The following is a 72,089-nucleotide window of genomic DNA, read 5'->3' on the forward strand; positions in this document are numbered from 1 at the left end:
ATCATGCTAACTTAAGATCAAATCGCTTTTCAAAATAAGTTCTCAAATGATAACTTTTCTGCTGAGAAACATGCCCCCTTTAAGATTTTTTGAATAAAAAGTTGGTTTTCAACAGCTTTCTGAGGCTCTTCATATTAGAGATGAAGCTAGGTTGAAAGCCAGATCTACTGAATGATGGTCCAACAGACTGGTTGCATTTCAGGAAATTGCGGAATAGGTGCATTAGTATGATCAGTAAAGCTAAATCTGTTCATTATTTTTCCTCTTGCAAACTCCCATGGAGATGCAATCAACCTTTGGAAAATCATGAAATATGCTCAGATTTCAGTTAGCTTTTGATGATTTTCAGATATCTTGCAATAGAAATATTTAAAATGTAGAATCTTATAAATATAAATACAATAGGTCCTCCTTTTACACCCATGTGGAACACCAACAAGATAAGACATTTTCCTACCATCTTAAAACCCCTTGATGCTATGTGCACTGCATTTTATTACATGGGAGATAGATTTCTCACTCACAAGTGTTTACATGAAAAAGTGGGATGGACATAGTACTATGAAGTCCTGTTTATTGTTATTGTTGCTGTGTTGTGTTGTCTTGTTTCACGTGGAAGGGGGAAAAAATAAGTGGGATGGAGTTCAAAGAGAAGGGACATGCATACTTATTTATGAATTATGATTGCCTATTATCCGTGCTCTTTGATTGCTTTTAAATACAACACGGCCACTGGATTACTTAGCTTTAGATACACATGTAAAAGATTTGCTTGACAAAACTGATTTGAATTATTATACCCTATACAGATGAAATTAACTACAGAAAACTTTGAAATTAGAACATTTCATTCCATTAGAAGATGTTTAATTTTGAACTGCCATTTTAGATGTTGCATGTATCTTTCCTTTGATATACATGTTTGTTGATGTTCAACTGAATCTTTGAACTGTACTTGTTGGTCTAATGGTTTATAAATGGTAAACGGCTGCATTTATTCAATGCGCTTTACAATTTGTTCCTAACATTTTACCCATTCACACCAATGGCGGAGGCAACCATGCAAGGTGCCAACCTGCTCATCGGGAGCAATTAGGGGTTAAGTGTCTTGCTCAAGAACACTTCGACACGCTGCCCGGGAGGAGTGGCAATCGAACCGGGAACCTCTGGATTACCAGACAACTGCTCTACCTCATGAGCCACTGACGCCGCGGTTTATACGTCTATTGCCTATAAGGACATTCTTGAAAGAGATATTGGTCTCAATGAGACAAAAAAAAGAGACACAACAGGAATCAATGTTTCCATATCAAAGTTTATTGCTGACATGCATGTAGAGATCTGATGAAGTACAAAAATATGTCTTTTATACAAACGTGTTTTTCATCTGTACAATTACCCAGTTTTTTTGTATTTAGATGCCCATGTCCAACCAAGCAGCTTACAACACATTATCCCATTGGTTTTCCATCTATCTACCACCACATTGTATATCCTAGTATCACACCATCATCTAGTTTCCAGTTGAAAATGCTCAGCGAATCCAATACATTGATTACATGTTGAAGACAAAACATCTCCCCATTTTAGAATCGGGGTGGAAATTGTTAACAAAAAAAATTTCATTAACACAAAATATTAAATTGGTATAAGTTATCTAATTGATAGAGATCTTTCTTGCAGCAGGTTTTTCCAGTAGAAGCCAAAGAGGGAGACAATGACTCCAGATGTGGCAACACCTTGCAAGTTCAAAATCATGCAATAATCACATCTTTTACAAGGAGCTTTAACCTCACACTAGTTCCATGCTTTCAGTCCACAGAACGCTGCGGTCAACCAATACAACTCTTTCAAAAACAACAAATGTAGTCAAAATCCCACTAGCTAAAAATGTGAAAAACTTTGTGATGCGGGGGACAGAGATTACATCAACATCAAGGGGCTAATAATCCTATCGATTACCATCAAATAGTTGGGACTATATTACGCTGGGCCTCGTGGAAAAGATGGCATGAAGACATCTGCCAGATGATCACCTCTACGTCAGTGCGTCAACAAATGGTTGCGGTGGTCACAAAACACCGTCTCCGATGGAAAATGACCTACACTACTACAATACTGCGTTATACCCATGGGGTTCACATTGAGGTGGGAGAAGGGCTAACGGTATGTTTCCTACGTCCTCCGAATGCGGTGGCTGACGGCCAATGTGGCCTCTGATGCATGTCAATTGTCGGTGTCTTGAAACAGGGGTTGGCATCGTCCTTCCGTCAGGTGGCACTACATACAGTATGACTGGCGAAGTCATGATGGTAACATATTTACATACTGACCAGAGAGAGAATGCAGCCTTGTACGGGTCTAATAATACAAATGCTAAAATCACTCCCATATCCAGATAATGTGCGGTTATTATTAAAATAGAACTATGCAGAGGGAGTCTGTCTCGTTATTAGTGTAGCTTAAATTCACCAGAGTCCGTGGCGAAAATGACAAGAAAGTGATCAGAGAAACAAGACAACAGATCTCCCATGAAGGTAGCTGAAAAGGCGGAAAACTGCGACAGCTAAAAGATGAAAATTATATATTTTTAAAGGAAGCTATTGGAACTCAAAACACTTCTTGTTTAAAGCTGTGATAGCAAAAAAGATGTGACCGGTCTCACGATCATGAATTAATCCTAGCTGTAAACTAAAGCTCCTTGTAGTGGGAAATTCCAATGAAAGGAGCGTTTCAGTCTAGGGAAAGGCGTAACTCATGTCAGTAATAATAATGGCCCCCAATGTTGGGGGGGGGGGTCTACACAAGTGAATAAATAACAAATCAACATACATGAAATTACAAGGAAGAGGGGATGTACATTGAAAGGACATTTGGACAGGCTAGAGCCTCTATTCATGCGATCAGCTTGGATATAAATAGGAAGAAGTCTAGATAGCCTAATGCAGATACCAATGAGCAAAGGCAAGCTGCCGTGTGCAGATGCCAAATATTTTCACAGGTTAGTAGCTTTGCAATAGTTCTGGGAGAATCCCTTTGGTAAAGACGTGTAGCCAAAAGGAACGACCAACTAAACTGAAAACATAATGAATCTATATTTTGATTTCTCTATGAAGTATTACAGTAGGCTATCATTTACCACCAAACAGCTAGTCTCTCCAGTATCCTATATGGCGAGAGATAATACAAGCATGTACAAGCTAAAGAAAGGGGCTTGAGAACCCTTATTTGATATTTTCCGATCTGTACTAGGCATCGCTGATGGGAGAGGACCGCTTAGCCACTCCGTTAAGCCCCCTTCTTCGCAAAGCCTGCTCTGGTTTTCACAGTGTCTGCCACTGAGGCAGGCCAGATACAAAGAGATTGGAGGATAGCTTGAGAGGTCTGGGACTGTCAGGGCTAAACACCACTCTGTAGCCCAGCAGATCCCCCCATCTTTGCCCGATACACACTCTGGCCCAAATCACACACACTCACACCACACACCAGCGTTTCCGTTAGCCGGTAATTACCGGTATTTGACCGGCAAAATCTGTTGAAGTCCGACATATTTAATCTCTCCGGTCTTAATGTCCGGTGAAAATAATTCCCTGAGTCTAAGCACAATTTGATTATTTGAATTGTATTAAAATAGGCTAAAATTAAATAGCCTATGCGATGAACGAAACAATCATTACATTTGTTTCATCGTTGCTTCTAATAATGACAACGACGTTGTCAGCGAGAGCTTAGTGCTGGGTGTGCAAACTTTTGTGAAGCTGCAGAGCCGGAGCAGCAGCAGCACAATGCAGTACTCCAGCAGTACTCCAATTCAGCCATTTTCAATTCAATGTTGGGTGGGGGGCGCTGCTGTGCGGTCCCCAGAAAAGAGCCAATAACAGCTGAATCTGCTGCTCTGCATCGACATACTCTCGCAAATAAGTCATTGGGAGGTGGAGAGAGAGAGAGTCGTCACGCAAACCCACGATAATGTTGCAGTCTCTCTCTGCCAAATTTCTCAGTTCTTCGCTTGATATAATTAATACAAATGTCCAATATAACGGAATTCGTTAGCTCATAAAAATGTGATTATAACAGACTGTTGTTTATTAATGTCGGGCGACTGCCCACAGACACCTATTTGATTTAAAGTCGGCAGCAGCACGAGTCTCTGGACTTATTTTATTTGGAATATAATGACTTTATACGCAAAAGTAGCCTAGTTTTAAGTAAAAATATTATAAATCTACATGCCTTGATGATGTCATTCTTTTGTTTTGTTGTCATTCTTTTGCCTATCAATTGTTTTTAAGCTCAATAAACTCTGACCGGAATTTCTCTCATTTGACCGGTAGATTGAAATCTACCGGACACTGAGGCCGGCAACAATTTTTTCTAACGAAAACCCTGCCACACACACACATATACTGCAGACAAAATCCAAGCACTGCATGATAATTCACATTCATACTGAAAACACTTGTCCCCCACCATGATCTGTACTAATAAGGAGAGAAGAGGGGACGTTGAAATACCTGGAAGCCTGTCTCGATTCTGAACGAGGCTGAGGGTACGAGTGAGTTCCTTGGCTAACAAATCACCTGGAAGAAGACTCTCCAAGATGTTTGGCAATAGAAAACAGACGGTGCCTATTATTAACTACAGTGGCATTTTAAGGATGTCTTGACGACACACAACATGCCTTGGTTTAAGGAGGATGCTTGGCCTCATTCAGTTCTTGGCATGGAGCACTTCCAGGTACCTGCCACTAGCTGCCTAGACTCTAAGAAGATTTCCACAGGGATGAGGCGCGAGAAGGAGCCAGAGACGAGGCATTCCGCCGATATCAAAGGGATGCTTGTTTGTATGCAAACTTTGATTCATTATCTTCAATGTCAACAGAGGAGGGAGAAAATGCTACTTATTATAGTTATCAACGGGAGGGGCACCACCCCTCCCCAACAAAATGAAAGAAAAAAGCTTATTCAGATTGTGAGGATGACTCAAACATTTTTATAAAATAAAAATAAAGGTTTCAAACCTTTTCTCGCACCGACAGAAACGTCAATGGTGGCCTCAGCACCTTCCCCCCCCCGCCTACCCCCCCCCCCCCCCCCCCCACCCGCTTACAATCCATTGTTTTCTCAGTGAACATGGGCTACACAAACAGAAGAGAGACAGAGAGAGGTAGATCTGAAGTCGTCGTTACCGACGGGACCAGTCCAGATATCGTTTTGGTTACAGAGGGAGAGAGAGGGATGAGATGGAGCGAGGGAATGGAGGGGGTATTCGTTGAGGCAATACCACCGACCAGTTGGGTAGGAGGGGGGGGGGGGGTGCTACATGATTCTGGTCCTGTATTGCTCATGGGAGGAGGAGGATTACATGAGGAGAGATCTCAGTGGAGTAGGAAACACAGGGGTGATATAAATAGTCTCTCTAACACTCTCTAAGCCCCGCGTATGACCGGTGAGACCGGAGCAGACAGCGGTGGGTGGAGGGAACCTTTGCTGAAGCTCCTCCACCAAGCCTTCACCACTGCACTCTGAACAGGCATGGGGCGTGAGGTTCTGTGTTAGCAGTCTGTTCTGGTGATGCCCCGCCCCATGCCTGTTCCACCTAGCCTGCCCATACCCACCTACATGGGGGTCCTCTACCCAGGGTCTGGCTGGGCCGAGGCCCCTTGGAGGTGAGGTCAGTTTTGGGGTGGCATATATTCCCCCCCCCCCCCCATCCACCTCTGGTGCGTCTCTCACCCCCTGGGTGAGGCCAGAGACCAGAGGGGGCTTCTTCCGGAAGAAGCGCTGGGCCAGGATGGCAGTGTCCAGGGGGCTGATGGGCTGGGCATCATGGCCCAGGGTTAGGGGCTACTTCCGGGGGAAGTGCTGGGCTAGGGTGGCAGCGTCCAGGGGGTGACGGGCTGGGCGTTGTGGGCTACTTCCGGAGGAAGCGCTGGGCCAGGATGGCAGCGTCCAAGGGGCTGACGGGCTGGGCGTCATGGCCCAGGCGGCGTACGGGGGGGATGCTGCAGAACTGGCGCTTGCTAAGGAAGCTCTTGGCCTCGTGGATAGTGTTTTTCTCCTCAGCCAGCAGAAGCTGCTGCCGCATGTAGTTCTCAAACTCGTACTGTGAGGACTCCTCCGTCACCTTGGCCTAGGGGGGGGGGAGATAAGGAAATACTGTTGAATATATCTGTGACATTTGGGTCAATCCAACTTCGTTTCCTTCTCTGGATACAAGTGAATTACAGTAATACAACTTCCCGCATTGTGTGGCAAGGTGTTTGCAAACACACTGTATTAATCCATTACAAAGTCACGCTTGGCAGCATTTCCCAGCAAGCCTTGGCTGATCGACTCAGGATTATCCCAGTGAGCTAACATGTTAGAGGAGAGGCCTGGGGGCAGGGGGTGGTGATGGTGGTGTCATGCTGACTCTTACCTCTTGTAGGTGCTCTGGGTGGTTCACTTGGTCGTCAATATCAGGCACAACCTGGAGAGGACCATTCAGGGAAGACACCGACTGCCTGTGATGCAGACAAAGAACATGCAAGGAGGTTGATCATTAAATGATCAGAATCAGTAATGTTTTTTTCTATCTTTTTTTTCCTGCAGAAAGGTCCAAGTGGCTTTTTAGTATCAGTTTGTTGTCAAGTTAAACTTTGCATCGGTACAGATTACACTACGGTCATGTAGCAGGTTCGGAATTGTCATAAACTTGCCGTTCCTTGAATCTGTCTGACGATTTCAGCTTCGGCCCTTACAGACAAAAGTTCCTTTTATTTACTGTAAATTATCCTTCTTCCCCCACTGATTATGTGTAATATGCTAATGTATAGGTAAGTTCAGGAGTCAGGTGCACGTGCTTAAGGGGCTATAGAAAACAATAACTGTATATGTGATTCCCAAGACGTCCAGCAGAGGGAGCACTCACCAGGAGGCGATGATGGCACTGAGGGACTCCAGCACTTCTCCAGCCGTCAACCTCTGCTGAGGGTCCAGCACCAGCAGCTTACGGATGAGGCACACTGTGCTTTCTGACACACGCCCATCCCTGCACAGAGAGAGCAGGAAGGAAGGGGTTAGACGTCTGCGGCTCGTCAGCAGTAGTCAAAACCATATGGACCAAAGTCGAGGATTGCAGAGGGGACTGTTTTTCATTAACTCAGAATACTACAGTAGTAGAATAAGTACATCACTGAGGTGTTCACTAACTCAGAATACTAGTAGAATAAGTACATCATCACTGAGGTGTTCACTAACTCAGAATACTAGTAGAATAAGTACATCATCACTGAGGTGTTCACTAACTCAGAATACTAGTAGAATAAGTACCGGTACATTGTCACACTGAAGAGTTCACAGACTATCTTTCAGATATCTTTGTAGTACATATAATTGAGACTCCTATGCATGAATTGAAGTCTACTAACCTCACTGATGTTATGTAATATACTAACAAACTAGTCTAAGAATAGGCAGGGGTAGGAAAAAACATTATATTATTGTGTATTATACAACGGCATGCAAATTTCTCGATTCTGATTGGCTGGAACAGTCAATTGACACGTATGTATTTGTCATAATCCCACGCTCTTGGTCCCAGGACCCGCCCACAACCGAATTACTATCACTCCGCCATGCGACTTTGTACAAAAAAACAAGATGGGGACAATAATCTTTACAAATGGATATGTTGATAGCGTCATAGCGACTAAATAAAAAACGTCTGTCACGGCGAATGTCTTAGTTCTTTAAACAATGTTGGATGATGTAATTGATGGATCATGAGTCATTGTGGAACAAAATAAAAATCGCGCGAATTGATTGATTGATTAATTGCAAATATATATATATTTTTTTTACCTACTTTCAATAGAAGCAGCTGGTAGGTGCACTGTTTTAAGTGAGCATGGCCTATTGAATTGATTGATTGATTGCTAATTTTATTACTGTCCGCCTGGTTTCCAACTGGTTAAGTTTAGGCCCTCTTTCGAAGTTGGTTAAGGTTAGAGTTTGTCTTTAGAGCAGGGCGATAGACCACCAGCCCTGATTCCAAACTCTAACCTTAACCAAATTCGAAAGAGGGCCTAAACTTAACCAGTTGGAAACAAGGCGGACAGTAATAAAATTAGCAATCAATCAATCAATTCAATAACCCACGCTCACTTAAAACAGCGCACCTCCCTGCAGCTGCTTCTATAAAAAGTAGGTTTACAAAAAAAATAGATATTATAGGGCAAAGAAAACTTTTTTTCCTATAGGGCAAAGAAAACGTTTTTTAATTTGTTTTACCTGCTTTCTATAGAAGCATCTAAGAATGAAGTTCTATAGAAAGTAGGTAAAAAACTAAAGAAAAGTTGGATGTGTTAGTTTGTTGGATGCCTAGGTGGAAGACAGTTGGATGTCTTAGTTTGTTGGATGCCTACAGTTGGATGTGTTAGTTTGTTGGATGTCCTACTGAGAACAGTTGGATGCACTTCCGAGCTGCTTCCACATGGAGGCAACTTCTCTTTGTTGTTGTGGGAACTACTTTTTCTGGCGGATGGTTTTTTCAATAAATCTTCAATTAATGTGTGTTTATTGTATAGCAATAAGGTTGGATGAATGTGGCAGTTGTATAAAAGCATTACACCACTTGTAGTCATGGTTTGTGAAAATTAAACCATGTCTAGGGGGGTCTAACGACGTGATGTAATGCTTAAGTAGGTCAGAAACATAGGCTACAACCTGACTGAGGAGTTTAAATATCTATAAAAATTAATGTAAATTGTAAAGCTGTTGAAATGTAGTTTTGTTGGTACATGGTACAAAGTTGACTAGTTAATCAACCAGCAACTAGTTGTTTAAAGCCTCAGTCCAGAGTTTTTTTCTACCACATTGTGGGGGTTTGTATATTCTTGTTTGACAACTTTTAGATACAAAACAAGCTTTTTGGAGCTTTGTTAACCCAACATGAATGAGACTATGGCTTAGTTATACTCCAATGTTAACCATTACCAATATAAACTGAACTCTTTTTGAAAAGAAAAAGTCTTTACATATTTACTTCTCGTCTAGTGTCGATTCTTGCATCAAGCACATTGATGCCTTTAAAAGCACATGTGACACATCTCCCTACATGTGAAACAAGGACTCACTCTGGGATGGAGTACTCCGCAGCCTTGATCTTGCGGAAGAGCTCCTGAGGTATGCTGTCGTAAAAGGGAAACTGGCCATATAACATGGTGAACAGAACCACACCAAGAGCCCACATGTCACTGGGCTTTCCACGGTACGGCCGGCCTGGAGAGAGAGAGAGAGAAGATCCATGTTTAACTGTCAGATCAACCAACGTCAAGGTGAATCTCCAAGGTCGACATGCAGGAGACATTTGCAGACATTGAGTGAGATATCCAGTTTCTTCTTCCCATTATTTGCACTGAGTGTCTGTGAGAGTGTGTGTGGGGGGGGGGGGGGGTAATTCGATTGCAACATACACAGGAAACCGCAGCTGGGGTATCTGCACAATACTCAAATGTAATGCCTTTTAAAAGAGCTTTTCAATACCTACACAAAAACGAATACCATTTCCATGGCAAAAGAAGATAGGAGAACGACAATACAATGTTTTTTCATTTCCGTTGCATGATTTCATTGAACATGAAGTTAACTAGGGATGTACCAATATTAGGGGTGTAAAGGTACACGTATCCGTACCGAACCGTTTCAGTACTGGACCTTAGGTTCAGTACGGCTGTGTACCGAAAAAATACAACGGTATGTTAACCACTAACGACCGCCCACTAACGACCGGGCTGTTTTTTTTCACAATCTAATATAATTTTTTTTTTTTTTTTACAGGTAGATTATTGATTTCAATATAGTATATTCGTTGACAGCCCTACAAGTACAATTAGTTACTGCACAATACTACATCACCCCTGAGTGGAACATGGAAAGCCAAACTTTCCCCACTGTACTGAAAACCTGTACCAAACCGTGACTTCAAAACCGAGGTACGTACCGAACCGTGGTGTACCGTTACACCCCTAACCAATATGAAACACGTTGATGTAAAGCCCAGACACTTGCATTTGAAAAGTGTGTTTTGTTGAGCAAACTAATATGAACAAACTAGGGCTGTCAGTTTATCGCGTTAATTAGATTAATTAATTACACAGCAAATTATCGCGTTATGAAAATTAACTCAAAATTAATTACAACTTTTTTTTTTTTTTTATCTCATTCATTCCATAAGAACGTAGAATACACATTACAGACTTTTTTTTTATATGGTCCATTTGCATGTTCTTGGTATCTGATTCTAGGGACATCTATGGATCTCAGGGAATGTATTCCCAGTGTCAGAAATACAGCGTCTGTTACTAGGCTTGAGTAAATTGTAATAGAATATCAATAAAAAAAATTTTGTATCTTTGACTGTGAATAACACTATGCTCAAATTGACCAGACCTGAAAAATCTAAGCAAATTAATAGATGGAAGATGATTAAACAGAAGGTTTTGTAGATACAGTACTGAATTCTGCCATCCGGACACATGCAATTTGAAATATGATTATATAATATAGAATATCAAGCATAAAATGGTTATGCGATTAAAATGCGATTAATTAGATTAATTAATTACAAATCCTGTAATTAATTAGATACATTTTTTTTTATCGCCTGACAGCACTAGAACAAACATCTAATTGCCGTTTATCTTCGCCCGCGGGAGCTTTTTGGCATCATGGCCAGGGGTGGTTTATATGAGCCCGTCAGGCTGGTGCCTTTATGGTGGAGAGGTGAGTAAGCTGGAGCTGGTGAGGGTGGAGCTGTGATGATGGCTGTACATGACCATAGGCAGTGTTGTTACGGCCAGCCAGGCAGGCGGCAGCAGCAGCAAGCAATTATACACACACACAGGGACGGGGGATGGGAGTAGTTTCCCTTCAGTGAGTCATCGGTGTGTGAGTCACCGAGGCTCTGTTTCATTGTGTGCCTGTCACGTTATGCTGATCTACACGCCCGGCTTCCTTCTGCACTCTTTATGGAGGGTTGTTCCAGGAGAATCGCTTTCGTGTCTCCGTTTGTTCCCATCATCGTCGTCGTCCTCCTCCTCCTCAATTGGGCCGAGGCTCCGGGAAAAGTGACGCTCGGAGCGGCTGGAACGTAGGGAGCGCGTGTCCCGACCTCCCGCTGCCCCGGCGTGGCTTTCAGCCGCGTGTCTCGATTTGACGTATACATCTCAAAACATCGCCCTCTTATCTTGATCCAATCTAGCTTTGTTTTTTTTTATTATCTTTTCCCCCCTCCTTTTTTCAGATTTTTTTTTCTCCCATCCCACTGTTAGTCGTTATGCCAATTTCCAACCCCCTTCCTGGTTGTTGCGCACTTTCCCCTACTGTTGGTCCGAGAGGCCGGAGACTGTCACATGCTTTCCTCCGACGCATGTGCAGCCAGCCGGCAGCCAGCCTGGCCGCGCAGATTCTCACTGGGAGAGTGTAACGTGTGGGAGGCTGCACTACCTCTCTCCAGATCCTACCCTCGCTGAGCAGGCGCCCCGACCAAACTGTAGGGGTCGCTGTCCACAACGCCCAGGACCCACCGGCCAGCTTTCCCCACCCCCTAATACTGCCAATTGTATTAGTGTGAACAGCCAGCTTAGTGTGGACAACGCCGGGAGCTGGATTCGAACACGCGAACCCAGCGTTGGTGACGAACGCAATCTTCGCTACGCCACCTGACCGCCTCAATCTAGCTTTGTTGACAGCTTGGAGGACCAGGGAAAGAGGCCAGAGTTTGAGATAGGGCCATTTGTGACACAAACCCCACGCTGTGACACTCAACATTAAAATCCAATTTCCTCAAAAGGCCATTTCCTCAAAAGGCCATTTCACACAAAGGGAAACCAATATATGCCTGGTATGAAACTTCCCCAAAATCATGACAAAATGCATCATCATGCTGAGAAAACTTGACAAAGGCAGGGGGGAGGGGGGGTGAAAGGCTATTTCTAGCCTTCGACAATCTTCCAAGATTGCGACACAGTCCTGATTCTGTTGCCTAATAACCGGAAAATCAAACACAGGAGCGGCTGCCAAACATTACGCAATGCTCTTGAATGTCTCCCAGCAGCCCAGCTGGACCCAGATTAACCAGGGTCACTCTTCCAATAGGAGCTGCCTGCCTGCCTGCTTCAGCTCGGCATTGTGGGGGAACACAGACCAGGAGCTCATCATCACAGGCTTTACAGTAAACACAGTGAGCACCCGACGTGCCATTTCCACGAATAGTGCTCCTCTGTTTGGAAGGTAAACAAATAGTGCCGGCTGATTCCCGTTTACCTCAAAGCAGAACATTGTCTGCGAGGTAAACTCCTGCCGGTGCCCTTGATCAATGTACAGTACTGTACAAGCTGGAGTTGATTCCCAGGGCATAGCACTAGGTGTGGCTGCCCATTGCTCTTAATACAGTTGGAATGGTTAAAAATTTGAGTTGAATAAAATTATAACTTAAACGGGACCCATTGTGAAAATAGTTTTTTGCAGAATGAGGGGGTTGTTTCAACACTTAGAACAAGTTAAATGATGTGCATTGCATTGTGCCTTTTCTGCAGTTCTGCTGTGACCCCTCCCTCTTGAAACGAGCCATTATGTCAGAATTGCAGCCACAATTGCCGTAGTTACTAAAACCTTGTGTGCATGTGAAGATATCTTGATCAAAAGGTGCATGTACAAGCTGGCGGCTCGCTCAAGAATGATCTTTTCTACCTAAAGTAGAACCTAAAATATGTATTTCCAATGGTAAGATTGTTATGTTATTGCTGGATCTTGAGTCATATTTGATCGGCACTGTTTAGTCTGAAAGATAGATCTGAATTGTGTTTGACAGTGCAGCTAGATGACGCATGGACGGCTCGCTCGTTATAGGCACAGAAACGCCCCATTGAGAACAGGACTGAAACAGAGAGGCTGCTAATGCAGGAAACTGATGAAACATGTTTAGGGGACCTTAAAGACTTATATTAACTAATTGAAAAGGACAAAAGCATGGCCCCTTTAACTTACTTTCATACTGATACACAGGGCTCATCGGTACACAGGGTGAAGTACAATTACTCAAGTACTGTTTTTGGGGATTTGTACTTTACTCGAGTATTATTAGGTTTGTATACTTGTACTTTTACTCAATTACATTTCAGAGGGGGAAAAAACACACTTTTTACTCCTTACTCCTTACATTTAAAATGCAGACCTACAAAGTACAAATCTCGCAGGTCCAACTATTTGAATTAGTATATTTGTTTCTCTGGCCGTACTAACGTTAACGTTATTAATCCTGCAGCCGCTCTTTATTTAAAAACAGCCAATAAAATCCCCATCAATGGAAAATGTGATGGGAATGTTATCTATACATCAGACTGTTCCTTTTTTTTTTATCCACTTTTTCTCCCATTTTTCTATATTTTTCTCCCATCCCAATTTCGTATCATCCAATTCAACCCTCCCCTGTCATGAATGCTGTTTCTTGCCTCCCACAAGCCGGCTGCAATGTGGACTAAGTCATACATAGCACAAGTCCCCTCCGGTACTTGAGGTAACAGCAGTCGCATCTTTTCACCTGCGCAGCTCCATCTCTCAGTGGCGAGGAGTAACGCGTGGGAGGCTCACGCTGCCCCCGACACTTCCTGATTCTACTGCGCAGGCGCACCAACCGACCTGTAGGAGTCGCTGTCCACAACGCCCGATCCCCACCCATCAGTTTCCCACCCCCTAATACTGCCAATGTGTATTAGTATGAACGACCAGCTAAACTGAAAGCAATGTGGAGCGCTGGGCTCGAACAGGCAAGCCCAGCGTCTCCGTCATTCGTGGCGAGCGCCTTGCCCACTACGCCACGTAGCCGCCTCACATCTGACTGTTCCTTTAAGGACTCGGAGAGGATGACTTTTTACCTAAATCTTTTCCTCTTCTAGCAAGGTTATCTTCCCAGCCAGCCAAAGCAAGCTGGTGTTATTACTTCCCCTACTGAGAACCATTTTTATTTACTATTCATCATCATATCTGATGTATAATGTTACGTCTTGCAAGTGTGTATTAATGTACGTCTGACCAGAGCTCTTTGTGACTTTGCTGATCAGACTCGTGTGTGAACACATGTTGTCTTGGGTTGTAAATCTTTCATTTGTGGCCACAGATGAAATAAACTATGTTTTCTATTTTTAATAACGACTCAGAATGATTTTAACAAGCGGCTCATCTTTTGTCCTTTAACATTTTCCATAACAAAAATGAACCCACCATTACCCATTCTGATTGGTCCTTGTGCAAGACTAGAAAGCGGGGATCTTTGATTTAACACCTGCTATCAGAAGAATACAGTCCAAAAAGTTTTTACTTTTACGTTTTACTTTAAGTACATTTAAAAGTAAAAAACATTTTAACTTTTTACTCAAGTGTGTTTTTAGCCAGATACTCTGACTTTTACTCGAGTACGATTTTGAGACGGTACCCATACTTTCACTTAAGTATAATTTCTGGGTACTTTTTACACCCGTCGGTACAATGCAGGCTGAACATGACCGATGGTGGTAGTTTCTCTTCAGTGATTATAACTCGAGGAGGGTCAGCTCAATGTACAGAGAGGTCTCCATACCGCGTTGTGTTAAGACACACGGTACATTTGTGTCATGTGTAACTGTTGTTCCTGAAAGTGACAACAAATAAGTCTCTCACCGCTCAGTACGTCGGGGCTGATGTAGGCGGGACTTCCTCTCTGGTCCTTCAGCAGATCGTCCTCACTCACCAGGTGTTTTCCCAGGCAGAAGTTGGTAATGGTGATCCGGTGAGTCCTAAACACACACACACACACACACACACACCAAACAGGTTAGTCCAATGAACGGCTCCATCTACTTTGTCTACAAGGAAAGTACAGTCATAGTATCATCATCACTGCAGAGATATGCTTAGAATGTGACACGCAGTCAATGCAAAGAGGGCAAATGGAGAGGTCGCTGATCTGTTAAATTGCGGCTCCTCCCAGCAACGTGTCAAAGTGTCCTTGAGCAAGACACTTACACCCCAACTGCTCTCGGTGAGTCGGTGTTTGAGAGGCATAAATTGTGATGTGCTTTGGATAAAAGCGCTATATAAATGCAGTCCATTTACCATTTATATCGTGTTATAACTTTTTGTCCTGTGAAAATTTGGGGAATAACAGCGGTTGAAAAATAGTCTGCATTCAATTTGGTCCCCCCTGACACTCTGTAACCCCATCTCCTACTGGTAACTTAGCCTCAAATATATTAGCCTCAAATATATTAGCCTTGCACCCAGAGTTGCCAGGGAAATGACTGTGAGGTGGAACACTCAAGGTCGGCCTGCTTGATGCAAATACCTTGTTGTCCACAGGGCCGTGACGAGACGGGCTGCATGTCCTAGAAGCAGCCAGATGTACGCCCTGGAGAGACTTATCGCGCTCCTCATCCTAAACCACGTCATGCCTGTGATATCCTGACGGGGAGCGCTCCAGACACACTGGCGCTACGAGGTCTGGAGGAGCTCCACCACGGTTACCAGGGGCATCCGATTCATTTGGTTTCTGTGGAAACGCTGTGGGCCTATCAAATGTTTGCCTGACTCATCAAAGGTAAACAGTGCGTGTGTGTGGTGATGGTGGGGGGGGGGGGGGGGGCGTACAGGATTTTAACCAAGGGGACCATCCATCCCCCTCCCCGTTCTATGAGAAAGAGAAAATTAAAAAAGAAAAAAAGCCACAGTTTGACAAACATGCGAGTCAACATGTGGCTTGGGATAATTATCTGGATGACTCAGCCTGCGTGGTGCTGGGCTGACGAACGGGTATGCAAAGCTAAATATGAAAATAAAATACATGCGCAATTGCGCATTCATGCACAACTCTTAAGGTGCAGTCAGCGATTCTAATCCATTACACTTTGTTTGTCGAATTCAGCTATATCCTCACGGTCGGCTAGCTGTCCATTCTGTGTGTGCACTGAAAAGAAATCCAGCCCGGCTCTATATATGGGAAACTAAAAGCTGCATTTGCACCGAAACCACCAGGAACTCTTAATTTGGCAGGAACTGCATTGCACTGAAGTTGACTGAACTTTAAAGTTCCTTTGGCCCACTGTTGGCGAAAATATCCGAAGATTAGGCAAATTATGCGGTCAACACCAGAAAAGCCATTTGTGGGCTGCATCAAACCAGACGGCTGTGATCAAAACCACTGTGTAAGAGTTCAGTTTATATGTTATTATCTACCTAATATCCGATGGTGAAACGCTGTGCGTGGGGTACCTGTAATTCGGACACCAGGTACCCTGAAAGACTGGATGGAGGAGTATATTTCATACCTTTCCCGAAGCCCAAACGAAAACGAGAAATGCAAGCGATACACATACACAAATACTGAATGTGAAGACCATTACCAAGGACACTTATGTTTGCTCAAAGGTAAGGTCAATTCATAAAGACATAATATTTGACGGCATGTATTAGAAACGTAGACCAAACTATTAGTTTGCTAACGTTTTACTTTGACTGCGAACTAGCTCTCGTATATCCAGCCCAGTTAGCTAACGTTAGCAGCTAGCTAACGTTAGCTGCCAACATGTAACGATACCGCAGATATTTCTGCATCATAAGGTTAGCTTTCTGCATCATAACGTGAGCCTTCTGTATCATAAGGTTAGCTTTCTGCATCATAGCATGAGCCTTCTGTATAGCTTTCTGCATCGTAACGTCAGCAACGTTACCGCAAGCCAGGTGCATAACAGTGGAAATGATGACCAACAAGGACAGTTATAGATGTAATGTAGTGACCACCATTGATAGTATAAAGAACTGGCTAACAGACAACAGAATACTAATAACATGAATACTACTACTACTACATGCACTAAGAATGCTCGATGCACTTCAGATGCCATAGTGCCACTTGAAAACAGTAACAACAGGGACAACGATGTAAACAGTAAATAAGTCCTGGACTTTTCGTTTTTATCCCTGACAAGGCAAACACAAATGTTGATCTGTCAAAGTTGTTATGTTTGTTGTCAATAAAATCCACTTTGAGCTGCATTTTATGTATGAAAGATGCTCCATAAATGAACTATTATTATTATCTGTCTATGCTTAGCTAATACTCAGCTTTGTGTTTTTTTTCACAGAATGAGGTGTGCTGGAGATGTTACTGCCCTCTCTCCTCATTCACCCCTCTCCTCATCAGTGCGCGTGAGCGGCGCGGCGCGTGAGCGGCGTGGAGCGGGCGGTTTTGACGTGAGCGAGGAGTGGGTTTTAAAATGAGTCGGCGCGACGTCCGGAGAGAGAGTTCTCCTCCGCTCCAATCCACTCCGGGCCGCTCACAGTGGTTTAACACTGATGTAATGTACATGTAGTACAATGCCAAAGCAACAGATGGCGATGTACAAACATGAAGGCCATTTTCAACCAATGAGAAGGGTGAACAGTCACTCACATCCTGTTAGAAAAAGTATATGACGCCATTGTTGGTCCTCGCCAGACCGCTCAATGCACTGGTAACTCAAGAGTACAGATGACATGACCATTTCCAAACAAGGCACGCCCGAATTGCCTACTAATAACGTTCTTACAACCTAATTGTAACAAAGATTTGCTGAAAAAAACAAATCACTTTGCATTTCCTGGTTGAAAGCAGATGACATGTCTCATTAAATACTTAAGCTACAAAGTTAGGACTGTTCTGACAGCACAATATTGATATAACAAAAGTTATTCGCTGGGGGGGGGGGGGGGTTAATGCATAGCTCAATTAACAATTGAGCTTAATTCTGCTGCAGATTTTTGGAACTGTCAGTTAAAATTAAATGCTGCAAGTACTCGATCACTCAGAATGTCCAGCGCCACAAGCACCAGCGGCCAAAGTTCCTGGCCTTGGGAGAAGTCCCACCCCCAGAGCAGGGGCTTTTGGAGAGTTCCTGAACAAATCCTTAGTTCCGGGGGAAGGTTCCTGCAGTCCAAATGCAGCTAAACAAAGTAACAACACTATTCCAGCCAATCAGCAACAGGACAGGGGGAGGGGAGATGGGGGGGAAAGGGGGCCGTGGGAGCGAGAGGGCCAGTAAATCTTTCTCCAGAATTACCACCTTTAAGGCCATGTCCAGAAGAAACCGATTTCGGTCGTACCAGTCAAAGTATTTGATCGTATGCATGCACCTTTGTACATGTCAAAATACTTCCCAAAGGTCAGTGAATACCACGACACCAGAGGGAGCTCCACAAATCATGTTAAACCAAGATTCGGCTCAAACAAGGGACTAAACACGTTTCGCAATTATGCCACATCAATGTGGAACTCCCTACCTACAGCTGTAAAGGAATGTGAATCACTTACCCACTTTTAAAACCACTCTCAATGAGCACCTACAATTCGAAACTGGCCCCTGTAAATGTCCTAACACAACCCCCTCCAATCATGTACAGTAAATGTCCTAACCCAGTAATACACGAGACCCTCTTCTTGGACCAAGTAACCCCACTCGCCTACTTTTGTAAATTTGTGGCATGCACTAATTTCCTTTGAGGATTTTGTTTTTACAGAAACCCTTTTTTTTTTTTTATGAAAACGAAAAACATCTAAATCATTTTCGTCTGGACATGGCTGGACTGGACACTCCCAGGCTACAAGTGCATGATATAATAGAAGGGAGAGAGAGAAAACAGAAATGCAAATAAAGATAACACCTGTAATCTACAGTAGTCAAAGCGTCTGACTCAGAATCACGCTGTCCTCAGCCACATCCTCTTTCTGGAGAGTCTGAGGTCAATAGCTTCCTCTATTCTCTCACTTTCACATCGTCCACTCACTGCTCTCTTTATAGGACCCGGGACAATTCAGCTGAGAAAAAAACAACACTCAAATCAAATGTCCTAATCACCACCATTACCCTAGAACATTCCTAATGCCCAAGTATCCCATTTACAAAGCGATCGCATGTTCCGTCCGGGCACCGGAGCCACGTCGTGATCCGAGCCTCGGCAGCCACACAACGGCCTCGTGATGAGCACCGAGAGAGGCCCAGAGTGAGGCGGCACTTCAAGGGAACATAAAGGCCTCCTTCATGGAGGGGCCTGTTCTTTTGTCTGCCCCGCATCACGACCCAGGCTGCTATTCCTGCAGCGGAGATTGGGTGAAAGAGGCTGCGTGTTTGCCTCGTGAGGCAAGGGTCCCCCGAGGACTCTGGGAGACCGCAGCATCTCCGCTTCCTGGTCGTGTGACCCGGGCAGACAGGAAACCAGAAACCTAAACAACCCCCCCCCCCCCCACCTCCGTGGCTCAAACTCCTCCTTTTCCCCTCAATCCCCTGCTCAAAATAACACTGCTGATGAGAAAGGAGGTCGAACGCGGGGCATCCTCCGCACAGAGGCCGGGAAACAGTCCTTCCCAAAAATACATCCCTTTAAAAAGAAATGTTTCATCAAAGGGTCACTGGTGCGGTTGAACTTGTACTTGTTGTACGGGGGGAGCGAGGGAGGAATTACATGCTACAGCTTGTCCCGAGTAGAGAAATGTCAACTTGGATTAAACAAAACAAAAGAAACTGAGATAATGAAATGGGAGATCATCTCTGAACAATGGTTAAAACAATGCAGCTTACATTGATTAATGAAAGAAGGTTGGCTGGTTCTCGTGGCATTTAGAAAAAGGCTAAACAAAAAGGCCCTGAGCCCCTTCTGCCAGGGATATCACAAACACTGTAGAGCCACGGCAAATGGCAAGCGGAGCTGTGTGCTCTGCTGGATGGAGTAGAGCCTGGGGAGGAGGTGGGGTTGAGCTGTGTGCTCTGCTGGATGGAGTAGAGCCAGGAGGAGGAGGTGGGGTTGAGCTGTGTGCTCTGCTGGATGGAATAGAGCCAGGAGGAGGAGCCGGGGTTGAGCTGTGTGCTCTGCTGGATGGAGTAGAGCCTGGAGGAGGAGGTGGGGTTGAGCTGTGTGCTCTGCTGGATGGAGTAGAGCCAGGAGGAGGAGCCGGGGTTGAGCTGTGTGCTCTGCTGGATGGAGTAGAGCCTGGAGGAGGAGGTGGGGTTGAGCTGTGTGCTCTGCTGGATGGAGTAGAGCCTGGGGAGGAGGTGGGGTTGAGCTGTGTGCACTGCTGGATGGAGTAGAGCCTGGGGAGGAGGTGGGGTTGAGCTGTGTGCTCTGCTGGATGGAATAGAGCCAGGAGGAGGAGCCGGGGTTGAGCTGTGTGCTCTGCTGGATGGAGTAGAGCCTGGAGGAGGAGGTGGGGTTGAGCTGTGTGCTCTGCTGGATGGAGTAGAGCCTGGGGAGGAGGTGGGGTTGAGCTGTGTGCACTGCTGGATGGAGTAGAGCCTGGGGAGGAGGTGGGGTTGAGCTGTGTGCTCTGCTGGATGGAGTAGAGCCTGGGGAGGAGGTGGGGTTGAGCTGTGTGCTCTGCTGGATGGAGTAGAGCCTGGAGGAGGAGGTGGGGTTGAGCTGTGTGCTCTGCTGGATGGAATAGAGCCAGGAGGAGGAGGTGGGGTTGAGCTGTGTGCTCTGCTGGATGGAGTAGAGCCAGGAGGAGCCGGGGTTGAGCTGTGTGCTCTGCTGGATGGAGTAGAGCCTGGAGGAGGAGGTGGGGTTGAGCTGTGTGCTCTGCTGGATGGAGTAGAGCCTGGAGGAGGAGGTGGGGTTGAGCTGTGTGCTCTGCTGGATGGAGTAGAGCCAGGAGGAGGAGGTGGGGTTGAGCTGTGTGCACTGCTGGATGGAGTAGAGCCTGGAGGAGGAGGTGGGGTTGAGCTGTGTGCTCTGCTGGATGGAGTAGAGCCAGGAGGAGCCGGGGTTGAGCTGTGTGCTCTGCTGGATGGAGTAGAGCCTGGAGGAGGAGGTGGGGTTGAGCTGTGTGCTCTGCTGGATGGAGTAGAGCCAGGAGGAGGAGGTGGGGTTGAGCTGTGTGCACTGCTGGATGGAGTAGAGCCTGGAGGAGGAGGTGGGGTTGAGCTGTGTGCTCTGCTGGATGGAGTAGAGCCAGGAGGAGCCGGGGTTGAGCTGTGTGCTCTGCTGGATGGAGTAGAGCCTGGGAGGAGCCGGGGTTGAGCTGTGTGCTCTGCTGGATGGAGTAGAGCCTGGAGGAGGAGGTGGGGTTGAGCTGTGTGCTCTGCTGGATGGAGTAGAGCCAGGAGGAGGAGGTGGGGTTGAGCAGTAAGAGCATAAAGGTGTGAGCTAATCTTCCACACAGGCCTGCTGATAACTGTAAACTGGAGCTTTGTGACAACCGAGCCCTATTAGCACAGAGGTGTGACCTCTGTGTGTGTGTGTGTGTGTGTGTGTGTGTGTGTGTGTGTGTGTGTCCATCAGAGCACTGCAGCTGCCTCTCTAGTCTTGGCCTTATATAAACGGATCCAGTTCAACATGTTGAGCCCTGGAGGCCCCTTCTATAACATCCTGCTTCACAGCAGCAGCAGCAGCAGCAGCAGCAGCAGCAGCAGCAGCAGCGCAGCAACAAGAGGAAAAGAGGAAACAAGCATCATCGTCTGAACTGCAGGGCTGCTTGTTGATGCTGCGTTTCCCTGCATGATGATGATGATGATGAGTGGGATGAGAGGAGAGGTCTTCCTCCATACAACTGTACATTCATGCACCTCTAGGGCGGGAGAGGAGACGTGCAAAGCAGGCAATGGAGATGAAAAACAGCCCAAGACGCCAAAGAGAAAGAGGAGAGGCAAGAAAGACAGAAGAGAAAACAGGGATTGAAAGGGGGAAACAAAAAGGTCAAGAGAAAAGGGAGAGGGTAAATGTGTGTGTGTGTGTGTGTGTGTGTGTGTGTGTGTGTGTGTGTGTGTGTGTGGTGCATGGCAGTGTGAGTCAGCCCTGAGCTATGGGGCCTTTGGCAGGCCTCTCCTTTGTCTCCAGCTGGGACTGAGTGTTCCGCTCCCCGCCACTCTCCTCTCCTCTCCTCTCCTCTCCTCTCCAAAACACACTCCTGTTTCACCACCACCGCTGCTGGTGGGGGCCCCGGACTCTCACCCCATGAGAGAGAGAGAGAGAGAGAGAGAGAGAGAGGGAGGCCCTGTTCAGACCTGCACTTTGTATCCAGATATATCCATATCACGTCTAGATCCAGTCGAGGCGGATTTCAGTTCACTTCACACCTGGCGTGTCTCTCCATGAGCGTCTTGACCACTTGTGATTGGATTTCGTTTCGTCACTCAATATGCAAAATAAACACGTAGACCACGCCTACATCGCCAAATCCACACACAAATGAATGCAGTAGAGCACACAATTTACAATGTGAAGTGCTTTTTCTTTATAGAGGGGCATCACACTAATTAACCCCATGGAAGTTCTCATAGCGGCACTGCTGTGCAATTCTCCTCATCTTCAATTCTCCTTTCACATTTGAAGTTGATAAGGAGACGATCCTCATACAACAGAGCTATTTCTTTTTGCATGCAGGGGGCTATCCACTCATTCTCCTTCCACATCCTCCCTGTGGATATTAGACCTCGTCAGAAATCAGCACATGGTAAATTACACTTTGTATGCATTTTTAACTGGACCAATATGCAAGGAGACTTTCTAGTGACCTGAACGCGTCTATGCTTTACCCAAACGGTTCGCGTGTAGCCTTTTTACAACGCATCCACGTTTCTGGGTTCCCGTTTTGCGCTCTGATTGGCCGCTGACCTACGCTAGTACACCCCCCTCACTATGAGCGTACGTTAGCTACTCACGCTGTATACACAATATGTACAACGTTACAAGCTCAAACACCTTAAAACTACTACTATTGTCGTGTCAAAATGGTTCTCTCCTCTTTGTATACCTTTGTCCTCAAGTATTCTGCCAGGGAACTTATGGAAACGACAATAGTAGTAGTTATAAGACGCTGTTGTTAGCTTACATGCTAACGGCAATGGGATCGACCATAGCATTGCTACCTAGTACCGCTAGTTGAATGGATAAACGTTATTTAACATTGCAGAATGTTATTACTATTGTCGTGTCCATAACACCGGTTCCTGACAGGGAGCGACGCGAGCGAGCGTGATTGCGAAAATGATTAAAATGTATTCGTTTCAATTAGAGTTGTTCCGATACCGATACTGGTATCGGAAATGCCGCCGATACTGCCTAAAACGCTGGTATCGGTATCTGCGAGTACACGTAAATTCTAGCCTCCGATCCCATGATGTAATTTATCTCCTGCCGAGTCCTGCGGAGAGTGAGGATTATAAAATGAACATGTTTTAAAGTGTGATGCTGTGTCATTTTAACAGCAGATACACTTTCTTAAATTCCATTGTCCCCGACAGTGCGGTGTGACGGGGAGCTCGGACGGGAATCGGGCTGTGTTTGGCTGGTGTTATGATAGCATTAGCTGGAAAGATAGCTAGTTGGAACAACATCCGCTTTTAACGTTACATCAAATCAGATGATCGCCTGTCCTTTCTCCAGGACCTAACACTGTCCGTGACCGTCTATCAACAATAATGCACCCACGGTGAATTGTATTTAAGTTAAGTAGCTACGGACTAGCGTTAGCTGACTATTACTAACGTTATCAATGCGGGAAGACGCGCTAGGTCAGTTAGCTTAGCTTGATAACGTTACCGTGTCTAAAGTTGGTGCTATTCACATAATCCAGCAATAATGGCTGCAGACCTGCAAGCAAAGTACAGCAAGTGCCAAAGGATAAGAGTCTGAGGCGGAGTTTCAAAAGAGAATGTTGAATATTTATTTTGCATCAAAAACCACAACATGAACGTTCTATCTGCCACTAGCTTACAGACTGAATAGGGTATATCTGCAGAGCCACTGAGTAGCGAGTGCAACACCGTTTAATGTCCGTGTGGATCATTGGAGTAGGGTATATCTGCAGTGCTGCAGCCCATACTCATTGATTAATGATACTAATACAAATCTATACAATCACCTGTTGTTGAATAAATACTATACGTTCTAGTTATTACTAAAAAACAGTATAACAGTATCTGAAAAAAAAAAAAAGTATAATTTATATAATTTTTTTTTTATTTTTTTTTTATGCACTGGTATCGGATAAATATCGGTATCGGCCGATACCCAAAGCTTAGGTATCGGAATCGGATCGGAAAGGGAAAAATGGTATCGGAACATCTCTAGTTTCAATCAGACTATCCTGACCTGCCGCGAGCGACAGCGAACTGAGCGGCGATGTCGTTCCCCCCCCCCCAAATATTCGCTCGCTGTGTCTCTAGTTGAGCGATTACGCGGCCGAGTCCCGCCCCTAAACACTTTTTATTGGTCAAGAATCGCAGGCTGCTTCCCTCCCGTGTGCTTCCAGGTAAACACACAGACACACTCGGACAAGCGCCGCGTCATATCAGGACAGTGTCGCGCGCGATTTAATATCCAGTTCGCTCGCTGCCTGTCAGGAACCGGTGTAGGTTCCCTGGCAGAATACTTGTGAGGACAAAGGTATACAAAGAGGAGAGAACCATTTTGCATCGGGCATAGTTAGGTAACAGCTGTTCGATTTCAGCGTCCCCTGCTACGCTCATAGCGAGGGGGGCGTACTAGCGTAGGTCAGCGGCCAATCAGAGCGCAAAACGGGAACCCGGAAGCTTTGTAAAAAGGCTACACGCAAACGGTTCATGCGTTTTGCGAATCTGATTGGCCACTGACGTTTCTGGTCATGTGACATGTGCGCCCAATCGCGTGACGCGCCCATTTCCGCCTCGACCAGCAGCAAACCCTAACCGTTCTATCGCCATGCTCTAAGACAAACTCTAACCTTAACCAACTTCGAAAGAGTGCCTAAGCTTAACCGGGGAAAGAACTTGCCGTCACACGATTGGTGCAACCAGAAACATCAGTGGCCAATCAGAGCGCAAAACGGGAACGCGGAAACATGCACCATTTGGGTAAAGCAATGACGCGACCTGAACACTGGGAATATAGAATATAGATGCAGAGAACTGTAATGCAGTTTGTTAACGTAATTCGCTTTAGCTGAAGTTAATACAGGGAAAAAGTAGTTGGATATAGAATTATTTTCAGTTAGCCCTCACCATATTAAACAATTCTCCAACAGAGAACGTCAGAAACTGTATTACCAAGCAACAAAAGGATGACCATCCTCTGTAATTTTTAGAATGCATGTTAAAGCGCATTGGCAGCAGCAATAACGAGACAGAAATATGTGCGCTACCGATTTCATTACATCTCACTCCGTGGACATAATGCACAGCAATATACCCGATGCCCAACAATGGGTACTGTCAAAACAGTCGGTCACCATTAGCAACAATCACACTACCTCTACTCTTGTCCGCTGCAGCATATCTCTCCGCTCATGGAATGGCATGTCTGTATGAATAGTCCACGAGTGCTATGCAAAGTGGACGACACCTTGCCGGTGCAACTTGGAAACGCACAAACATGAACCGCCTTCATCTTTTGGACAACGACAAGCCAGCTGTAGTGTTGCCTTCAACAACTCACGCCTCGCAAAATTTCAGTGGCACAAACAAGAAACAAGAACCCCTGGTGGACGTATTTAGTGGTAACCAAATAATATATATATATTTTTATGAAAGAAAAGAATAACTCAAGCTCAGTTGAAACGGCAAACTACTCTAGTAATCGATGACTCGCGCCAATCCCTACTTAGAGCTGTCCATTTGTGAGCAGATCACCAGAGATGCATATTAACGGCAGGTGTGAACACACAGGTGATGAGCCAGGGGAGACGGGGAAGCCTCGGACCGGTGGGATGACTCCGAGACTCACGTTGTCTGACGCACGCATGGGTGTTTGTACACGAAGGTGTGTAAAGCCTGCGTAGGAGGAGCGTGTGTGTGTTAGTCATGCAGTCAGTCCCATATGAAAAGGCTCTGTGGGGTGTTTTCCAGCGCCGCCGACCGTGCACGTGCAGACCTCGGCTGTGCAAACACATGGAACGATGGCGGAAAAACAAATCATGAGATAGAAAGAGAAAGAAAAAGAGAATAGGGCTTTGAGTGGACTAGCCCCCTCCCTCACCAGTCTCCCGTCAAAAGCGCCCGACACAAATGGTGTTTGGAGAGCGTATTACGGATGAGGGGAGCTCTGCATTCCGCAGGGCCTATCCGATTCACGACAGTGAGGTGACCTGAGGTGCACTCGCACCGGGGCTCTGTGTGTTTTCTGCCCCCCCCCCACACACACACCACCCCCCACCGCCACAGAGAACAAAGACATGGCCACGTTCCTGGCTGTCTTTATTTTGCACTGGGTTCCAGTTGTCTCCCCCCTCCCCCCAAACTTCCAGAATGCGACCGCAGGGGATGAGTCATCGACTCTTACTCAACATGTAGACACGGCAAAGTGGAGAGAGACAAGAGGAGAGAGGGGGGGCTTCAGGCTGGGGTGGCTGCTCTCTCCCTCTCTCTTTTGGGGTGGAGAAGTACTTGACCCCTGCTCGGGTTTAAGGCCAACTGTACACTGGATACAGACCGGTCGGGCTGGGGGCCTCTGGCGGGGGCCTCTCGTGCAATGCCGAGCCAGGAGAGGGCGACTTACTGGCAAGCTAACTTGGTGTAATAAGAGGGAGTGACTGGCCAACTGGCTTACAGGGCCCAGTGAGAGGGCCTGCCTGCCTGCCTGCCTGACGTTTCACTTACCGTTTGTTTAGCACCATGTTGCCCAGCTTGAGGTCTCTGTGCACTATGTTCTTCTGCAGGGGAAGAAGAGAGAGAAAAGCAGAGAGAAAGGTCGGTCAGATTGTCAAGTGAATCACGGGATCAAAACCAAAAGCTTTCATCTAGCAGTGGCAGGACATGGGAAATGAGTCACGGGAAGGGATGTGTTGAGTTTAAACAACAACAATGCAGCTCAATGCTGACAAAGGCATAATGTTCTAACCAGGGATGGGCATAAGATTTTCCAATGGTCATTCAATGTACAAAAGGGAAAAGTAAATAGTTTATATGACTTTTGTCTCGTCTTAAAAATATATATTTTCCCTTGTTTGCCAACCGCAATTAAACAACAAAAGAAGAAGCTGGTGCCATCGTAAAAAATATTACAGTACATCTCGTGTGGTTTCCCCAAGTAAAAATGCATGGACATGCATATCAGGTCAGAGTTGCTGACCACAAAACTGCCTCCTCATTCAGTCCCTGCCTTCTGATGTTCATGCCCGAAGAATACAGCTGGCTGCAAGAATTTGCCCAGCGAAGGCCTTTCCTACACGGGTACAACAGCTCCCCAAAAGCTCCTGTTTCTTCACACAAGGCTGGGGGTCTAATTCGTCATGTTTTGCAGAGTTTTGCCCTAATCCCTAATTCTAACACACTACTTTTCGTTATCAACTCTCTTTACATTCAAGCACAATTTCAGCAGCTATGCCAATTACTATGCCTACATGCACATGGATAGTCTGAAAACCGGCTAATATCCCAGCTAAGGTCGTAGACAGAATAGGGTGTTGTGCGCAAATTCATATCCTGATCCCATGAGTATGTGCATGACAGAACATGATATTGAGAGCATTACAATGGAAATGGAACGTACACAGACCACAAACCCAAAAGGTAAACCAGTTATGGCGTTTTCATGCCTCAGTATACTGACTAACATGGGGACACATCCGAGCTATGATATTTAGGGTTTGAAAGCATTTCATCAAATCTAATCCGCTTATTGAATCCAAAGCCTTTCAAAATCCTTCATCAAATCTTTGTATGTAATTATTTGGGAATAATTACAAGAATAATGCGTATTGCTTTCACGCACTCAGTGCAGTATGAAAATATTCTTTCAGCTATGTTGAATTTTGAACAAAATCATGAATAACTGGAGTTGAGGGTAGGAGTTGTGGAAGTGAGAAGAGAAAAGGATTTGACGAGAAGATCTGTTAAGACTCGGAACTTATGGAATCCAGGTATTTCACTAATGTTTCTCATACCATACAAACTTGGACCTCAAACACTCACGTATCCAAAATGATCACTCAAATCAAATCCAACACGCATGTACTCTGTGAGTTGCAGCTCTCACCTTGTGCAGGGCCTCCACCACGCGCACCACGTCGTAGAAGATGACAATGGCCTCACGCTCGCTCAGCCGCTTCTCCTTGATGACGTAGTGCTGCAGGTTGATGAGGTCGGCCGTCTTGTCGCTGAAGTCATGGGCGCAGAGGCAGTCGAGCACCAGGCAGATCCTCTTCTTCATCCTGCGCACCTTGTTGTTCTCCACGTCCTCCACGAGCTCATAGGCCCGGTCCTGGAAGAACACGCACAGTGATTAGATTACATTCAAATTCATTGTCCTTATACGGCACAAGTACAGTACTTGAGAGGTTGCATCCAACCAGAGTGCAAATGTAACAGTCGAGTGCAATAGTAATACAATGTACAGGTGATTAAACTAAATTAGTACTACTGGGTGTAGTGCTAATCAGATGTTGTAATATTAATATGTACAGTGATACAGGTATAAAGACAGTATGGTCATAGTCATACTGGCCAGCAGCGTAACTAGTAAGAATAGATAAGGGATATGTACAGATAAAGATATAGTATCTACAGATATGGAAAAGGATTATGTGCATGTATGTACAGACAGAAGCGGATGGATCTATACGGATATATATACGGTAAGACTAAATAAATATTAGTGATGCACCGATGTGAAAATTGTGGCCGATACAGATATTGCTGTTCTGGCCGATACCGATATTTACCGATGTCAATATCTCTGTATAGAAAACACTTTATGATAATCAAATGAAGAGCTATTTTCCAAAACGCATTTTTTTCTTACTTTTGTAACTTATTTTTAGAAATTACTGATATTTTGAAACTATTTAAGACCAAAACATGTAATAATAAAAAAAAATTATATACCGGTATATATATATATATTTTTTATATATCGGTCCTATCTTGATATCGGACCGATACCGATGTGTAAAAAAATTACCATATCGGCCGGTATTATATCGGCGGTATATTATCACTAATAAATATATATAGTCGTATCTATATCATGCAGAGTACAGAGGTTAGGGATGAAACCATCTCAATATTGAATATCAGGCCAATATAAAATGTGGTATTGGGGAAATGTACTCAAAACAAAACAAAAAACGTTGCCACAGGTAAAGACAAAGACACAAAATGTTATGTAACAAGGATGTTAGATCACTCCAATGGAGACAAATATATTCTATCTAAATTCACATTTTGTCCTATAACCCCACGCTAATGGTTGACGTCTATACTGTACAGTAAAAATTATGAATAGGATGAGTGCTTAATATCGGTAAATGGTGCATTTATATAGAGATTTTATCCAAAGCGCTTTACAATTGGTTCCTCACATTCACTCACACACCGACGGCAGAGGCAACTGTGCAAGCTGCCAACCTGCTCATCAGGAGCAGTTAGTGGTTGAGTGTCTTGCTCAAGGACACTTAAACATGCTGCCCGGGAGGAGCGGGAACCTCCGGATTACCCTGGACTGCTCTACCTCCCAGGGTCTGCAGTGACACGGAGGCATGGGGGGAGCATCCCTAGTGTAGATCAGTGAACAAGTGCTGTGGTTTTAAAGTTGAAAGAACCTCTCATAGAAAATTGTTTTGATGCATTTTCCACCGGCGGCCCAACCCGCATCCCGAGTGAGGCACCGGGGATGAACTCAACTGGAATGGAATGCGACAGCACAGCGGCTAATGAAGCTGATCCACTCAACTAGGCACCAACCGGCAACTAGGCACCAACCGGTAACCAATGTGAACAGGACACATCCTACCCCTCGTCGCTGGGGCTGTGGGGTGGAGAAAAGGTTGAGCTCTTGCACCGCTCCAGTCACCTCGCCTCATTGATTTCTGGATCAGGTCGTCAGGGTGTTTTTCTTTTTCTTAAAAAGGAGACCGGGGCCTCTGAAAGCTTTCATTATTAACCGGTTCTCTTGCAGGGGAGATGCACTATAATAATCCAATCAATATTGCAGGCCTTGAATGAATCACAGAGCGCAGATCTCAATGCTGCTATTCTGAGAGCACTGCCTGCACAGAATATGGGAGGTTGTGTAAGAGAGAGAAAGAGAGAGAGCAGGCAGATGGAACAATAACAAAGTTAGAAGAGGCGGAAATGGAAGAGGGGGGGGGGGGGTAGTCACAGTGAATGGATGGAGCTGTGAGAAGAGAATGACGACTGCAGGAGATCAATGTCTTTCAAAGGAGGCTCCCAACTGAACATATGCATTGAAATAAGTAAATTGGGAAAATGGAAGGAGATAATTTGTCTTATGAGAATGAGGTCATCAGTTGTGCAGGTTAGTGCATGTTTTTACTTGTGCGTGTGATGCTCGCGATGACGCCATGTTTTGAACAGAGTATCGATTGACAGAAACGTCTCCATGGTGACATCTGTGTCTTTGGCATCGTCAACATGTCTCAAGTACACCCACGCAACCGCCGATTAATACAAGGTGATCTACAAGAAATACAATTCTATAATTCATCACTATTTCTGGCATATTTTTGACAACCTCAATGAATGATTTGACAATATTCAAGTTGTCCATAGAAGTGCCCAATTTCGCCATAACATTACGATGTTACCAGAATGCTATTGCCATGATGTAGAAGGGGGGGGTGAATGCTATTTGTTCTCATTGAAGACAATAAACTGTATTGAAAACTGCCAAATTATACATGCATCTTCATTACAATTGTAATGATTGTTGTGGAGAAAATCTACACTCAGTTTCAATGTGTGCATATTATAAGTCTCTCCTTCAGCTGAATAGCAGAGAGACAAGACTCTAGTAGGACTAACGAATAGTTCGAAGCTTCATTCATAACGTTGACATTCAAAATCTAAATCAACATTTGAAATATATACATATATATTTTTTTGTCTATTCATTCTGTTTAAACCAATGGGGTTTTTCTTCACAGTTGCAGATAAAGATTAGGCTACACTACATTTACATTTAGTCATTTAGCTGATGCTTTTATCCAAAGCGACTTACAAGTTCTGTGCGACAAGACAGCAAGAAGGGTACAACTCTATCAGCTGAGTAACAATGTTCATCAAAGTGTTGCGTGTTACAGTGTAGGTTAGTTTATTAGGACAAGTGCATGACAGTAAGGTTAGTCAGGGTTAGGGTTTTGTTTTTATTTTTTTTATCATTTCAGATAATGGTTGAAGAAGTGAGTCTTTAGTCGACGGCGAAAGATTGGACGGGATTCGGCTGTCCTAACTGGGATGGGTAGTTCATTCCACCATTGTGGGGCAAGGACTGAGAATAGGCGGCATCTCTTTGATGACCCTCCCGGAGCTTGGATAGGAGTAGGTCTGAGGCGGCCAGAAGATGCAGAGCGTAGGGGTCTTGAGGGTGTGTAGTTAGAGACCATTGACCGGAGGTAGGCGGGAGCGGTTCCCTTTGCCGCACGGTATGCTAGGTCGAGGGCCTACTATTATAGTATATGACTAGTCATAAAAATTTAAATAAAACATTTATCATAAATGATGTAGCCTATCTGCATCCGCTTGGTGCTCCATCAAGACGTCACCATCACTTTCGTAGCAACCGTGCCATTTAGGGCTGTCTTAAATACTTCTAAGCTTCGTTCAATGGCACAAGCTTCGAAAAAATTAATAAAATCGAAGTAAAAAAAAAGTGATATATATATTTTTTTTTGCCTCCAATCGTGTTGCTCCATTCCAATGAAACGAAAGTAAGCGGCGCCTCAACTCCACCTCTCTACAACAAGCACGTGGAGATTATCTGTGTTGAAAACAACAAGGACATGTGCAGCAGACATGTCGACGAAGAAGTCATCAGACGTGTGGTTACACTTTAAAATATGCAAAGACAATGCCCAAAAAGCCGAGTGCCAGATATGCCAGAAGAAAATGGCACATCACAACTCTACAACAACTTCGTCAAATCACCTAAAAAACGTAAGTATCATTGTACACGACGGCGACGCCACACAAAACATTAATAAGGCTATGCCTATGCTGCTATGACTAATGTGTTACCAAGTTGGCTAATTTAATTGTAATCTGCTTTTGTAGGTGCATTGTGATATAATTATAAATTAAATATAATACAATTGTTTGCTTGATAGACGAAGGTTGCAACATAATTATGTAATGTCATGTCGTTGGCTGTGAGAGCAGCCCCACTGCACCCAGGCAGCGCAGTTGAGTGAAACCTTGTTGGCTGCGTCACAGTCACGAAAGGGGCTACTTAATTAATTAATTCAATCCACTTTATTTATAGAGCACATTTAAAAACAACAAAGTTTACCAAAGTGCTGCACAAGTCCCACAACATAAGATAAAATATATATACATATATATATTATAATTAATATATATTCCCCCCCCCCCCCGAAGCTTCGATTGCCAAAAAAAGCTTTGAAGGTCAGCCCTGCGATTATTGGATTATTTATGTTGACGAAACTGACGAGTTATATTCATTAAAGAAAGTTGATTTAATTTTTAAAAAAGACTAATTTAATCAGATGAATCACTTTATTCAAATCTTTTTTTATTTTATTTATTAATTTATTCATCTTAAAAAAATATCTAAAATACATTCGGTACAGCCCTAGACTCTAGTGATGACATCAAGAGACAAGTCCCGGAGCTGCTCCATAAGACAGTGAATGGTGGAACAACTCCTACCTAGGACAATGGATATGGGTACATTTTCTGATTCAGAGCTGTAAACCCTACATTAAAGTAGAAGTCATTTGGATGTATTAATTAGATCAAACTAAAATTATGAGTCCACAAAACAAATTCGATGTCAATGGACCAACTCCAGAAAATGTTATCTTGATGCCGTCGCAAATTCAAATCATGATGCACTTGTTTCCAGCTTAGGGAGACTATTTTCTATGTTTATAGATATTGACTGAACTGTCCAAGTGGAACAACAGAATTGTGTTTTAGGGTTGATTCCCTTTAGCTTTTCCCTTTAAAAGTCCATTGCGGCCTCCTCTTTGAATCCATGACATAACCCCTGAAGACTCTGGCAGGAGCACTCATTCAGGGGTACTACGACTATGCTTGCACCTCATGGTACCAAAGCACCTCAAAGGCGCTAAAAACAAAATTACAAACATCTCAAAACAAACTGGTCAGACTACTGCTTGACCTTACTCCTAGAACCCACCTCACCCCTGCCCACTTTGACAACCTAGGATGGCTTAGAGTAGACGACAGAGTACAGCAACTTGCAATGGGCCTGGTCTACAAGATACACTACACGACCAAGGTACCCATGTACATGTCAAAATACTTCCCAAAGGTCAGTGAATACCACGATCACAACACCAGAGGGAGCTCCACAAATCATGTTAAACCCAGATTCGGCTCAAATAAGGGACTAAACACGTTTCGCAATTATGCCACATCAATGTGGAACGCCCTACCCAAAGCTGTAAAGGAATGTGGATCACTACCCACTTTCAAAACCTCTCTCAAGGGACACCTACGGGAGACTGCAATTCAACACTGGCCCCTGTAAATATCCTAACCCAACCCCCTCCAATGTACAGTCATTTACCTAGTATGGTTTTGTCAATAGTCCAATGTACAATTTTGTTTGTTTGTACAGTGTGTGTCCCCCCCCCCTCAATGTACAGTTTTGCTTGTATATACAGTGTGCCCCCCCCCCCCCCCCCCCCAACCACCTCCAATGTAGATTACCCAGTATGGTTGTCAATATCCCAGTGTACCCAACCCCCCCCCCCACCCAACCTCCTCCAATGTACAGTTTCTACGTCAAATGTATATACTCCCTTTTCCTGACTCCTTCTGTATCACAAACAGTACTGTATTTGCAAATCGGGTATGTCATAAATGTATAGATGTAGCAGTACTGACTATCTGTATGTCATGTATGTCATATATGTCCTGATGAATTGAAAATGGGGGACCCTGATGTAAACAAGACGAAAGTCTTTCTCTGGTCTGCATCCCCTTAACAATTGTGTGTATTGAGCTGTACTGTATTGTACCCATTCTGCAATCTGTTAATAACGTTTTCAATCAATCAATCAAACAATAGCTAAAAGTAGCAAACTCCCTATTCATTTTGACTAACAAAGGAACATAGAGATCAAGTTTCTTTATTAGTTGTCATACAAAAATACAGAATACTTTTATATTAAATGCTTTTTTCTGTTCTGCTCCTGAGTGTGCTAGATGAAAATAGATAAGTATAAAATAGAAAGTCAAGTACGTAAACAAGTGTAAACAAAAGTGTTCAATATACATATATACAATGCAGAGTAGAAAAAAAGTAACTGAGTTACAATAGAGGGATAGGGGGACTGGAATTCTGGTAATGATCTCCAGGTTTGCAGTTACCTGGAAAAGGCCATGGTGGTGCACCACTCCATCCTGGTTGGGCAGCAGGGATAGCAGGGAGTACTCTGTGTGTAGCAGCATCTTCCCCTGCCTCTCCTCCTGGCTCTCCACAGCAGAGTCCGCCCGCTCCTCCAGCGTCAGGATCTAACCATAGCAGCACACATGGGGAGGAGGGGAGAGGCTGTGGTCAGATCACACACACAAGTCACACAACCCCACACAGGCGGGGGGGGGGGGGGGGGGGGGTGTTTACCGGCCACTAGGAAGGCAATCCTCCACCCAAATACCGAACCCTTTGCTTAGCATTTAGCGGGAGGTTGAAACCGGGGGGGGGGGGGGGGGGACACACACAACAGGACTGGAGGTTTGACACATGTTCTGGCGTGTAGTAAACTAGCAGTGCAGTAGACTCTCAGGCGCTGCAGTCGTGGGGGTGAGGGAGGGTCACTGAGTGACTCAACACATGGACACAAGAGGTTAAGAGTTGACATTCCAGGTGGGGACAGAGCTACACCTTTCTCCCGCCTCTACCTCCCTTCACCCTTGTGTATAAAAGACATTATTGGATTGCCCCCAATAAACAAGTTGCCTAGCTACAGTCTGCTGTTTGTCCCAGACTCAAACAGGGGAGTCATAAACTGAACACCAACAAAGCGTGTGTGTTTAGGAAGGTCAAAGGTTCAGATGTCTAAGGGCACATGGTAGCTATCGTTTGGGAGGTAATTCTCATTGGCTATTGTGCATGAGAATTGTCTGAAGTTATCAACTCATTGATATTGCCACAACAAAGTGGGTAAGGTAAGCACACGCTCGCACTTGCTTACCTTCAGCTGGTAGAAGTCATCCGTGCCATCCTTCCGGGCCAGACACTGCACTATGCTGGGAACGGGTGAGTTGCCCAGGCGAGGCCCTGCAAGCGAGAGAAGGAGAACAGCTGCATGACCAAAAGGTAGGAGTGTGTGCTCTCACTGCAAGCCATTACAGGCTGCATGTGCGTGCATCCATTAACACCACAAGTGTAATGTTTTCTTTGACACTCTGCATTGCAAACAGTGAGAAGTGTTGTTGCACTGCAGAATCTGGGAGTAGATTTTTTATTATTATTTTTTAAACGAGGGGAAGAAACGACGACCCGTCCTGCACACGAGATTCACAGCTTTCTTGCCCATGTCACGGGGATCAGAAAGATTCTTCACATTCTTGTCTGAGGCGCACATGTGTGTGTGTGTGTGTGTATGTGTGTGCACACACAGTGACAGACGACCCCCTCCCTCTCCCCCGGTTTCCTGCACAGTACGTACACACGGGTTACACACAGACACACGGCTATGAGAGGCCCTTTCTCTCCCCTCTTTCAGGGCTCGAGTGAAGCCTGGCGGCTCCCTTACCAAGGACGAAGGGCCCGGCTCTCTTGGCGTTGCTGCCAGAGATCCCTGGACACAGGAGCTTGCTGGCTCTGCTAGAGGTCTCCCCTGCCCCCCTCTCCGAAGAGCGCCGCTTCGACATACTGGAGCTCTGTAGGGGGACAAATCAGATTACATCAGGTAAAGACAGGCGAGGTAAAGTGACAAGGAATGACATGTGTAAAGATACAAAAAACTCCACAAAGAGCATAGTGCTAGTTCCACTAAGTATCAGGTAGAAGAAAATAGCATCAATGCGATAATCAGCAGACAGATGCTAGTGCGAGTGATCTTAAAATAGTCTTTCCTTAAAAAAAAAAAGAGTATACCTACGGCCACAGTGGCAGTGCTCCTGATGGGCTCAAATCGAGACCGTTTTGGTACGAGAGAGAACAGGGGTAAACTTTAGGGCGGCTCGTTTTAAATACCCCTCCCACGCGTTTACCGACACCTCTGTGTGAATGGAAGGCCATTATGGCTCCATTCAGAATGATGGCTGCTGGCGTGAAGGATGGCACCCCGCGATTCAGCAGCCCTCTACAACACAGGCCATGAGAATGTCACACATTCTATTGCTATTGAATGGCTAATGCTCTTATGTAAATGCATGCTCCTCTCTTGACACCAAATTCTTTACGAGCACAAAAAATTTAAATAGAAGCATTTTCTATTCACTCCATACTCAGCATTTTCAACACACCTCCCGCTTTAGCAGTCAGTGCATGGCCATACATTGTGAAAATCCTTCCTCTCTTAATCTGCATGTTTTATCTCAAAATCTGTGCAGCCACTTATCCAGGGCCTGTGTGTGTGTGGTAAGACATGTAGCCTATGTCCTTTCAGGTCTGAAACCTAAATGCCTGTATACAGGTATGACAAGGAACTGGCCAGGGTAACCGGTAACTACTGGTAACACTGCATGATGACACACTGCTGTAACCGCCACAGAGGCCACATGTATGTCTCTCAAAATTTCAAGAACGTAAGGTATGCTTTGTTTGGCGATAAGGAGTCCCCATGTGATGAAACTGTCCACGGTTCCCGTAACAGGGAAATGGTGCCTAGATGTGCAGTGATTCACCCAGCTGTCGCCCAAGGGTTCCTGTGGACTATAATTCCTCCAAGAAAAATACTTAAAATGTCAGGGTGATGATGACACCAATAAGAGCATGGAAGACGCCCGCCAGCCTCTCGGCTTCTGCATCACATATCTGCTGAAAAACAATAAAGGAAATCACTAGAAAGTCAACGAGAAAGGCATCAGGGGACCGGGGGGGGGGGTTGTTTTTCTGACACCGGCTTGGTGGACGCATACAGCTTGATAAAGTGACAGTGAGCTGGTTCAGAGACAGAGCACCTGGGAAGCTGTAAACATGGCACTGAAACGGCCTGTGTGAATGATGTAGACACAGAGAGAGATGACGAACTTAAAAAAATAATTACAAGACTTCCCCAATGAGCGTGTTTCGCAAGTGACAAACTCAAAATATTTATGCACTGTTCAAAATAGGCCAGCTCAAAGAAACAAAGGGTCCGTAACTCTGTATAATATGCTTGTTTTTTCCTGTTTGAAAAATGTGTGGTCGTGCGTGCGCCACCTCGGACAGCATTCTGGGCAGAGCGGAGGCAGATCTGCTGGCAGGCAGCGTGGCGGGCCATATGAATTCTCACTTCCATGAGGCTTTTTGTGATCCCAGACAGCAGACAGTGTCATCACTCTGGCCCGTCTGTCGCCATGTCCACTCAGTCATCACACCCGCCCAAGCTCAGATCTCCATGTGACAGCATTCACATATAGCCACAATGACACCAAGTCACACTGCGATTAGGTTTATTAAAAAAAAAAATGGTAGAATTTTTCGTTTGTTTAGGTTTACTTATTCTAATGTCTTTATTTTTTATTTTTATTTTTTTTCTGTCTTCCCCCCCATATGGGGGGTATCAGTGTAACCTAGACGTTAGGGGTCCAGGTGTCTATGTTGTCCTTCAGGACTGACCCATGCTGATGCAAAATATGTCATTCATTGTATTGTCCTGAAGTACTGTGTGCAAAAAGAAAAAATATGCAATAAAGTATAAGTCATAAAAAAAAAAAAAAAAAAAAAAAAAAAAAAAAAAAAAAAGCAGCCCATTCTAGTAAAGCATCAACGGTAGAACAACGATAATTTACGTATTAGGTTATTGTTTTGCATGAAGTCCAATGCATGACGACAACAACAACACATAATTAACTGAATCTAATTTTAGCAGGACAAGACCTGCATCATCTTTTTGAAACCATGCAGCAGCAAGGCACATTTTGCTAAACGAATCGATGCACTGTGTGAACCTATAGGTACTGTGGTACAACACTAAACTGACGTGTAGAGTGACGATGCTACACACCCTGGCGCTTGTGCATCCTAGGCTATTCACCTAATCATTCAACATTAGTAACAGTGGCGTGTAGCCAACTTCTGACAGCTCAAAAAAGCAAAGGCCAAAGCAACCAAGAACTAACTAACGCACATTGACCTAAATGACATCAGTGTGATGACAGGCCAGCCTATGCTTATCTGACGCTAGTCTGCCCCGCTGCACAGCCAATGATCTGGCAAGAGAGACTAATCTGATGCTGACTGTACCAGAGGGAGGACAAGAACACAAACACCCAGTTTCTGAATCACATCGTACAAAGGAGAAGAGAAGAGACACACTGCCGGTGTCCACCAGAATGAGATATCTTTAAAAATAGCATTCGCAGCCCAAAGCAACCACACAGGTGACTGAAGATCCATCCACGAGACTATCCGTTGTAAGCAGCAGTCCTGGCCAAACGCTACTCTCCTCCTGCTCTGCAAGGAGGTCTTACATATAAATATAATACCCAACTACACAAAGAAAACAAAAGACGGATGAGGAGATTACCAAACACATGACAAATGATTGGCTAACTATCAAGCTATGGTAGTCATAAAGATGGGAATACTTGATCAATGAATGTGAATCACTACCCACCTTCAAAAACACTCTCAAAAAACACCTACCTACGTGAGACTGCAATTCGAAACTGGCCCCTACAAATGTCCTAACCTAGTTGTACAGTAAATGACCAAGTAAGGCTTTGTCAATATTCCAATGTACAGTGTAAAATGTGTGTGTGTCCCCTACCCACCCCCCTGATCTAATGCAGGACTTAGGACAAAGGGTTTGATGCCTCTCCAGTAAAGGCATTCTCTAGCAACTTGAAGGTCACATGGGCTTCAACCCTGTTGCCTGATTGAAATGGCACTCGATACGTAAACTCTGCTCCCCAATACAGCCCTTTCCACAGAATACTGCAGTAGTTGACTACGTTGGTCCAGTCAGAACGTCCTTGTCCGTACTCTACAGGCAAAAGCCTACAAGGTCATGATGCGTAGTACCGGATCATATCAAAATATATATCAATCTACATTGACAATGGAGACGGGTTACACTGTATTTTGAGCCATTTCGACCACGAGATATCATACAGTTGCTATTATGTTAGCTGGTGTAACCGAAATAAAGCACAGAGGGTGCGTTGCAGAAACGCAGGTAGAGCATAATAATGGTCAATAAAGTAACGTAACAATCAGAGAAGCCGAGGGCTATATTAACCAACAACAATCACTATTATTTTGCCCTCCTGTCATTTCGACTGTGAGCCCAATCTCATCCCATGACGTGAGTGAAATGCTCTGTGTCTTTGATCCAGCCTGGTATTTACAAACATGACCCACATCAATGAACAACGTTACTCTTTACACGTTTATCTGGTGAATGATTGCATAAACAAAGAGCAATGCCTGAATGTAAACACAAATATCAAATTATAACAGATCCGAGTGAATTCCTTGGGTAGTAAGGACGTGGCCAGCAGCGAGCAGCACCCACACAAAGGGGCACGTATAGCAACACAAGGAGTTGGCGTTTCTTTCAATAGAAAGTAGTTACCGAGCGCAGCGATGACAATGTGGGGTTATATGCATTACATCCACCATAGCTAGTATATATGCGTATCTATCCGACTTCAATTGAATTGACTAGCTTGCTAGTTTCGTTCTTGCCCATTGAATTCTAAGGAACAGCCGGGAGGCCATTTAAACAAAGTAGCTCCAGCTGGCTACAAGCTACAGCTAGCTATTTCTGCTCATACTAACCTCGCTTACCTCGAGCCAAAACCGCCGAGTAAAGTCCGCGTTGTCTTGTTACAGCACGGGCATTTCTCAAATACACGCAGTTATGTGCATATGGAGTTTGTTTCCCATCCAACAAGAGACCGTGGAGGGGTTGGGTTCAGATTGTTTTAGCCACTGTTCTGTTGCCGAAATGAGCAATCAAGGAAAAGCCTCCGCTCTCTTCTCTGATCGCATCTCTCTCCACAGCGACAGCACCACCTGACAACGGAAGTGACGCACGTTACATGATTGACAGCTATTTTCAGCCAATTACAACCCTCCAGTTTCATCCTAGTGTTTTCTCTCTCGAGATAAAGCTGGGAACGAGGTTAAGTGTTTTCTCTAGTAAATGATTGAGAAATGATGATGACATGTTTTTCATAGTAAAACGTTGCAAAATGAAGCAGCATTATTTACATCACTGATTTATCCAGGAATATAATAAAAAGGATTCGTGCATTTGAGCCATTTCTTGCCACAATGAGGAACTGCGGTGTGCAAATGCCACTGTTAACATCCAGTATCAAATTGCACTTCATTCAGAATAGCCATATGACTCACTGAAACTAAATAACATTGATTGCATTCATCCCGATAACAGTCGATAAGTGGCTAAGATTCTAAATAAATTCAGTGTCATTCTGACTTACCATGAATACAGCTATGCAACCATAGAGCTTTATTGCTACCTAATTATAATATTTTTGAAATTATGACATCTAATGCTGCACCCCCATGTGTGCTACCCAGGACTCTGAGCTGAGGGTGGGCTCTCAGAATGTGTGGACTGGACACAAATATTTTCAAGGTTTTAACTAAAAGGTGCATGAGTTTTGGCTGGGGTGGGAATGTACGCCCCTGGCTGGCTGCATCAAAGAGGTCTGGCAATATTCAAAATGCCTTTTGCTTGAATTTGCTCCGTGACTCAACGCTACACTTAACATTTTAAACGCCAGTGACCTTAACAGAACAAGCAAGACAGCCCTCATGTTCCCAATTTAGAATCCCTTACCGAGCGGTGATTCCACCCACAGCTACCAGTTTGAAATCGGTGGGCAGGTGTGAGGAACACTTGTAAAACAAAGAGGGCAATCTAAAGGGCAGAGGCGTATTTGTGTTGCATCAGCGGTCTTCTTGCCTTGACTCAGCAGAGCATTATACCCAGGGCCACATGAAACATTTGTCAACCTGTGTCTTTAACTTACACAATGTCCTGCCCACAGTTTTTGAAGAGGAAACTGAATCACATGCCTATACTGTAGTACTGTACTGTACCCCCAGAGTGCAGAGGTGGAAAGTAACGCATGTTCCAGTTGCTCTATAAAGGCAAGCAAAGTAGCCCGCTCAAGAGGTCCAAATTGTATATTCCCAAAACTCTACAATACGTTTTGTACAATTGTCTTCCGTTTTTGTGGGACACGTTATCCTTGTCATTTGTGGCACAAGGCCCAATCCAAATGCTAGGGGCCTTAAATTATACTTTCTTCAAGTTTGATCTTACAGATGGAATATGTTAAATATAAGCTTTTAACTTTATAAACGTTCTTAATCCATTGTATGAGAATATCTGTTTTACTGAGATGTTTACAAAATTGCCTACATTACGAAAACACACCCTTTTACAGCCACAAAATGCACCAAAGGCAATACGAATATACATTCTATCAACTTGAGAATGAAAACACATCTCTATTCCTATTATTATTATTTTGGTGGGGGGTTAACCATTTGTTTAAATTTGGATAGCGGATCGGGCATTTAATTGTAGTTAGTGGTTTGATTGATTGATTGAAAAGTTTATTAACAGATTGCAGAATGGGTACAGTACAGTACAGCTCAATACATACAATTGTTAAGAGGATGCAGACCTGAGAAAAACTTTCGTCTTGTTTCCATCAGGGTCCCCCATTTTCAATTCATCATATGACACACACGACATACAGATAGACAGTACTGCTACATCTATACATTTATGACATACCAGATTTTCAAATACAGTACTGTTTGTGATACTAAAAAAAATCCAGAAAAAGAGTGTACATTTGACATAGAAACTGTGCATTGGAGGAGGTTGGGTAGGTGGGGTGGGGCTGTACATTGGAGGTGGGGGGGGGGGGGGTTGTGTAGGGGGGGACACACTGTACATTGGAATACTGACATACATTTGACATAGAAACTGTACATTGGGGGAGGTTGGGTAGGTGGGGTGGGGTTGGGTGGGGCTGTACATTGGAGGTGGGGGTTGGGTACGTTGGAATACTGACAAAGCCATGCTTGGTCTTTATTGTACAACTGGGTTAGGACATTTGTAAGGGCCAGTTTTGAATTGCAGTCTCCCGTAGGTGTTCTTTGAGAGTGTTTTTGAAGGTGGGTAGTGATTCACATTCCTTTACAGCTTTGGGTAGGGCGTTCCACATTGTTGTGGCATAATTGCGAAACGTGTTTAGTCCCTTGTTTGAGCCGAATCTGGGTTTTACATGATTTGTGGAGCTCCCTCTGGTGTTGTGATCGTGGTATTCACTGACCTTTGGGAAGTATTTTGACATGTACATGGGTACCTTGGTCATGTAGTGTATCTTGTAGACCAGGCCCATTGGTTGTTCAGAACAGTGTAATTGACCTACCAGGGAGTGTGTGCTCAGGTGTGCTGCTACATGAAATACACAGGCCTTTGTTGAAGTGAGCCTGGCATGGAAACCATAGCGCTGGCAAGCTGGCAGTCTTGTAGAATGACTGGCACGGTCTCGACTTTACTTTAGCTCCTGTGTCGGTTTGTTTAGGAGAGGCTGTATCCTGAGGGCAAGTAGTATTTCTCGTCTGAAGTCTCTGCCTCGCTAAGATTATTGGAAAGCCCACACTTGAATCCCCCACCCCCAGATCCATTCAGAGCAATGTCTCAGCATGTTTTGCCTGTGGTATGCAGTGCACAGGTTCATTTCTCTCTCTCTCTCTCTGGGGTTGTCTGGGGGAGGGGGCTCAGAGACATGCCCAGACTACCACCGTCCCACTACTTTGTCTGCAGGTAGACAGCACAGAAAACAAATAACTTGGGCACAGACAGAACTGTTGCCATAGCGATTCTGATTGTAGGTCTCTATGCTGGATTTAGAGGAGAGCCTCATTTTAGATTAGGTGACATTTCAGACAAGGTGCTTCCACTGCCGTGACATGACCATTGATTTAAAGTTGAAATGGATCATCTATTATCCATGATCCGCTGGACATTGTGAAATTGTTTTGAGTTACACGAGTGAGTCCTCAAAAACATTTAGCAGAGGGAGATTTAGGTTGATAATCGTCAATCTTTGGTGAAGTTTTACTAGGGGGGGGGGTAACATAATGCATTATTACCATTATTGTAATATGTGGGTAATAGAGTGGCCTTTGAGCATAAAAAGCATACATGATTTGATTTCATGAAATGGCTGCAAGCGATTGATTTCAGGTTCGACACAGATGGACTGAACGCAATCTTCCTTCCAGGGCGAATGGAGGCCTACAGCGCCCCCTCCTGTTACATCTCGTCAACCACAACAACAAAAGGTTGCATGCTAGTTTATTTGAACACCCTATTGCATCATCACTGAAATAACACACACACACACGAATGATGTCCCAACTTATTTTATTCAACCTACGTATCCCAGCCCCAACCCACACAAGACATAAAAATACACACAAAACACAGAATACATTTAAATAAATAACTTGATCATAAACATATTTACATACTGGACAATCGATCATATTGCATGACCTCCCATCAGTGACTCTGCTTTTGGGCCAGTATCCCTATGAGACTGAGATGCAAAACCGGTGAGTGCAAGCAGCACCTCAAACATGATGTGAAGGTACAATGTCAATCCTCAATTAATGTAAATACAAGAGAAAGATGTACATTTTTTTTAATCCATATTTTAAATAGAAAGTGCACTTGGGTTTCATCCAATGTCCCAACAGTCTCTTTGTGTCATCTGTACATTAATTACACCAATTACACCAGAGAAGAGGCTGCATAACTTGCATCGTAATGCGAGTATCCATGGAAACATGGACTAATATGAGAGAGTTGGCTAAAATCAAGAGAAATTACATTCTGTGCAACATTAAAAAAAAAAAAAAAAAAGTGTGTTTCAGGATCAGCAGCCAAGAAGACTCAGTGGAACAAATTCTAAATAAAATAGAATGTCTCCAAGATACAAACTCATGTTTTGCTAACACCATAACACGGGTACAGTACACTGATATAAGTCTATGTCGACTTCCAGCGCCTCTTCGGATTGTAGGAAACAGATTACAATACATCGAAGCTTGGCTTCCTGTACTCCCTCCTTTGCAAACTACACAAATCTGTAGCTTACAGTTGATCCTCTGCAAACACACGGAAAGACCTGCTCAGTGCTACGGACACCCCGAAGACAAGGTTTTCCCGGGCTGTGTGTGTGCGCGCACATGTGTGTGCAGCAGACACCACGGTTTTGCAGGTAAAGACAGCAGACAAGACTGGTCTACAGCAGAACGCACGTATCAGAAGGTTAACGCCTTGCGCCCCTCCCCCACAGCACTGTTGTCACGGGGGAAGGTGTCACAGGCCGTCCATCATGGCCAGCAGGTCGTCACCTTTGCTGCTGGAACTTGGACAGGGCTCTCTGGTCTCTGTGAAGTCCCCCATGATCTTGGCCAGCTCAGCATTGGCCTGTTGGTCCTAAGCGAAAGAGAGACCACCAATCGCAGCACTGAAACCAACTCACTCAGCCTCATTACAGACTAGTACATCCTGTTAGTATTGGCAATGGCCTGTATCTCAGATAACTTCAAGTTGTTGTCTTGTCAATGACATGTGCTGTATTTGGGGTAGACAGCGAGTGGCTTATCAAGGGTAAGAGATCTCAAATGGCTTCCTTAAGTACTGACGTGATAAGACTATGGAACTTCAAAACATTGGGGTATGATTAGCTACAGAGTAATTGTGGATGATTTGTAATAACTTAGCCAAAGGAAAGTAAGCAGAGCTGCATGAGGTCAATAAGAGAGAGAAAACCTATATGGACAAGTGATTGAAAGGCTTTACCTTTGTTGCTTGTATGTTTATAACGCCATAGTAAATCTCATCTGGTACCTTTGTTGCTTGTATGTTTATAACTCCATAGTAAAGTCAACGAGATTAAGTCCTGGATGGCCTTGAATTTTTAAAATTTTAATGATAAAAAGACAGAGGTCATGGTATTTGGTGGCCCCTCTGTGACCTCACTACTAGATCTGGGTTCTTTGGCACAACATGTCAAACCGATAGTGAAGACCCTAGGTGTAAAAATTGACCCAGACCTTAAATTTGACAGTCAGATCAATGCCGTGGTAAAATCAAGCTATTTCCAGTTGAGGCAGCTGGCCAAAATTAAGCCCATCCTACAAGCGCAGCATTTTGAAGCAGTAATCCACGTATTTGTGACTACTAGGCTGGATTACTGCAATGCACTTTATATAGGGGTGAGTGGATCCTGGGTTGCTTGCCTTCAGATGGTGCACAACACCGCTGCACGTCTTTTAACTGGCACTCGTAAATATGAGCACATCTCACAGATCTTATCCTCACTCCACTGGCTCCCTGTGCATTTTAGGATTCATTTAAAAATTATTTTATTTGCTTTTAAAGCTCTTAATGACCTTGCCCCACCCTACCTCTCTGAGCTGTTGCAGTTCTATGCACCTTCCCGCTCTCTCAGGTCAGCTGACCAGCTGCTCCTTGTAGTGCCTAAAACTATGCGTAAACTCAGGGGGGACCGTGCTTTCTCCGTTGTCGCCCCTAAAATGTGAAACGAACTGCCGCTGCAGATTAGGCAGGCCTCATCACTGTCCCATTTTAAAAGCCTCCTTACCCCACCCTTTCTCTCTGGCTTCCGACACCATGTAGCTTGTTGATTTTATGATCTCATTGTTTTATTGTGTTATTGTTGTATTGTTTTGTTACTGTGTCCTTTTCTTTTAAATACTTTTAAGTACTCTTATCTATTTTAATTTTTATTGTTGCCTATGTTTATATTTTTTTCTCCCTTTTTAGCACTCTTGTTCTTTTATCAATTTTTTAGTGCTGCTTGTAGTTTTTTTAATATGCTGCCTCTGTACAGCACGTTGTGCCCCTGTGGCTGTTAAAGCGCTTTATAAATAAAGTTGGATTGGATTGGATAAAACTCATCTGGTACCTTTGCTTGTATGTTTAGAACTCCATAGTAAAGCTCATCTGGTACCTTTGTTGCTTGTATGTTTAGAACTCCATAGTAAAGCTCATCTGTTCTCGACATCAATGCCTCCCTGTTAAAAGAGAAGAGAAAAAAGTTTTCGTTTTAAATAGTTCAACAGGCCGACCTGTTGATTTATTCACACAGAGGAAGCAGCACAGAGGGTCTACTCCAGCGTAGCCCTCCATTCAAAGAAGATATCACTTCACAATAACAGGAAACACACACAAATCAACCACTGTTAACTAGGAGAGACTCACTCCTCCTCCTCATCGGTGGCAAAGAGGTTGACTCTGAAGCCGTTGTCGGCGTTGACCCGTTTCTGGACCTCTAGCCCTCCCATCAGCCTGGCCAGCAGGTTCAGCTCCTCTTTGGCCAGCGGGTTGGGAGCCGTGTTGACCTGTTGACACACGATGACCAAGCACATTGTGGCGCATTTGTTATGGGGACATTTTCCCTTTAGTGTGCATACAAGGAGTAAACGGTCGTCATAAGTCCATTTTATTACACATAAGACAGTAAGCGTTCTGACTCACCTTAGTATGTTGTGCAGAGTTTTTGGACGCCCCCGACATATGGGTCTCTACTGGGCGACTTACACTGTACCTGAAAGTTAATTTAAAAGAAGAAATGAAAAACGCAACTCTCCGAGTGCCTGAGAGAGGACATGGACAAGCAATTACAAGCCCCTTCCTTTATGTGAATGATTAAACATGCTGATGGTGATCTTACATGTTAGTGCCTAGTTTGATGACCCTGTCTCCAAACATCTCGTACGATCCCTTCTGGAGGACGCTGGTGTAGTTGCCGCCATTAGGGAACTGGAGTCTGTTCACCTCCTCACCGGAGCAGCTGAACATTCTAAAGTGATTACAAACAAGGGAATGAAATATTAGGGTTACAAATTATTATTATAAACTTTTTTAGAGGAACACGCCAACAATGAGCTTACTGTCTTCTCCAGAGTCAGACAAGAAGATAGATACCAATGTCCTCTCTGTACGTTCAGTAGAAAGCTAATATCTTAATTTCAACAATGCTGTGAGGTCCAGCTAACCACAAGATGACAGACGAGGCTAACAGACCGCATCAAAGAGAAGAAAAAAATGTATTTGATGGGACTGATGGTAAACTACAACCATTTTCACGTGTCTCTCTGGTTCTATTGTACAGTGATGCTCCACAATGCCAAGTAGGATGGCAGTTTGTTTGTGGGAGTGATTAGAAGTAGGGGTGGGCGGTATGGAATAAAATCTATATGTAGACATTTGGACAGTATATATCACGTTATACTTGTTTTGTCGTATTAATAATAAATGCTTTAGGAGCAGTACAAGACTCTGGGATATGTGAGTGAGTGAGTGAGTGAGTGAGTGAGTGAGTGAGTGAGTGAGAGAGAGAGAGAGAGAGAGAACTAGGGCTGGACATTTACGGAGGCCAGTTTCGAATTGCAGCCTCCCGTAGGTGCGCTTTGAGGGGGGTTTTGAAGGTGGGTAGGGATTCACATTATTTTACGGCTGTGGGTAGGGTGTTCCACATTGTTGTGGCATAATTGCTAAGCGTGTTTAGTCCCTTGTTTGTGCCGAATCTGGGTTGAACATGATTTGTGGAACTCCCTCTGGTGTTGTGGTCGTGGAATTCACTGACATTTGGGAAGTATTTCGACATGTACATAGGTATCTTAGTGGTGTAGTGTATCTTGTAGACAAGGCCCATTGCAAGCTGCTGTACTCTGTCGTCTACTCTAAGCCACCCTAGGATGTAAAAATGGGCAGGGGTGAGGTGGGTTTTAGGAGTAAGGTGAAGCAGTAGTCTGACCAGTTTGTTTTGTGGTGTTTGTAGTCTTGTTTTTAGTGCCTTTGAGGTGCAAGCATAGTTGTAGTACCCTTGAATGAGTCTTCAGGGTATTCTTGCTTACCATAGAGGAGATCCGGTACAAGAATCTTGTTCGTTGGTTGACTTTTTTGATGACATTGGTTGCCATTTTGTCACATCGCTCTCAAATATACGACTTTTAAAACCCAAACCACGTCCAGATGATGGATGAAGCACCATTATTTTGAACTAATTATTATTTTTCATTGTTTATAATAACATTTATTATTAATGTATTAATTGTTTGCATCAGGAACGGGAGCTCCCGCATTGCGCTCGCCATTTCACCATGCATACCTTTTTAGTAGCCAATAATGGGCCAACTTCTTGTGTGTCTTTTTCTACAAACTAGTTTATTATCTCTTTTTCTACAAACTAGTTTATTATCTTTTAATGACAGTGTGCAGTTCGCTAGCTTTGTGTGTTACATTTGTAAATGTGAACAATTATTTTTACATTCAAAGAGCCTAAAAGTAGCCTTCTCTACCAGTACATCCAGTAGAGTCAAAACTCTACCGTGGCATGGATTTCTACCGGTATACCGGTTCAACCGTTATACCGCTCACCCCTAGAAGTATATCCTGTGGTACCTGATCAAGCCAGGGATTTGTGTACCGTGGGGCACAGGCCCAGTGGTGGGGAGGACAAAGCGACCATTGGAGTTCTGCACTTTGTCTTTGAGGAAGATGGACACCTGCACAATACAAAAATAGAGAAGTTCAGCAGCAGCAGAGCAGCATCTGAAACCTTGCTGAAAACTGCCTGACCTGAAAGAAAATTCACTGACCCAACATGTGAAACCTCACTGAAAATGGTCCTCCAATTTATTTTGTTAACTGTGGTCAGCATAGGAAGTTGCAAATTTTTTTTTATGATATGCAAAATAATAGGCTTACCCTTATGTGCATGTCTTGGAAGAAGATGAGAAGGGTTTGTCTGATCAGCTGGAATTCACCGCTAGACAATGGCGAATAGATCTTGTAAAAATAAGAAAATACATAGAAAATAACGTATCACAAAACAATACCAGCGATGCCATACAATATATGTACAATAACTTCATTGTGAATAATTCCATAGACAGTCGACTTCAACTTGATAAAAGGCAGTGGTTATTATCAACCTTGCTGGTGTCAAGGCACAATATTAAGTGTGACACAATAATTAACGTTGATGTAATATATTTGTGTACATCATTTTCTGTAAAGATTTTTGGAGTAAAATCTCAATGCACACCTGTGCCTCATTACAGCAGGTTCGAGTTCTACTGCGATATATACTTGCCCACCTGCTATAACGTATACTGATATATATATATATATATATATATATATATATATATATATATATATATATATATATATATATATATATATATATATATTTAGCTGTATATGCTTTCTCGCACAGTGCTCTGTAAATCTCAATACTCAAACTTGTATACTTGATGTATGCTTTAAATTGTAGAAAAGTTCAAGTATATATTTCTTTATAAATTCTACATATTATTGCACATTATGTATATCTCTGTACAATTTACTACTTTTACTTCAATAGACCGTTGACTAAAACACTTCTTTTGTATTTGAAATTAAAATGCTATTATTCTGCATATTTCCTGTCATTACTAATGTTGTCAGGTGGCACAACTGATAATCGTCAGGTGGTGCAACCAGGTAGAATATTAATTTAAACCAATAAATAATATGTTATGGTGAACAAATGGTTGATAACTATGATGTGAATAGCTATTGTATTGAATGCCTTCATTTGTATAATTATTTTCCATTGTCTTTAAATGTAAAATTGGATGCTAAAGATACTAAATACCTGGTTACTAGAAATATGTAGCTGTGACATTTATTGGCTGAGGAAGTCCAAAATACAGTCAGAAAATGAATTTAAACATATAACATTTTAAATGTTATTTAAAAATGTTGACTCGTTTAAACACATTGTTCCATACAAAAAAATATGCATTACGCATTCATTTAGAAAATACCTTTTAAAAATACCTTTTTAGAAGCTTTGTTTGTCATTGACCCAAATAGGAATCCTGTTCCTAAACAATTTTCTACTCCTTTATCTACATTCATTCAGCAATGCTGGACCACATCACCTACCATGGATGGTCTAGATAAAAGCACAGCTAGATAAAATGAGACATTAACAAAACATTATAATCTAGCTAAATTTCCCCAAAAAAGAACAAACCAGCACAGGCAGGCCCAATGAACTGGCTGTTCCGGGGGGGGTTCACATGCCTTCGAGCGACATTGTACTATTGTACTTATTTTATGCCTATTCTTATGTCTGCAATTTATGCATTGTTTTTTATTATGTCAATTGTGTGCTCATTTTATGCCTATGTTAATTTTATACTAATTGCTGTGGGGCACTTTGGACTGCGGTCCATGTGTGAAAAGTACTATAGATAGTTATTCATAATTGTTATTGTTATATTGTAGAAATGTGTGCATTGAAATGTCTGTAAAGTCTCGACAACATTGAAAATAAGGATGACCTCAATTGTCTTTGAGAATAAATAAAGGTTTGAAATGCTTAAAAATAATCAAGTACTCAAATATGAACTGTACTACAATCTGCACTAGTACACCAAAAATACCTCTTGCCATCACTGCTACAAAACAATTACAGAGGAAACACTGATTACATTATATTTTTTATCAAAGAAAGAATGTCGTAATTTGCCGTTCTCCTCCAACCATTGCCGTGTAGTGTTGAAAAACGAAATCTTCTCTGCATCTCTTCCAGATCATACATACTAGAGAACACTGAAGCCCCAGCACACTGTATACCTCTATGAGCTGTCGGTAGGTCTCATCCACCTGGCTGAGGATGCGGGGAGTGTCCTTCACAAAGTCCTTGATGGCGTCCATGTGGTTCAGGGACACCAGGAGGATGTCTTTGGGCTGGGGACAGAGCAGCACCTGGTACTTGAAGGCCATGGTCATCAAGTCATACAGCTGTGGAGCAAAATGAGAAATGAGTAAAGAAAATGGATTATCCATTTCTTGAGATGTGTCTTTGACCTCACCGCATTAAAAACCACAAAGTGGGACAGCAACAGAGCATAGACATTTTGCTGCTATCGACTTATCAATCATCACAAGGTCAAAACTGGATGCTGCGGTTGCATAATAAACAGCAGAGGGAGACACACGGCACAGAATAGATTTGAGTGACATTGGCCAGCTACATGGTATGTTCTGAATAATGGCTGTTATGGAGAAAACGCTTGTAGGTAGAAAACTATTTATTAGAAATTACTGCATTGATTTCCGTTTATGCTACTTAAATAATCGTTAGTAGCAGCTCTACTTGTAGGCAGTTTTGGGGAGTGGTTTCACTACATGTAATTAAACTATAGTAGTTCAACTACATTTTGCAGTAGCTTGCTGGTAGTTCAACTAAATTGAAATGTGCATAGTGATTCTAGTTGTTAGTGACTTTCCCCTCCTATTTTGAGGTGTAGTCAAACTACTGGAACTACAAACTACGGTATATACATTTTTTTTGTTGACCGTTTTAACTGCTAAGATTGTGCAAGGCACATAGAACAGAATGCAAAAGTTCATGTTTTTTTCCTGTGAAAACCCCAGATAGGGTTATTTTGTGTTGCTTCACATCAGACCGGTAGGCAGCTATTAAAATTATGTGTGCACTTTGAAATAAACTCAGTGGTATATTATACAGTCATGTGACCGTATTATAATGTTATAATTTGATATAACATTTCATTGTATCGATTTTTACAAAGTAGTAAAGGACTTTTACCTAAGTAAATTTAGTTAAACAAATTATATTTCTCCTGAGGGTAGCTTTACTGTGCTTCAACTTCTTCTTCAGCTATTTATAAAGCTATGATTACATTTTCTGCTTGTAGGCTACATGGTGACAATTGAATAGTGATACGTGGACCTAAATCGCATTATTACATGATTTATCATTCTACTATGAGTCTAAAGCAAACAACCTTACTATGGGCTTTCATTAAGCAGCATGACGCCATTTGAGATGTCCATGTCCAAATACACATGTATCAAAGTTTGAAATGTGGCCTACAGTATAAGTAGTCCAGTAGGCCTATATACAAATATGTTGTTTAATAATCATCAAATACAATGCCAGTAAGAGTGTTGTCATGACCTGTAGAACCAAAGAAGACAAATGTCTATAATTCCCCGATTTAAAATGATCTGATAATAATATTTGTGTCTGTAATAAGGTGACATATCTTGGGAAATTTTATTACAGAACAAATGACAGATGATGACGACATTCTGTCACGTAAGTTTAGTATGTTTAGAATGATGGAGTGAAGATGTACCGGTACCTTGTTCAGAGCATATTGTACGCCACTCTATACTGCACACTTGTGGTCAAACTATAAAAGAAAACAAGCAGCAAGTAGCTTATAATGATGCCAGGACAATATTACTTAAGAGACCTAGATAGCGTAGTGCAAGTGAGATGTTTTTGGCTGCAGGAGTCTATATCTTATAAGCTGTTTATCATACATTTATTTGCCGGGTAAATTACTCTGTAAATTGGATCATCTTGGTTTTGTCCAATATAAGGTTTAGCACTACACATTTTCAATCCCAGCTGTCAAAACACTGGTACATTCGTCTATATGCAAGACATTGATGAATATTTCTCCCTTTTTTATATGCAATTTATCCTATGTGTTCTTTTGGCATTTCTCTTGACCATGAATCTGTAAATAAAGTTTGACTTATTGATTGATTAATAAGAACACTGGCCTACACCTTAGGCTGAGGGACACATTGGCAACACAGAATGGATGATTACAGACTATAATTATATCTAGACCTTTTCAGTGGAATTCTATTGCTAGGGGAACAGCTTGGGCCCAAGTGGATTTTCTGTCGGCTATTGCTATTCGCAAACACTGCAACAGGAAATAAACCTGGTGCCCATTTTAGAAAGTTTGTTTCAAGTTCGAAAAGGTCTGTACAGTTCTAGGACCAAATACACTGTTTCTAGGTGGGTTACTGGGTTACATTTAGAACAACATCTACACATGCCTTGTCCATGCTGGCTTGATTGAGTCTCATGATGGAAGCGTGGGCCAGTCTGTCGAACACGGTCCGCAGGGCCTTCTTGGAGTAAAGCTCCTGTGGCTTGAACAGCTCCTCCAGAAATGTCTTGTGGAACATGGTGGTGATGATGTCATTCATAACTAGCCAATGAAATGGAATGGTAAAATAGAACAAGAAACACAAAGGTGAGCTGAGGTTAGGCAGAAGCACTCGCTGCTACAATGCTGGGTCAAAAGCAGGCGCATGTGCGTACTATGCTTGGCAAACCTGCGTCTGCGTATATGCCTACTCCCAAGTGCCCTAACAAAGCAGCACGGCTTGACAACAATCAGCCATATAGCCTTGCTTTTAGCTCGCAATGTTCTTTGGTTTTATGGTTGTAAAAGCTGAACTCATCCAATGGTTCATCACTTTATCACTTTTATTTTCAATCAAATAGCCTATGTTATTGAATGAGGTGATACAATGAGGTAATCTAATGGGCATTTATCATAGCTGTGTATAAAATAAATGTAGGCATTCCGTTAACCCGTAGGCCCTATAAGCCTAAAATTGAAGAGCCAGCCACATGACATTGTTAGAGACAAGTTCTTCTGTACAGCATGTGTGATTCTGTTATCAGTCCATCGTAGTCGCAGCTTGTTGGTTTCCTCTAGGCAAAAGCTACTGATGCGGCGTCGCATGATAAAAAAAAAACTCAGGATACCTCTCCTTCGGTCTCCATCTATCCAGTCGGCTACAGTGAAGTCTTTATGAATTAAGACAAAGACAAATTAATAAATTCAATTGATGTTCTGACAACTCGACAGACAACACCAACAACACCACCACCACTAGCATTGGATGGAGGTTATTGCAGTATTATGTTAGCTTGTATGGGGGAACACAACAGAATTTCAGCTTTGTGTATACCAAAATATGTGTAATATGTTGTCATGTCTTAGTACAGTTGGGTCTGTATGAGTGAGAAATTAGCATTGAAGTTTGTACCATAACAAATTGGGGAGAATATGGAAAAGGTGACCTTATTGGTATTTGCTGGTGGTCATGATGCATTTAAAAATGTTATGCGCTTATTAGATACATATTTTTAAAGATACAAAAAAAATAGTTACGGCAAGGACTGTGTAGGTGTAGGTCCATAACACGTTACATTTATTTAATTAACTGTCAAATTTAAAACGTTATTAACAGATTGCAGAATGGGTACAATACAGTACGGCTCAATACAAACGGTAACTGGTTGATGAAACATGGCTAGGTTTCAAAACCAAATTCTCAGCAATACTAAACGACATGGCCCCCCTAAGAACCACCAGGGTAAAAAATCGCGCTGAGCCGTGGATGCACTCCGAAATACTGGCCGCTATGAAAACCAGAGACAAAAAATGCTCTGAGTTTCGTAAAAGTCAGTCAAAGCTTACTAAAAGCACGAGCAGTGAACTCCAAGCCCACGTGACTGAACTCAAACTAGAAAGAAACAGACTAAGAAACGACGTAAACTCCATGATCAAAACTGCAAAAAAGAATTTCATCAATGACAAAACTGAGGAAAACAAAAACAAACCACGTGAACTTTGGAAATTACTCAATAATCAACTAGGATGCAGTAAAAAACTTAAAACCAGATTCTCAAACATAAACATAAAAACGGACAACACGCTCATCACAGACAAGCTGGATGTAGCCAATTACTTAAACATTTTCTTCACAAACATAGCCACAACACTGGTAAACAAACTACCCTCCCACTCAGGGCTTTATGGGGTAGAACACATAGTAGCTTACTACAAAAACCTAGGGGTCCGCAAGGACGACTTCAAGCTGGAAATGGTAACAACAGATGAGGTTAGGCTTGGGCGGTATCCTTATTTTCAAACCGGCAAACCTTTATGTTATAATACCCCGGTGCACGGTATTTGACGGTATGACTTTCATTTTCATCAGCGGGGGGGGGGGGGGGGGGGGGGTGTTACGTGTTACCAAGTAAACAAATCATCGTCAGCTCTCAGAATGATAGTCCCGTCCCGCACCGGTAGAAGCCCGCACCGTTTTAGCGTTAGCATCTAGCCTATAGCCATGGCAGACTATTTGATTCCTTAAGGGCTAGAAATTGCCTGGGTTTTGGTCATATGCTCCCGAAATGCTCCCGTTGTTTGGCTACTTCTATGTGCAGTAAAAACTACTCGAATGCTTTATAACCTAGCCATTGATTTAGTTCAGGGTAATCCAAGATTAGCCGCAGAGCTAACGCTACTAACGTGAGCTAACGCTATTTATTCAAGCTCAGTAGCTCACAGAGAGAGATAAACAGCTGACAGCGGATAGTACAGGACGGTACAAATACAATAAAAAGGCGGGTGGGGGCTGTTGTGTAAACCTTGTACTCTTTAGTTCACATATAATAAGAGACTGATTGCTCCACAAGGACCACAACAACACTGCTCTCGTCACAACGCTTTACGGTATTTTCACAGCAGACAGCACTGTCGCAACATTACACCGTTGTGACCCACTCGCTCCACTAGAGCGGTCTCGCCCTCTGCTGGCGAGTGTGTGCACTACACTCAGTGTGTGCACTACACTCAAAACTCCGTTTCACTGTTATAGAAACTGAAGCGCATCTGTGATTTTGACGGTGACGGACGGTATTGAAAATCAATACCGTAGGTATTTCTAAATACCCTGGTATACCTTAATACCGTCATACCGCCCAAGCCTAGATGAGGTACTCAATAAACTGAGCGCCCTCCAACCTAACAAGGCCACTGGCCATGACAACATCCCCTCCAAATTCCTCAGAGACTCAGCAGCCGCCATCACACCAATCATCACACACATAATAAACCTCTCCATAAAACAGGGACACGTCCCCAAGGACTTCAAAATTGCGAGGGTGACCCCTCTGCACAAAAAGGGCAGCAAATTAGACCCAGGCAACTACCGCCCTGTTTCTATTCTCACCTCCATCTCGAAAGTCATGGAAAAAATAGTCTACGAACAGGTCGAAAAGTACCTAGCGGAAAAAAATCTAATCTACGAATTCCAATCTGGCTTCAGAACATCCCACTCCACTGACACATGCCTTCTCTATTTGAATGACCACATCAAACAAGAGGTGGACGCAGGCAAATACTGCGGCATGGTCATGCTGGACCTACAAAAGGCCTTTGACACGGTCAATCACTCCATTCTGATAGACTATCAAAACCAATTGCTTTTAGCTTGTCAATCAGTGAGCTGGATGCAATCCTACCTTGAGGGGAGGGAACAGATGGTGGAGGTAAACGGTACTCTATCCCCCCCCCTCACAGTGAGCTGTGGTGTTCCACAAGGAAGCATACTAGGACCGCTACTGTTCCTAATTTATGCAAATGACATGTCGTCAGCTTGTGACTGCAACTTGTTCCTGTTTGCGGACGACTCAGCCCTGCTGGTCTCTGACAAGAACAAGTTACAGGTTGAAAAAACCCTCAGCTCGGAACTAGGCAGAATCTGCATATGGCTCGCTGATAACAAACTATCATTACACATGGGCAAAACAGAGTCCATTCTCTTCGGTTCAAATAACAAACTCAGCAAGACCGACGGCTTCTCAGTTACAGTGGGTGACAATATTGTCACAAGGAAAGATGAAATTACCTACCTGGGTTCCATCCTAGAGGCTAATCTCTCCTGTGACAAAATGGCATCCAATGTAATAAAAAAAGTCAACCAACGAACTCGATTCTTGTACCGGATCTCCTCTCTGGTAAACAAGAACACCCTGAAGACTCTGGCAGGAGCACTCATTCAGGGGTACTACGACTATGCTTGCACCTCATGGTACCAAAGCACCTCAAAGGCGCTAAAAACAAAATTACAAACATCTCAAAACAAACTGGTCAGACTACTGCTTGACCTTACTCCTAGAACCCACCTCACCCCTGCCCACTTTGACAACCTAGGATGGCTTAGAGTAGACGACAGAGTACAACAACTTGCAATGGGCCTGGTCTACAAGATACACTACACGACCAAGGTACCCATGTACATGTCAAAATACTTCCCAAAGGTCAGTGAATACCACGATCACAACACCAGAGGGAGCTCCACAAATCATGTTAAACCCAGATTCGGCTCAAATAAGGGACTAAACACGTTTCGCAATTATGCCACATCAATGTGGAACGCCCTACCCAAAGCTGTAAAGGAATGTGGATCACTACCCACTTTCAAAACCTCTCTCAAGGGACACCTACGGGAGACTGCAATTCAACACTGGCCCCTGTAAATATCCTAACCCAACCCCCTCCAATGTACAGTCATTTACCTAGTATGGTTGTCAATAGTTCAATGTACAATTGTGTTTGTTTGTACAGTGTCTCCTCCCCCCCCCCCTCAATGTACAGTGTTACTTGTTTATACAGTGTGCCCCCCGCCCCCCCCCCCAACCACCTCCAATGTAAATTACCCAGTATGGTTGTCAATATCCCAATGTACCCAACCCCCCCCACCCAACCTCCTCCAATGTACAGTTTCTACGTCAAATGTATATACTCCCTTTTCTTGACTCCTTCTGTATCACAAAAAGTACTGTATTTGCAAATCTGGTATGTCATAAATGTATAGATGTAGCAGTACTGACTATCTGTATGTCATGTATGTCATATATGTCTATATGAATTGAAAATGGGGGACCCTGATGGAAACAAGACAAACGTCTTTCTCAGGTCTGCATCCCCTTAACAATTGTATGTATTGAGCCGTACTGTATTGTACCCATTCTGCAATCTGTTAAATAAAGTTTTCATTCATTCATTCATACAACTGCTAAGAGGATGCAGACCAGAAAAATACTTTCGTCTTGTTTACATCAGGGGCCAGGGCCCTCCATTTTCAATTAATCAAGACGTTCATTTATGACATACAAGACATACAAATATACAGTACTGTGTAAGAAAAAAAGATCATAAAAAATATATATACATCCGAAGGGGAAGCAACTGTACATAGTACATTGTAGGGGGTTGGGTGGGTGGGGATTTGGACATTTACCGGCGTGGGTGCTCCTCTTTGAGAGCGGTTTTGGAGAATTGGAGTAGCCTATAGCTGCATTACTGATTAACTCACCGATTAATAGTTTCAGTTATCTGGTCTGGGATCTGGTTTCGGGCACATTTGTTCATGTTCACAAAATACTGATTGGGCAGTTCTAAACACAATAATAATAATAATACTCTGCGGTAACGTTACCTTAATCCATACACATTAAAAGCGTATCCATATAACGTTAGCTTGTTTCTCTAAATTCAGAATCATTAGATCCACATGAACGTTGGTCAATCCAAATAAGAACGAAATTGCTAAATGAGTAGTTAGGTCAGCAACTAACGCTATGCCAAACGTGTGTCCAGTGTAACGTTAGCGTTTGTGGGTGGCCTTATTTACGATAGCTAACAGCTAGCTAGCGGCTATGCTAGCTACCTTTTTTGGCTTTGTCTGCAGGGATATTCTGTGCTCGAAGGCGTTGATCCAGGATGTAGAGCATTTCTCCCCCGAGATTGATGAAGAGCAGGGGTAGAGTCCTAGACGACATTGTCTATAATATTTAGATTGGTTAGCTAGATACCGTAAGAAAAATAACCCTGTTAGCGAATTTGGCTAACTTTAGCTAGCAAACTAACTCGTCAGATTTTGACAGAGGGGAGTCCGCTTCTCCCCGGTTGAGTAGGGGGTATCTGCAGAGCCGCAGAGCCAGAGATGCTTCCAGCTGCAGCCGTTCAGACCAGCGCTTACAAGCCCCGCACATACAAGCCCCGCACATAGCAACCCCTCGCTTCCATTGGCTGATTTTGGTGACGTGATTTTGGGTCACGTTGCACGTTGCACTGCGGGATTGATTGATTGATTGATTGAAAACTTTATTAACAGATTGCCGTATGATTTGGGTCACGTTGCACTGCGGGATTGATTCATTGATTGATTGATTGATTGATTGATTCATTGATTGATTGATTGATTGATTGAAAACTTTATTAACAGATTGATTGATTGATTGAAAACTTTATTAACAGATTGCCGAATGGGTACACGTGACCACAGGCCCTGATTGATTGATTGAAAACTTTATTAACAGATTGTAGAATGGGTACACGTGACCTGACCGATTGATTGATTGATTGATTGATTGATTGATTGAAAACTTTATTAACAGATTGCAGAATGGGTACAGTGACCGATTGATTGATTGATTGATTGATTGATTGATTTATTGATTTATTGATTTATTGATTGATTGATTGAAAACTTTATTAACAGATTGCAGAATGCAGTACAGCTCAATACACACAATTGTTAAGGGGATGCAGACCATGCAGTACTGTTACATTTGTGACATACAGTAAATATATACAAGGGGGAGGGAACTGTACATTTATGATGAATTGAAAATGGGGGACCCTGATGTAAACAAGACGGAAGTCTTTCTCTGGTCTGCATCCCCTTAACAATTGTGTGTATTGAGCTGTACTGCAGATATATTTCAATTGCCTTACTTATTTACATAAGTATTATAGGCCTACAGCAGTATTGTACAGACAGTCTGTGTGAAGTCTGTGTGGTTATCCAGCTGCACAAAGGCAGAGCAAGAGGCTCTACAGAGGGTGGTGAAGGCGGCAGGCAGGATTGTCGGGACTCCTCTATCAAACATCACCTCCGTCTTCACCTCCCGCTGCCTCCACCGCTCCAAGTGTATCATCAAGGACCAGTCTCACCCAGCACATCACCTCTTTCAGCTCCTTCCCTCAGGGAGGAGATACCGGTCCATACATGCCAAGAGTTAAAGATTTAAGAACAGCTTTTTCCCCCAAGCAGTCAGACTGTTAAACGCTCATTGACTGTCCCCTCACGTGCACCATGCACTTACCTGGACTTGATAATCACTGTTACCACTCATCATGCACTTTATTTAAAATATTCTGTTATGTACAGTGTTATATGTGTTTCATGTATGTATATATTGTACTACGGTCTGTGGGAGCTCCCCTGAAATTTCACTCACGGTCATATAAGAGTTTTAATGTAGAAGGTTTTATTAATGAAATGTTGGGTATAAACTGGGAGGAGGTATGTTGTGAGGATGACCCAGAGGTTGCACTGGACTTATTTATGTCAGAAACAAATCAGCCCCATGGATAGATAGTAGCTTTTAATGAATTTTAATGAATGAGAGAGACATACTGTAGCCAAAAAAGCATCAGTGTGTTCCAGTTCTGCAGATGACAGACAAAAGTACCGTTCCTTACGTAATCAAGTCACAAAGTTAAATAAGGTGAGAAAAAGGGAATATTTTAAACCATGGTTATATGATGTGAGAAATGATGGTAAAAATCTATGGAATGTTTTAAATCAAATTATGGGTAGAAAATCCAATGTCTGTACACCTTTTGTTGAGTCATATGGAATTGTCCTAACCAAACCATGTGATATTGCCAACCATTTTAATGATTTTTATGCAAGTAAGATATCTCAGCTCAGGCAGGGAATGCACATCTCAAACAATACAAAATCAAATGACATAATTAAGAATATCATAATGAAAGATAAAGGGTGTACATTTGATTTTCAACAGGTTGAGGTTAGTGATATTGAAAGGTTCTCCAGCTTCTGCTCCACTCTTCTTCTCTTTGTCAGCCTTTCTATCTTTTCTATATTAGGTCTGGAGTTGCCCTCATTAAAAACTGATTTGGAGTCTTTGGGTAAAGGAGTAACCTTAGCCTCCTTCCATATCTTTGGACATAGTCCCACTTGTATACATCTATTAATAATATGACACTGGACTTGCTATGATCGTAGCAGTAATTCTCAATAATTTACTATCCAAGTTGTCTGTGCCAGCTAACATGCTGTCAGGTAGAGCCTGGAGTAACCTTTCAATATCACTAACCTCAACCTGTTGAAAATCAAATGTATACCCTTTATCTTTCATTATGATATTCTTAATTATGTCATTTGATTTTGTATTGTTTGAGATGTGCATTCCCTGCCTGAGCTGAGATATCTTACTTGCATAAAAATCATTAAAATGGTTGGCAATATCACATGGTTTGGTTAGGACAATTCCATATGACTCAACAAAAGGTGTACAGACATTGGATTTTCTACCCATAATTTGATTTAAAACATTCCATAGATTTTTACCATCATTTCTCACATCATATAACCATGGTTTAAAATATTCCCTTTTTCTCACCTTATTTAACTTTGTGACTTGATTACGTAAGGAACGGTACTTTTGTCTGTCATCTGCAGAACTGGAACACACTGATGCTTTTTTGGCTACAGTATGTCTCTCTCATTCATTAAAATTCATTAAAAGCTACTATCTATCCATGGGGCTGATTTGTTTCTGACATAAATAAGTCCAGTGCAACCTCTGGGTCATCCTCACAACATACCTCCTCCCAGTTTATACCCAACATTTCATTAATAAAACCTTCTACATTAAAACTCTTATATGACCGTGAGTGAAATTTCAGGGGAGCTCCCACAGACCGTAGTACAATATATACATACATGAAACACATATAACACTGTACATAACAGAATATTTTAAATAAAGTGCATGATGAGTGGTAACAGTGATTATCAAGTCCAGGTAAGTGCATGGTGCACGTGAGGGGACAGTCAATGAGCGTTTAACAGTCTGACTGCTTGGGGGAAAAAGCTGTTCTTAAATCTTTAACTCTTGGCATGTATGGACCGGTATCTCCTCCCTGAGGGAAGGAGCTGAAAGAGGTGATGTGCTGGGTGAGACTGGTCCTTGATGATACACTTGGAGCGGTGGAGGCAGCGGGAGGTGAAGACGGAGGTGATGTTTGATAGAGGAGTCCCGACAATCCTGCCTGCCGCCTTCACCACCCTCTGTAGAGCCTCTTGCTCTGCCTTTGTGCAGCTGGATAACCACACAGACTTCACACAGACTGTCTGTACAATACTGCTGTAGGCCTATAATACTTATGTAAATAAGTAAGGCAATTGAAATATATCTGCAGTACAGCTCAATACACACAATTGTTAAGGGGATGCAGACCAGAGAAAGACTTCCGTCTTGTTTACATCAGGGTCCCCCATTTTCAATTCATCATAAATGTACAGTTCCCTCCCCCTTGTATATATTTACTGTATGTCACAAATGTAACAGTACTGCATGGTCTGCATCCCCTTAACAATTGTGTGTATTGAGCTGTACTGCATTCTGCAATCTGTTAATCAAGTTTTCAATCAATCAATCAATAAATCAATCAATCAATCAATCAATCAATCAATCAATCAATCGGTCACTGTACCCATTCTGCAATCTGTTAATAAAGTTTTCAATCAATCAATCAATCAATCAATCAATCGGTCAGGTCACGTGTACCCATTCTACAATCTGTTAATAAAGTTTTCAATCAATCAATCAGGGCCTGTGGTCACGTGTACCCATTCGGCAATCTGTTAATAAAGTTTTCAATCAATCAATCAATCTGTTAATAAAGTTTTCAATCAATCAATCAATCAATCAATGAATCAATGAATCAATCAATCAATCAATGAATCAATCCCGCAGTGCAACGTGACCCAAATCATACGGCAATCTGTTAATAAAGTTTTCAATCAATCAATCAATCAATCCCGCAGTGCAACGTGCAACGTGACCCAAAATCACGTCACCAAAATCAGCCAATGGAAGCGAGGGGTTGCTATGTGCGGGGCTTGTATGCATAGATATATATAGAACACTAGATAGCTTGCCCGCGCTGCCGGCCAATGGAGAGCGACGTCACTGAACCGCCGCCATCTTGCTCCAGTTAGCCTTGAGTGAGAGTGAGTGAGCTGCACAGACAAAAATACTCATAACTCGCTGAAATATTGACGGATCTACAAACGGTTTGGTTTATTACAAGCATTATTAACGTGGCTATGATTCAAGAGGTTTGTAAAAAAAAACATCTTAAATTTTTTTTTATATAAGTATGCAGTATCATAACTACATCTTTGATGTTTATAGCAAACCAACCCGTTTGTAAATCCGTCAATATTTCAGCGAGTTATGAGTATTTTTGTCTGTGCAGCTCACTCACTCTCACTCAAGGCTAACTGGAGCAAGATGGCGGCGGTTCAGTGACGCTTGTGACTCCGCCTTAAGCTATCTAGTGTGCTTGTATGTGCGGGGCTTGTAAGCGCTGGTCTGAACGGCTGCAGCTGGAAGCATCTCACGGCAATCTGTTAATAAAGTTTTCAATCAATCAATCAATCAATCCCGCAGTGCAACGTGCAACGTGACCCAAAATCACGTCACCAAAATCAGCCAATGGAAGCGAGGGGTTGCTATGTGCGGGGCTTGTATGTGCGGGGCTTGTAAGCGCTGGTCTGAACGGCTGCAGCTGGAAGCATCTCGGGAGGGCGGGGCGCAATGTGTATGCGTGTGGACTAGAGCACGTGAGAGTATAAAGAGTCCATTTTTTTTTCGAACTCTTTCTCACATCACAACAAGAAGAAGACGAACTCTTTCACAGTGTGGTGTGCGCGCACTGCGCAGGCAGAACAAGATGTCTTTCAGTAAAAATGTAAGTACCTATTTCGCTATTTTGGACATTAGGTTTGCTTATCAAGGCCACCACAGACCACCTGTGCAATTGAATTTAATTAGCTAACTGGCTCTCTCTTTCTCTCTCTGCTCTCTCTGCTATCTTTACTAAATATAAACGTGCAAGTACATGGTGTAGTAGGACTGCTATCTTTACTAAATATAAACTTGCAAGTGCATGGTGTGTATAGGACTGCTATCTTTACTAAATATGTAAAAATGTAAGTACCTATTTTGGACATTGGGTGTGTTGCTTATCAAGGCCACCACAGACCACCTGTGCAATTGAATTTAATTAGCTAACTGGCTCTCTCTTTCTCTCTCTGCTCTCTCTGCTATCTTTACTAAATATAAACGTGCAAGTACATGGTGTAGTAGGACTGCTATCTTTACTAAATATAAACTTGCAAGTGCATGGTGTGTATAGGACTGCTATCTTTACTAAATATGTAAAAATGTAAGTACCTATTTTGGACATTGGGTGTGTTGCTTATCAAGGCCACCACAGACCACCTGTGCAATTGAATTTAATTAGCTAACTGGCTCTCTCTTTCTCTCTCTGCTCTCTCTGCTATCTTTACTAAATATAAACGTGCAAGTACATGGTGTAGTAGGACTGCTATCTTTACTAAATATAAACTTGCAAGTGCATGGTGTGTATAGGACTGCTATCTTTACTAAATATGTAAAAATGTAAGTACCTATTTTGGACATTGGGTGTGTTGCTTATCAAGGCCACCACAGACCACCTGTGCAATTGAATTTAATTAGCTAACTGGCTCTCTCTTTCTCTCTGCTCTCTCTGCTATCTTTACTAAATATAAACGTGCAAGTACATGGTGTAGTAGGACTGCTATCTTTACTAAATATAAACTTGCAAGTGCATGGTGTGTATAGGACTGCTATCTTTACTAAATATGTAAAAATGTAAGTACCTATTTTGGACATTGGGTGTGTTGCTTATCAAGGCCACCACAGACCACCTGTGCAATTGAATTTAATTAGCTAACTGGCTCTCTCTTTCTCTCTCTGCTCTCTCTGCTATCTTTACTAAATATAAACGTGCAAGTACATGGTGTAGTAGGACTGCTATCTTTACTAAATATAAACTTGCAAGTGCATGGTGTGTATAGGACTGCTATCTTTACTAAATATGTAAAAATGTAAGTACCTATTTTGGACATTGGGTGTGTTGCTTATCAAGGCCACCACAGACCACCTGTGCAATTGAATTTAATTAGCTAACTGGCTCTCTCTTTCTCTCTCTGCTATCTTTACTAAATATAAACTTGCAAGTACATGGTGTAGTAGTAAGCCATCTCCAAGTGGGCAAGTGATGTGGTGATTAGAGGCACAACCTTTTATTCATATTTTGAAAGTAATTATATTCTCTTTTTTCCAGGACCACATAACGATACGAAGAGGCCAGTCACTTCCACCAGTAGTGGAATGCAGATCCTGTTGCAGCAACTATCACTGCCCGTTTTGTGCGCCTTCCCTTTTCAAGCCTACCAGACTCGGCAAAGTGCAGAGCCATTTGCAAATCCATTTTTCAACAGTAGTTATCCATCAAGGTAAAGTTAGACATTTCTCCCATTGCCTCTGGCAATGAGCATAACTGAGCCGACGCATACGGTGGTCATGTATAATAATAATGGTCAGTGGTCACATTATGCTTTTATTACTTTTCATGTTTGTGTTACAGAATACACTATACACAAATGTGGATTGGACTGCAGACAAGGCTATCACTACCACTGCCCCTACTGCCAGGCAACAATTGTAAGAAAAAAAAAATGCTTCGCACCATATATTATCATGCAAGCCCCTGCTCGGATGTGGATTGGACTGCAGACCAGGCAGCCCAGACTATCATTACCACTGCCTCTACTGCCAGGCAACATTTGTAACCAAAATACAGGCTTTGGTCCATATATCATGTAAGAGCCAGCCCTCCCCTCAACCGACTCTGCCATCTCCTCAACCGACTCTGCCATCTCCTCAACCGACTCTGCCATCTCCTCAACCGACTCTGCCATCTCCTCAACCACCTCTGGCTGCAGAAACATCCCCAAGTCGGGCCAGAAGGCGGCCAGTCATTCAAAAGAAGTGTCCGATGTGTAAGATTACCATGAACACCAGAAATATGAAGAAACGCATCGAAAGGAAACACACGGATCAAACGCATGACATAACAGCAAGGCATCACCTTACCAGTGAGTGCATAGATTCAAAGAATAGAATGTTCATAGTATTCAAGTCATTCCAGGGGGCGAGTACTCCACTGCATGTCATGCAAAAATTTGGGGTGGAAAACATTGATGTTGGTTGTGAGTCACAGGAGTGCCAACAAAATATGAAGTTGGCATGGCTGAGTGGATTCAACTCCTTCAAGTGTATACATCTGAGGTCACTTGACTATTGCACATCCAACGCTCCCATTGAAGTGCTAGCCGAAGAAACGCTCTCTAGGATGGTGCAAGAAAAATGGTTTGGTGAAGATAAGAAGAGAGACTGCCTTAATCATCAAAGCCTAGCCGTAGCCCAATATGTACCACTTTCTGTTTTTTCTAAAATTGCAATCCCTCCGTCAAAGAAGTACATTTCCGTATATGAGCCCAAAGCTTCATGGTACAGCCACTGTTGGTCCGAGAGGCCGGAGACTGTCTCATGCTTTCCTCCGACGCATGTGCGGCCAGCCTGGCAGCGCAGATTCTCACTGGGAGAGTAACGTGTGGAAGGTCGCACTACCTCTCTCATTGTACTGTACTTGTCTAATAGCCCTTCAAGAGCAACGGGTACAGGGTCGATATGACCCTGATGTAAACGAGACACTAATCTCTCTACCCCGCGCTCGGTTGCTAACTTGCTATTGTTTTTTACAGTCTGCCGTGAACATGGGAAATAATTGCGACAGCTCTGCTGTACACTGGGAACCTTGGTTGCTATGCCCACACAAAACCGCAAAACTTCACCCTGGACTCCGGTTTTCAAAGACCGGGGTTGCAGTGTAGCAAATCCCCGGTTGTGTGTGGCCGAACAGTGCAACTGCGCACATACAATCATGGTTATATTAAATCCAGCGCTCGTGTGGACTGGGCAACTTGCCTGCCATTACGTTGCGTTCTGAAAAGCGAAACTGACCCTGAAAACGAAACGAAAATGGCCCTGTGTGTAACTGCAGCCGTCTCTGTGCTAACGGTCACGTTTTCAGTACGAGAAGACAAGACAAAACTTCTTTCTCTGGTCTGCATCCCCTTAACAATTGTGTGTATTGAGCCGTACTGTATTGTACCCATTCTGCAATCTTGTTGCAATAAAGTTTTCATTCACACTCAAATCTGTGTTCATTTTTTATTTTGCATACTAATGTTCTGTGTCTTGAGTCGTACTTGTATTAAAAAACTGATTTTATGTCTGAGGAGAAGACCGGTACTCATCATCTTCGTCTCCACAAAAAGAAAAATGACATGTGAAGTATGTTGTGTGCCAGGTTCAAACAGTGCTGTATATGTACAGTTTATTCCTACTCCTATCCAAGCTCCGGGAGGGTCATCAAAGAGAAGTCGCCTATTCTTAGTCCTTGCCCCACAATGGTGGAATAACAAAAAGAAAAATGACATGTGAAGTATGTTGTGTGCCAGGTTCAAACAGTGCTGTATATGTACAGTTTATTCCTACTCCTATCCAAGCTCCGGGAGGGTCATCAAAGAGAAGTCGCCTATTCTTAGTCCTTGCCCCACAATGGTGGAATAACAAAAAGAAAAATGACATGTGAAGTATGTTGTGTGCCACGTTCAAACAGTGCTGTATATGTACAGTTTATTCCTACTCCTATCCAAGCTCCGGGAGGGTCATCAAAGAGAAGTCGCCTATTCTTAGTCCTTGCCCCACAATGGTGGAATTGTCCTAATAAACTAACCTACACTGTAGCACTCAACACTTTATGAACATTGTTACTGAGACGAAAGTTAAGTTTACTCTATTATTACTAGATCTGGTATGTCTAGATGTAACACTGTATGGGTACAAGTTTACTCTATTATTACATGTCTAGATGTAACATTACTGTCTATGTATAATGTACCTATGTAAACGAGACAAACCCACGAAAATATCAGAATGTTTAATAGAATGTTTAATAAAAGTTGGTTGTTTTGTTGTTACCTGTTGATCTAATGTGCCTATTGTTAAAAGAAATTATTTCAAATAAAAATACAATTATTTATTTGAATGGTGTTATTTATGGCAATAACAACTATACCGTAATAGGGCTGTCCCCGACTAAGGATTTGTATAGTCGATTTGTATTAGCCGATAGTCGACTATTAGTCGACTATGAAAAAAAAATAAAAAGTATAATAATCTTTAATTTTTTTATTTTTATCATTCCATTTGGGCTGTGGGGTGTGCTTAATGTCTGAAGGAGTCGACGGAAGGCTTCTTGTCCTCTGCAAAAGCATGCAATTGGTCCACTGATGGATACATCTTGATATTTGTCTAGTCTAGTGTGTTCATTAGATGGGTGAAATCCTCTCTCTGCCTGTTTTCATTTTTTTTTTTATAAAAAAAAATTATTTAAAATGTTTTTGGGATAGTTTCTTTATTGGGATAAAGAATTTATTGCGTGGCTCACTGGTCTCTCTCCAGCTCGGGAGCCATGACTCGCTGGTCTCTCCAGCTCGGGAGCCATGACTCGCTGGTCTCTCTCCAGCTCGGGAGCCATGACTCGCTGGTCTCTCTCCAGCTCGGGAGCCATGACTCGCTGGTCTCTCTCCAGCTCGGGAGCCATGACTCGCTGGTCTCTCTCCAGCTCGGGAGCCATGACTTGCTGATCTCCAGCCCGGGAGCCCTGGCTCGCTGGTCTCTCTCCAGCTCGGGAGCCATGACTTGCTGGTCTCTCCTCACCAGTAGGTGGTCTCTCTCCAGCCCGGGAGCCCTGGCTCGCTGGTCTCTCTCCAGCTCGGGAGCCCTGGCTCGCTGGTCTCTCCTCACAAGTAGGTGGTCTCTCTCCAGCTCAGGAGCCATGACTCGCTGGTCTCTCTCCAGCTCGGGAGCCATGACTTGCTGGTCTCCAGCCCGGGAGCCCTGGCTCGCTGGTCTCTCTCCAGCTCGGGAGCCATGACTTGCTGGTCTCTCCTCACCAGTAGGTGGTCTCTCTCCAGCTCGGGAGCCATGACTCGCTGGTCTCTCTCCAGCCCGGGAGTCCTGGCTCGCTGGTCTCTCTCCAGCTCGGGAGCCCTGGCTCGCTGGTCTCTCATCGCCCTGCTGTGGTTCTCCATTGGCCTGCTCTCCACCAGCCTGTGCCCTGGTTGTGTCTTTGGCGCCCCCGTGTGGCTGAGAGGTAGTGGTGTACGTCGGGTCCAGGCCCAGCCTCCTGCAGCCCGACGGAGAGCGGCTGGTGGGGTTGACGGGTCGGGCTGGATTACGAGCCGGCAGATCCCAGGTTACCTGGAAGTCTGGCCACTAGGGGTGTAACGGTACGTGTATTCGTCCCGCGAATTTACGGTACGGCCGTCACGGTGCGGTACGTGCAGCCATACGAAGAATACGTGACAGTGCAAACATACCAGTCGCGCATGCAGGCCGGGCACACAGAGTCCGACCTCAGAGCGAGCGAAAGTGCACAGAGAAAGGCACATTTACATTGGAACAGCTGCAGCCTGCAGGGTCATCCAATGGAAAGACACACACACGCAGCGTGTCGCCAACACACACACGCCGCGCATCGCCAACACACACACACACGCCGCGCATCGCCAACACACACGCCGCGCGTCGCCAACACACACACACACACGCCGCGCATCGCCAACACACACACACGCCGCGCATCACCAACACACACGCGCGCGCGGCGCCAACAAACAACAACAACATTCTCCCCTGCAGGACTCACGCTGATCAAATAAAAAAAATAAACATACTTTTTCGGACTGATCATCTGAGCTCCTCTCCAGTTTAACTGCTATTGTGTTAAATCCAAATAATCCTCTGCCATTGTTGTGTAACATGTCATCTGTTCTCTAGTCTTCAGTCTCGGCTTCACGTGAAGTTAAATCCTCTCTAGAAGTGAAACTGAAACGTATCAAGCCTATAAGTTGTTAAAGGGGCACTAGGCAATTCATTTACTCTGGATGCCTGAACACAGAATGACACCAGTATCACTGACTACCACGGCAAGCCTATAGAAAATTATTCTATTTAATAATAATAATTATAATAAATTTAATAACTATCATAAATGTAATATATAAATGTAAATAAAATAAATAAAATAAATAAAATAAATAAAATAAATAAAATAAATAAAATAAATAAAATAAATAAAATAAATAAAATAAATAAAATAAATAAAAAAAATAAAAAAAATAAAAAAAAATGTATATTAATAATAATTATTATTTTAAAAAAAATCTGTTGTACCGAACTCGTACCGAACCGTGACCCCAATATTATTCACGACAGCCATATTAGACACATCGCCATAATTTAAGATATAGTTTATGCATTCGCAAATATGAGAGCTCTGTCATTGAAGTGGGTGGTGGCAGCATTACTAACAGTAGCGATTTTTAGTTTAGTACAGTCACACAACAGAACACCGCTGTAGTACAGTCACACAACAGAACACCGCTGGTTCGACCAGCGCTTCTGCCGCGCCGCAAGGGCGTGTGCTAGTGGATTGATTGATTGGCCGTGTGGCCAATCAGAGAAACGCTGAACGAAAAGCTGAACACAAGTTGGTTGCCTTTAATATTCACGCCACCAGTTCTGCATCCTCTGTGGCTTGAAGCCACTCTCATACTGGTTTGCTGAGTGATTAGACGACATTGTTGTATCTGTCTGCAGCCTGTAAATACGTAAATACCATACCATGTGATGTCACAGTATGATGTCATAATAGAACAGTCTAGAACATTTGTGATGTCACAGTATTATGTCATAATAGAACATTCTAGAACATTTGTGATGTCACAGTATGATGTCATAATAGACCATATGATGTCAAATGTGATGTCACAGTATGATGTCATAATAGAACATTCTAGAACATTTGTGAAGTATATATATGAAGATACATATACTGCACCAAAACTTAGTTGGTGGCCGACCGAAGAAGAAGAAGAAGGAGAAGAAGAACAGTTAGGCAGCAATACGCCGAAAGGTATCTAGACTGCCGGAAATTCACAAGAAGAAGAAGAAGACTGCACCAAAACGTTTGTGCCAACCACCAATACAAATCAGAAGAAGAAGTACTTCGGTTTTAACATCTCACTTCGGTGTCTACTGGGTATTAAAACGTGTACCCGCGTGCAATCGTTGTTCTTAGAGGGAGGAACCCTCTGAGCTAGCGTTGTTGGATAATAATAAGAAGCGGGCATAATGGAGGGCAGTGCCAGCGTTAGGAGAGCCTTGTCAGGGACTCTGGTCTCAAACCCCCTCACTACAGTAGCTCTCCGACAACAACAGCAAACTGAGGAGGACGGGAAGCTAAATAGGAAGATTCTGGATGAAGATCTGTATCTAGAGAGTTTAGATAAGATAATTCAGAGAGATTTATTCCCGGACGTAACTAAACTCCAGGCCCAGAAGGATTACCTGGGGGCGGAGGAGACCGGAGACCTGGGGAGAATGAGAGAGATCGCCATCAGATACGGCTCCTCTCTGACCAAGTCTACGCCACAAGCCTCTGCGCCACATGTGACCCCGGCCAGCTTTGAGACGCCAGTGGGCCGCGCAGGCTCTCCCTCCAAATCAGTGACTGGAGGTAAAGGTGGGGAAGGAGAAAAAGATGGTGATAAGGAGCTTCCCTGTCTGGATCGCTTCCTGGCTAAGAACACCAGCGAGGACAATGTGCCGTTTGAACGGATCAGGGTCCTGGCCGAAGAGAAGGAGAAAGCCCGATACTCCTGGTTCTACGAGGCAGAAGAATACAAGCAGCGACACGAGGAGAACCTGGCTTTGCCGTCATCAGAGCAGCAATCGACTAAGAGGTTGGCAGTTGACTACGGCTCCTATCGATCGATTACCGTAATTCCTCTAATAGTAACCCCGGCTTGTATTTGTTTCAACTGTAGCGGGTACCAGGCTTGTATTAGGAGGAGGCCTGTATAAGAGGGAGGCCTATATTTCAAATTTTCAAACGGATCATAATGAATAAATCAACATTTTGTGTCAGTTTGAACCCAGTAAAATGTACTGGGTTCATTTATTGAAACCAAGTACTGTATGAAATAGTAAACAGTGCAATTACAGGTGGTCACTGGTCATTTCAACGTTTTCAAAGTGAAATCAAGTAACTAGCTCAGTATGCAGCTCAGTATATTAGTAACCCGGCTTGTATTAGGAGGCCGGCTTA

At 43.4% G+C, this 72,089-nt stretch overlaps 2 protein-coding genes across 3 annotated transcripts; both read right to left on the reverse strand.

Annotated features, from left to right (window-relative positions):
* Positions 1-1,305: 1,305 nt before the first annotated feature.
* On the reverse strand, positions 1,306-40,114 carry stk40 (serine/threonine kinase 40). Of its 2 annotated transcripts, none has more exons than XM_084336999.1 (11): positions 39,909-40,114; positions 35,722-35,848; positions 35,158-35,243; positions 34,334-34,477; positions 27,993-28,217; positions 26,615-26,667; positions 14,700-14,815; positions 9,119-9,263; positions 6,913-7,032; positions 6,421-6,505; positions 1,306-6,132 (listed from the first exon to the last, which is right to left on the reverse strand). In XM_084336999.1, exons 2-11 carry the CDS (start codon positions 35,837-35,839, stop codon positions 5,914-5,916), a joined length of 1,311 nt encoding a protein of 436 aa, XP_084193125.1. In that variant the 5' UTR covers positions 35,840-35,848; positions 39,909-40,114; the 3' UTR covers positions 1,306-5,913. The 2 variants fall into 2 exon arrangements, with proteins under 2 accessions (XP_084193125.1, XP_084193124.1); XM_084336998.1 differs by having other exon boundaries at positions 39,900-40,114.
* A 3,411-nt stretch (positions 40,115-43,525) lies between these two features.
* On the reverse strand, positions 43,526-58,810 carry oscp1b (organic solute carrier partner 1b). The gene is made up of 10 exons (XM_084335661.1): positions 58,582-58,810; positions 53,101-53,255; positions 50,848-51,015; positions 48,925-49,005; positions 48,619-48,722; positions 46,886-47,014; positions 46,690-46,759; positions 46,414-46,553; positions 46,163-46,226; positions 43,526-44,622 (listed from the first exon to the last, which is right to left on the reverse strand). The coding sequence occupies exons 1-10, from the start codon at positions 58,691-58,693 to the stop codon at positions 44,503-44,505; spliced, it is 1,143 nt and encodes a 380-aa protein (XP_084191787.1). The 5' UTR covers positions 58,694-58,810; the 3' UTR covers positions 43,526-44,502.
* Between the last annotated feature and the right edge of the window lie 13,279 nt (positions 58,811-72,089).

This window comes from Notolepis coatsorum (genome assembly GCF_963971535.1).
Source record: "Notolepis coatsorum genome assembly, chromosome: 19".
NCBI lineage: Eukaryota > Metazoa > Chordata > Actinopteri > Aulopiformes > Paralepididae > Notolepis > Notolepis coatsorum.

Coding starts and splice junctions, on each gene's coding strand:
- oscp1b (XM_084335661.1), bottom strand. CDS start 58,693: ATGTCGTCTAGGACTCTACCCCTGCTCTTCATCAATCTCGGGGGAGAA. Junction 48,723..48,924: donor TCCAAGACATGCACATAAGG/GTAAGCCTATTA, acceptor TGTATTGTGCAG/GTGTCCATCTTCCTCAAAGA. Junction 46,760..46,885: donor ATCAAACTAGGCACTAACAT/GTAAGATCACCA, acceptor ATTAACTTTCAG/GTACAGTGTAAGTCGCCCAG.
- stk40 (XM_084336999.1), bottom strand. CDS start 35,839: ATGTCGAAGCGGCGCTCTTCGGAGAGGGGGGCAGGGGAGACCTCTAGC. Junction 34,478..35,157: donor ATGACTTCTACCAGCTGAAG/GTAAGCAAGTGC, acceptor TGCTATGGTTAG/ATCCTGACGCTGGAGGAGCG. Junction 26,668..27,992: donor TGGTGGAGGCCCTGCACAAG/GTGAGAGCTGCA, acceptor CTTCCCCTGCAG/AAGAACATAGTGCACAGAGA.